Raw genomic sequence first — 60,948 nt, forward strand, 5'->3', positions numbered from 1 at the left:
CAGGCCCTGGTATCAATTGAATTTAATCAATCCCTGTCAGGGTCAGAGAAATTCAGCCCCAGAGCAATTAAGATTCACTGCCTGTTCTCACTGCTCAGGTCTGGTGCATCAAGCCAGAAGCAGCCGCAGGGATGGAAGTGTTTCTCAAGATGGAACACTGGAATATCAGCATCTTCACTGAGGCCAAGGAGTCGACCACAGTGTTAGAGCTGAAGCGTATTGTCCAGGGCTTCCTGAAGAAGCCTCCTAAGGATCAGCTGTTCAAGGACAACCAGCTCCTTGAAGAGAGGAAAACTCTCAGTGACTGTGGCATCACTGGCCGGATAGCAAAGCCTGAGGACCCAGCCATCCTGACCTTGGAATTCAGGGAAGATGCCTTTCAACTCCTGCATGCCAGCCCTTTTTCTTGTCCACTAATTGGAGGTGTGCTGAAAAATGGTCTAGACTTCAAGAGAGATTAGGAACAAGTTATGCAGTGAGGGCCCCAGGCCCACTTCCTAGGAATTCACTTCCTGATAAAGATGTGACTGTCTTTCTACATTAAGAAATAAGTAAATAAACTTAACACACCGATGTCATACTGAATTCTTCTTCTGCTAGAGGTGTCTAGCAGCCCCCACCATGCCAGCACTGAGCAGGCACAACAAAGGCCAGAACAGGGAGTCTATAGTGGATGTTCCCTTCTGGATGTCAGGCCCTGATACAGGCAGGACTGGAGGGCAGTTGGAGAGGGGTCTGAATGGAGTGATGTGGTTCTCAGCCTTCCTCTCTGGGTACTGAGGCATTGCTGGTGTGTCATTTGGAGAGGAAGTCAGGGATGGGGTGTCTGTTTACCATGGAGGAAGAGGGAGGCAGAGGCTGAGAAGAGGAGGGTCTGGTCTGATTGGGAGCCAGTGCCCCAGTACGGAAGGCATGAGAGAAAAGTCTTATTGTTGTGCTTCAGTGAAGGCCTTCCCTGAGGCATTCTTCAATGAAGGAGCTCTCTTGAGACAGGCATTGCTTGTTCACACTGCTATTTGGTCGGGGGATGTGGGCACATACTTTATTGGGGCAAGGCAGGAATTAAATCTCTCAGGGTAAGGGAGTGAGAATACCCAGGAAGGGAAGGTCAGTGGCTGACAGGTTAAACCTATCTGGATGCCCTATTAGCATGGAGAAGAACTCCCATGCTGTGCTACAGATGGGTGCCCCTCCGGGTCCTCTGGGTTGGGTGTCCTGGTTTGTGGTCCAGAGCAGGGACAGAGACAATAGAAAGTGGCTCTGCTCTGGCAGTTCTCAAATCTCAGATTTCCAGGGTCTGAGCTCACTCAGCCTTACCTGTCCTCATGCCTGTCTGGTAGAACAGCCCCACATTCTCTATGCTCAATGTGTTCAAGGTCAGGACAGCTTCAGTACATAAACCGACAATTCCAAATTCAGGAGAGACTAGGTAACGAATATTTGGGCAAACTAAAGGATCAGAGACCTTACTGAGCAGAAAATACAGATCAATGATATAGAAATGGAGGGTTTAAGAGCTACAGGAGCCGATGTCACAATTTCACCAAAGTCTTGGCGTCTGGATTGGCCTCTTTAGGAGGTAGAAATTAGGTTCTAGGGTCTACAACTGTACCAGCTAAAGTAAAGGGCCAAATGGGTCAGGTGTAAGGGGCTAGAAGGGGAAATAGGTAACTTAAAGCCATGTGTGGCTAATAGAGTCATGGATCTATGGGGATGTGATTTGTGGCATCAGTGGGAAAGAGATGAACATTCCTCCAATCTCAGAAACCACTTAAGTAGAAAGTTATAGGTCCTTTGAGAAGTTATGTCAAATGATGTTTTTCTAGGGACACAGGTCAAAGGATGCCTTGCTGGACCTGATACTTGACAGGACCCATGATGGAGCATAAATATGACCTCCCAGTCAGTGGGAGATGAGCACAGAGCATTGGTTTGATTTGCTAGGTATTCTTTGCAAATGACAGGCATGTACTGGTTTGCCTTTCATGGACTTGTTGAGCTCAACTTGTAACTCTGCTGTTGAGAGAATCTGGCTGCAGATCTGCTCCTATGGTTCCTACCACAGCTGGTCATTTCTTTGGAAACCTGGCCATCTCTTTGTGTGTCCCTCCTGAGAGGCCTGGACAGTGACTGCCAGTTTGTGTGTGGTTTCTGCGTGCCTAGTGGGCCATCACATTCTGCTTTTAATATGGGGCTAAAGTGCTGAGAGAGAAGTTTTAGTTTGCTCCCAAAAAACTATTGCTGAACAGGTTCCCTTCCCCCATATCCTAATAACCTCTCCTTGAGGACCTTTGCTGGGGACCGGCAGAGAGGACAGGTTGAAACCTTATTAACAGTAATTTTCAAAACCTACAAACCATAGTATAAATAAGGTTTCTGAAGAAAATATGAAAAGCTATTATCAAGAACACTAGCAGACTGTCCAGGTTGTCCCTAAGCGGGACAGGACAGATGTCAATGGCAGCAGTCCCTGCTCTACTTTTAACATGGTTAACAATTCTTTTGGACACCAGCCTTTGAATTTTCTTCTCAAAATGGATGTATTAAAAACACAGGGCTTGGGGTTCAGGATTTAGCTCAGCGGTAGAGCGCAAGGCCCTGGGTTCCGTCCCCAGCTCCAAAAAAAAGAAAAGAAAAGAAAACAAACAAACAAACAAACAAACAAACACCACACAGGACTTCCAGAGGGTCTTCATTCAAATCCCAGCAACCACATGGTGGCTCACAACCATCTGTAATGAGATCTGATGCCTTCCCTCTTCTGGTGTGTCTGAAGACAGCTTCAGTGTACTCATATATAATAAATAAATAAATCTTTAAAAAAAAACACAGGGAAGAGATTTACAATGTTTGAAATAAATTCAATGGTTACTATACTTGAAGCTTGATTTCTAAATCTCTGAGAGCTGAAGTGATTTGGAGCTAAGAGAAAATATTTGAGCAGGGCTGTGGTAGGCCATGCCTCTAATCCCACCAGAGACAGGCAGATCTCAAGTTAGTTGGTATCTAGATTCTAGAGTCACAGTGGACAAGGTGGTGGTGGCTCACACCCTTAATCCCAGCACTTGGGAGGCAGAGGCAAGAACATAGGAATTACAAGGAGTGAAATTTAACCCTTGTCTACAAAAGCAAAAGTCATGGGGCTGGGGATTTAGCACAGTGGTAGAGCGCTTACCTAGGAAGCGCAAGGCCCTGGGTTCGGTCCCCAGCTCCGAAAAAAAGAACCAAAAAAAAAAAAAAAAAAAAAAAAAAAAAAGCAAAAGTCATGCTGAAATTCAAAGGGAATGTCTTTTTTTGTTCTAAAAATAAAAACACATAGCCCTTGAAAAAATATATCCTCTAAGGTATATTTAGTTTCAAAATTTTGAAATAATTGTAAATTTGTAATTGAAACATAATATTTTTTCCTTAATCCTCCGCCCACCCCTCATCCCCCACCCCCCCCAAAAAAAGATTGCCCTAGGAAAGAAACAACCAGTCTTGGTAGTGTTTTGTTTTTATCTTTCTTGGAGAATTAGGCATCCAAATAAGGAATCTGGAAATGCTGAACAAGTGAAATACATGAAGGATGCATCATGAAGAGAGCGTGTCCCGGGGTTGGGGATTTAGCTCAGTGGTAGAGCGCTTGCCTAGCAAGCACAGGGCCCTGGGTTCAGTCCCCTGCCCCGAAAAAAAGAAAAAAAAAGAAAAAAAGAAAAAAAAAAAAAAAAAAAAAAGAGAGCGTTTCCCAAGAAGAAGAAGAAATTGGCTAAATGTTTTCCAAGAAGATGATTTGGCCCCCAAACCAGGATGAATCCACATGTACTTTAGTAAGGGTACCTACCACAGAGCCAAAGTACCCCGGGCCTCTACTGCTACAGTGTTAGAATGCTGTCCAATTGTCTCTTATTTATTTATTTATTTATTTATTTATTTATTTTTTATTTTTTATTTTTTATTCTTTATTTTTTTTTCGGAGCTGGGGACCGAACCCAGGGCCTTGTGCTTGCTAGGGAAGTGCTCTACCACTGAGCTAAATCCTCAACCCCCCAATTGTCTCTTCTTTAATCCTCACATCCTTCCTGGAGACCCTGTTGAGTAGTGAGCTGGATTGGTCAGATGATGCCTCAACATGATGAAATATTTATTCCTTATTCCAAACAGCCATTAAATGGGTCATTGCTGAGAACTGATTTTTGGCCCATTGCATGTGCAACCTTTCCAGGCATAACTGAAAATCGCTATCCAAAAGACAAGTTACACTTAGTCTCTAGGCATGCTTTTGTTTTTCCTATAAATTTGCCCGTACAGCCCATAGAGAACACACTTAGTGTGTTTACAGATGGCTCATCCAATGGGAAGGCAGGGTATGTAATTGGATCACATGTTCATTTTCTCGAGTCTCCCACCACTCAGCACAAGTAATTGAATTACATGCTGTAGTGGATTTTTTTTTTTTCCGGAGCTGGGAACCGAACCCAGGGCCTTGCGCTTCCTAGGCAAGTGCTCTACCACTGAGCTAAATCCCCAACCCCAGCCTTTTTTTTTTTTTTTTTTTTTTTAATGTATTTTCTGTATGTGAGTAAACTGTAGCTGTCAGACACACCAGAAGAGGGCGTCAGACCCCATTATGAATGGCTGTGAGCCACCATGTGGTTGCTGGGAATTGAACTCAGGACCTCTGGAAGAGCAGTCAGTGCTCTTAACCACTGAGACACCTCTCCAGCCCCCAGGCTGTTTTTGAAATGTTAAAAAGTCAGGCTTTTAATTTGTATAGTTATAGCCAATAAATAGCACAGAGTTTGCAATTGCTTGAAACTGTTCCTGTTTTAGATATAACTCTTTAAGGAGAGAAGCAACTGAAAATGTAAATAGTTACTACTAGTGCTGTTTGTCTATGTAGCATATTCCAAATCAGCTTTAAACAAAAAACGTAACGGGCTATGGCAGTCAGAACTGTGCGAAATTCTGTTGACAATTTTTTTTTGGGGGGGGGGGAGCTGCAGAGCCAACCCAGGGCCTTCTCTTGCTAGGTAAGCACTCTACCACTGAGCTAAATCCCCAACCCCTCTGTTGACAATTTAATATTACCCATGCTACTGGGATTACTTAAAATTCTCAAGGACATGGTATTGTGGAAAAGGCCCATGGAACTTTAATACAATATCTTCATAAAATAAATAAGGGGCAATAATATCCCCATCTGCCACAAAATTTTTTAAATGGTCTGCTTTTTCTCTCTTTTTTTTCTTTTTTTTTCGCAGCTGGGGATTGAACCCAGGGCCTTGGGCTTGCTAGGCAAGCTCTCTACTGCTGAGCTAAATCCCCAACCCCTGTTTTTTTATTTTAAAATTTTAAAATGTGGAGGCAGAGAAACTCTGCTGAGTTTCTATGGCACCCTTAACTAGGCACACTTATGCCTTGGTGAAATGGAAACATCCACTCTGTGGTATATGGCATGGTCCCAATCAGGTATGAACATGGGGAAGACAGCTTGTGTGTGTGTGGGCGTGTGTGTGTGTGCGTGTGTGTGTGTGTGTGTGTGTGTGTGTGTGTGTGTGTGTGTGTGTGCTGTCCTCCAAGACACTGAAGGAGCATGTTGGTTGCCAGAGCAATTGGTGAGCCATTCTGATGCAGGGAAGAAGAATGATGCTGACCATGAGCTTGCTGGGTGCCCTGACAATGGAGACTGGGAAGCTGTATTGGGCCTGTGTTCCTGACCCACCTTTGCTTGCCTATATCCCAGCCTGGCCAAGCAGCCTTGCCTCAAGCTTTTAGACCTTGTGGGACAGAGAACATGGAGAATGTGGAAACTGCTTTGGAAAATTAATCAAATAGAGAAGTCACAGAGACCCTTCTCTTTCTTTAATGGGACCATTTGCTCTAATTCAGTCATGGATTGGTCTGGAAATCCCTCTAATATTAGAAGAAAGGTAAAGATCATGCGCTGGTTTTGGACATTTTCAGACACATACTTGAAATTTGAGAGCTGCCTATTATAATATTACATTAGCGGTAGATAAAATTGGGATTGGATCTGAATTTCAAACAAGTGTCAGTGCTCTTTCAAGGACACAGGTTTGATTCCCTGCACCCACAGGGTGATGGCTCATAACCATGTGCCCCAGAAAAAGGTCCTTTCACCTATGTCTGCTTCAGGAAAATGTCCTCTCACCTGTGTGCCTAAGCAAACCATCATTTGACATAACTGACATTCCTAAGACACCAGAAGTTTCCACTTCACAACATTATTCCTGCTGCCCTCTCCACACACTGGAAGGTATGTTTAGAATCATGTTATGGGTGTTAATCTGTGAGTGTGTGAATGTGTGTGTACAGCATGTCTGTCTGGCACAGGTGTTAGGATACATGACGAGACCCCATGCAAGGATTTGGCAACACCATTTGCTTGTTTTGGAAGGCCAGAGAGTGAACATGGGGCTTCTTACAGACCAGACAAGCACCACACCACTGAGAGGCATCCTGCAGCCTGGCTACTTTATTAAGAAACAGATACAGGGAAAGTGGATGTTGAGGAACCAGGGCTGAACAGAGAGGATCAGTGCACACCCGCTCATGGGATAAGGAGGGCAGATCCCTTGTAATTGGGGCTGGTGGAAGAAGTGCCTTGCTCTCACAGGATATCTGTTCCCATTGTGAGCTCTGAGACAGCAAGTTGAAAAACCCCGTCTCTCCCTGTGGCTCAGCTCTAACACACACCTTTAATCCAAGGGCTAAAGAAAGTCAACCCTAGGTCAAGAGGAGGAGCAAGCTACCCCCTTACAGGGAGGCAACTTAAGAGAAAGGAGGGTATTTGAATTGAAGGGTATTTAAGACAGCATGGGGAAGCAGAAGGAGCTGTTTACTTCTGAGGAGTGGAGTAGGAAGGTCACCTGGGTGCTTCCTTTCCCTCTCTGAGATAGCCGAATTTCACCCCAGCATCTGGTTCCTGAATCTTCACTGGCAAAATCTGAACGCTGGGCATTTTGGCTTTAAACATCTGGACTTCCAACTTCTGCCAAGGACCCAGGGACAGTGAGACCACTTCCTTTGAGCAGAACCTGAGAAGCCATCAGATTTGGTAAGTCACCCTTGATGTCCTCATGGAGGGAGTTAAGGATAGGAAGTAACATGAACGTAGGCTTTAGGACCCTGTACTGTGCTACTCCACATGCCTTGAAAATAGCAGCAGAGGGTGAGAAGCTAAATATTCCAGTCTGGTTGGATCAAAAGAGCTGACTATTATGGTGTTGGTATTTCTATACAGGATTCTTAGTAGTCATAGTGGTCTTGTGTCTGCTCGTAAACAATGGGTGATCAGATACAAGTTGTAAAAGAAAAGGATGCAAAAGGAGAATAAGAAAAATATATTAGGACACAGACAAAGAAATTTAGACAAGCCTTAGAAGGACCTAGGAAAAAGTCAGTCACAGACACAGATTTCAGGCAAGAGCCTACCATGCTGCCAGACACATCATGACACTGAAAGGAGCTGGCCCAAGGTCATGAGAAAACCAAGTTTAGTTTGGCAGTTACTATATAGAATGCATACCAGGAGACAGCAGGCACCCCCCAGGTTATGAAAAAATATGAATTTGATGTGAAGAGACTTAAGGAATTGATTGTTTCCTATAGTTTGCATGCACCCCTTGTGAAGCAGATATTAAATTCATGATCAAGTCAGAAGAGACTTGTCCACCAAGACAGGAAAGATAGGACACCCCAATGTTAGAAGGTGGTCCTCAGTTACAGTGGTGAACGTGGTAGTAAAAGGAAGCTCGGGGCCATGGAAAACAAAATCAGGCTAGAGGCATGGATGTATTATAGATGGCTTGCTAGGGAAAGCTCAGAATGCTAAGTGACAAAAGCAGCTTGGATTTGATGCTGATATCTTGGTGCCATGTCATTTAGCAGCTTTAAATGCTTGAGATGAGGGTGAAGACCCAAGAAAGGTCTGAGTCATTTACTAAAACCACACAAGGCCCCAAAGCAGCCTTCCCTGATTTCTATGCAAAGATTGACTTCAGCTCTAAACAGAATTATATCAGAAGTCTTAACTGTGGTGGCAAGGTCACTTGAAAAGGGATTTTAGGCGAGGCACTCCTGGAAACAATATTTTTCTAGATATCCAAAAGAAAGCTCAGCCTTTGCAGTATGCATAAGGTGTGGCAAAGTCCAGGAGTAGGCTAATGAATTCAGATTGACACCCTGAGGGGCCTCCTGCAGGCCCTGGTATCAATTGAATTTAATCAATCCCTGTCAGGGTCAGAGAAATTCAGCCCCAGAGCAATTAAGATTCACTGCCTGTTCTCACTGCTCAGGTCTGGTGCATCAAGCCAGAAGTAGCCACAGGGATGGAAGTGTTTCTTATGATCAGGCGAAAGAAGACCACCATTTTCATTGAGGCCCAGGAGTTGAGCACGGTCTTAGAGCTGAAGCGCATTGTCCAGGGCATCCTGAAGAGGCCTCCTGAGGAGCAGCTGCTGTTCAAGGATGACCAGCTCCTTGATGAGAGCAAAACTCTGCGAGACTGTGGTTTCACTAGCCGTGTAGCAAAGGCACAGGACCCAGCCACAGTGGGCCTGGTGTTCAGAGAAGACGCCTCTGAAGGCTTGCAGATCCACCCCTATTCTACTCCTCTGCTTCCAAGTGTGATGAAAACTGGCACAGACAGTCTTGAGTGACGAGATTAAAAAGTGGTCTAGACAGTCTGAGTTCTATGGAACAAGTTGTGCTGTGAGGGCCCCAGGCCCACGTCCTAGGTATTCATTCCCCATAAAGATATGGCGGTCTTTCTACATTAAAAAAAAGGATAATAAACTTCATTAACAAAATAATAAACACTGCTCTGATGTCATACTGCATTCGCCTTCTGCTGGAGGTGTCCAGCAGCCAACACCATGGCTGACATAACATAGCCCAAAGTAGGAAGTCCACAGCCGAGGTTTCCCTTCTGGATGGCAGGCCCTGATACAGGCAGGACTGGAAGGGCAGTAGGAGAGGGGTCTGGATGGAGTGATGTGGTTCTCAGCCTTCCTCTCTGGGTACTGAGGCATTGATGGTGTCTTCTGGAGAGGAAGTCAGGGATGGGGTCCGTTTGCCATGGAGGAAGAGGGAGGCAGAGGCTGAGAAGAGGAGGGTCTGGTCTGATTGGGAGCCAGTGCCCCAGTATGGAAGGCATGAGAGAAAAGTCTTATTGTTGTGCTTCAGTGAAGGCCTTCCCTGAGGCAATCTTCAATGAAGTAGCTCTCCTGAGACAGGCATTTCTTGTTCACACTGCTATTTGCTGAGGAGATATGGGCACATACTTTATTGGGGCGAGTCAGGGGTTAAATCTCTCTTAGGGGAAGGGAGTGAGAATACCCAGGAAGGGAAGGTCAGTGGCTGACAGGTTAAATCTATCTGGATGGCTCATTAGCATGGAGAAGAACTCCCATGCTGTGCTACAGATGGGTGCCCCTTGGGGTGCTCTGGGTTGGGTGTCCTGGTTTGTGGTCCAGAGCAGGGACAGAGACAATAGAAAGTGGCCCTGCTCTGGCAGTTCTCAAATCTCAGATTCCCAGGGTCTGAGCTCACTCAGCCTTACCAGTCCTCATGCCTGTCTGGTAGAACAGCCCCACATTCTCTATGCTCAATGTGTTCAAGGTCAGGACAGCTTCAGTACATAAACTAATATTTCCAAATTCAGGAGAGACTTGGTAATGAATGTTTGGGCAAACTGCTATAAAGGATCAGAGACCTGACTGAGCAGAAAATACACCAATGATTTTTTTTTTCTTTTCTTTTTTTTTTTTTCGGAGCTGGGGACTGAACCCAGGGCCTTGCGCTTGCTAGGCAAGCGCTCTACCACTGAGCCAAATCCCCAAGCACTGAGCAGAAAATACAAATCAATGATATAGAAATGGAGGGTTTAAGAGCTACAGGAGCCGATGTCACAATTTCACCAAAGTCTTGGCATCTAGATTGGCCTCTTCAGGAGGTAGAAATTAGGTTCTAGGGTCTGCAACTGTGCCAGCTAAAGTAAAGGGCCAAATGGGTCAGGTGTAAGGGGCTAGAAGGGGAAATAGGTAACTTAAAGCCATGTGGCTAATAGAGCCATGAATCTATGGGGATGTGATTTGTGGCATCAGTGGGAAAGAGATGAACATTCCTCCAATCTCAGAAACCACTGAAGTAGAAACTTATAGGTCCTTTGAGAAGTTATGTCAAATGATGTTTTTCTGGGGACACAGGTCAAAGGATGCCTTGCTGGACCTGATAAATGACAGGACCCATGATGGAGCATAAATATGACCTCCCACTCAGTGGGAGATGAGCACAGAGCATTGGTTTGATTTGCTAGGTATTCTTTGCAAATGACAGGCATGTACTGGTTTGCCTTTCGTGGATTTGTTGAGCTCAACTTGTAACTCTGCTGTTGAGAGAATCTGGCTGCAGATCTGCTCCTATGTTCCTACCACAGCTGGTCATTTCTTTGGAAACCTGGCCATCTCTTTGTGTGTCCCTTCTGAGAGGCCTGGACAGTGACTGCCAGTTTGTGTGTGGTTTCTGCCTGCCTAGTGGGCCATCACATTCTGCTTTTAATATGGGGCTAAAGTGCTGAGAGAGACGTTTTAGTTTGCACCCAAAAGACTATTGCTGAACAGGTCTCCTTCCCCCATATCCTAATAACCTCTCCTTGAGGACCTCTGCTGGGGACTGGCAGAGAGGACAGGTTGAAACCTTATTAACAGTAATTTTCAAAACCTACAAACCATAGAATAAATAAGGTTTCTGAAGAAAATATGGAAAGCTATTATCAAGAACACTAGCAGACTGTCCAGGTTGTCCCTAGCGGGACAGGACAGATGTCAAGGGCACCAGTCCCTGCTCTACTTTTAACATGGTCAACAATTCTTTTGGATACCAGCTTTGAATTTTCTTCTCAAAATGTATGTATTAAAAACACAGGACTTGGGGTTGGGGATCTAGCGCAGCGGTAGAGTGTAAGACCCTGGGTTCGGTCCCCAGCTCCGAAAAAAAGAAAAGAAAAGAAAAGAAAACAAAACAAAACGAAAAAAACAAACAAACAAAAAAAAAACCACAGGGCTTCTGGAGAGCTTGTGTTCAAATCCCAGCAACCACATGGTGGCTCACAACCACCCTCTGAAATGAGATCCGATGCCTTCCCTCTTCTGGTGTGTCTGAAGACAGCTTCAGTGTACTCATATATAATAAATAAATAAATCAGAAAAAAAAAACAGGGAAGAGATTTACAACTTTGAAGTAAATTCAAGGGTTACTGTAGTTGAAGCTTGTTTTCTAAATCTCTAAGAGCTGAAGTGATTTGGAGCTAAGATAAAATATTTGAGCAGGGCTGTGGTAGGCCATGCCTGTAATCCCACCAGAGACAGGCAGATGTCAAGTTAGTTGGTATCTAGACTCTAGAGTCACAGTGGACAAGGTGGTGGTGGTTCACACCCTTAATCCCAGCATTTGGGAGGCAGAGGCAAGAACATAGGAATTACAATGAGTGAAATTTCACCCTTGCCTACAAAAGCAAATGTCATGGGGTTGGGGATTTAGCTCAGTGGTAGAGCACTTGCCTAGGAAGCGCAAGGCCCTGGGTTCGGTCCCCAGCTCCAAAAAAAAAAAAAAAAAGCAAATGTCATGCTGAAATTCAAAGGGATGTCTTTGTCTTTTTTTGTTCTAAAATACATACACATGACCCTTAAAAAAATATATTCTCAGGGTTGGGGATTTAGCTCAGTGGTAGAGCTCTTGCCTAGCAAGCGCAAGGCCCTGGGTTCAGTCCCCAGCTCCTGAAAAAAAAAAAAGAAAGAAAAATATATCCTATAAGGTATATTTTGTTGCAAATTTTTGAAATAATTGTAAATTTGCAAATGAAACAATATTTTTTCTATAGTCCTCTGCCCACCCCCCACCCCCAAAAAAAGATTGCCCTAGGAAAGAAACAACCAGTCTTGGCAGGGTTTTGTTTTGTTTTGTTTTGTTTCTTTTTCTTTTCGTTTCTTTTCTTTTGTCTTCTTTTCTTTTCTTTTCTTTTTTTTTTTCCCCTCCGGAGCTGGGGACTGAACCCAGGGCCTTGCACTTGCTAGCAAGCGCTCTACCACTGAGCTAAATCCCCAACCGCCCAGGGTTTTGTTTTTATCTTTCCTGGAGAATGAGGCATCCAAATAAGGAATCTGGAAACTGCTGAACAAGTGAAATACATGAAGGATGCATCATCAAGAGAGCGTTTCCCAAGAAGAAGAAGAAATTGGCTAAATGTTTTCCAAGAAGATGATTTGGCCCCCAAACCAGGATGAATCCACATGTACTTTAGTACGGGTTCCTACCACAGAGCCAAACTGCCCCGGGCCTCTTCTGCTGCTGCAGTGTTAGAATGCTGTCCAGTTGTCTCTTCTTTAATCCTCTCTTCCTTCCTGGAGACCCTGTTGAGTAGTGAGCTGGATTGGTCAGATGATGCCTCAACATGATGAAATGTTTATTCCTCATTCCAAACAGCCATTAAATGGGTCATTGCCGAGAACTGTCTTTTTGGCCCATTGCACGTGCAACCTTTCCAGGCATAACTGAAAATCGCTATCCAAAAGACAAGTTACACTTAGTCTCTAGGCATGCTTTTGTTTTTCCTATAAATTTGCCCATACAGCACATAGAGAACACACTTAGTGTGTTTACAGATGGCTCATCCAATGGGAAGGCAGGGTATGTAATTGGATCACATGTTCAGTTTCTCAAGTCTCCCACCACTCAGCACAAGTAATTGAATTACATGCTGTAGTGGCTGTTTTTGAAATGTTAAAAAGTCAGGCTTTTAATTTGTATAGTTATAGCCAATATATAGCACAGAGTTTGCAATTGCTTGAAACTGTTCCTGTTTTAGATATAACTCTTTTTTTTTTAAAGATTTATTTTATTTATTATATATAAGTACACTGTAGCTGTCTTCAGATACACCAGAAGAGGGCATCAGATCTCTTTACAGATGGTTGTGAGCCACCATGTGGTTGCTGGGAATTGAACTCATGACCTCTGGAAGAGCAGTCGGGTGCTCTTAACTGCTGAGCCATCTCTCCAGCCCTAGATATAACTCTTTAACGGGAGAAGCAACTAAAAATGTAATCAGTCACTGCTTGTGCTGCTTGCCTATGCAGCATGTTCCAAATCAGGTTTAAACAGATAACGGAACAGGCTATGGCAGTCAGACTTGTGCCAATTTCTGTTTACAATTTTTTTTTTTTTTTTTTTTTGGATCTGAGGAACGAACCCAGGGCCTTGTGCTTGCCAGGTAAGCACTCTACCATTGAGCTAAATCCCCAAACCCTCTGTTGACAATTTAATATTACCCATGCTACTGGGATTCCTTATCATTCTCAAGGACATGGTATTGTGGAAAAGGCCCATGGAACTTTAATACAATATCTTTATAAATTAAATAAGGGGGACTAATATCCCCATCCACCACAATATTTTTTAAATGGTCTGTTTTTTATTTTAAAATTTTAAAATGTGGAGTCAGAGAAACTCTGCTGAGTGTCTATGGCACCCTTAACTAGGCACACTTATGCCTTGGTGAAATGGAAAGATTCACTTTGTGGTATATGGCATGGTCCCAATCAGGTGTAAACATGGGGAAGACAGCATGTGTGTGTTGGCATGTGTGTGTGTGTGTGTGTGTGTGTGTGTGTGTGTGTGTGTGTGTGTGTGTGTGTGTTGTCCTCTAAGACACTGAAGGAGCATGTTGGTTGCCAGAGCAATTGGTGAGCCATTCTGATGCAGGGAAGAAGAATGATGCTGACCATGAGCTTGCTGGGTGCCCTGACAATGGAGACTGGGAAGCTGTATTGGGCCTGTGTTCCTGACCCACCTTTGCTTGCCTATATCCCAGCCTGGCCAAGCAGCCTTGCCTCAAGCTTTTAGCCCTTGTGGGACAGAGAACATGGAGACTGTGGAAACTACCTTGGAAAATTAATCAAATAGAGAAGTCACAGAGACCCTTCTCTTTCTTTAATGGGACCATTTACTCTAATTCATTCATGGGTTGGTCTGGAAATCCCTCTAATATTAGAAGAAAGGTAAAGATCATGGGCTGGTGGTGGACATTTTCAGACACAGACTTGAAATTTGAGAGCTGCCTATTATAATATTACATTAGCGGTAGATAAAATTGGGACTGGATCTGAATTTCAAACAAGTGTCAGTGCTCTTTCAAGGACACAGGTTTGATTCCCTGCACCCACAGGGTGATGGCTCATAACCATGTGCCCCAGAAAAAGGTCCTTTCACCTATGTCTGCTTCAGGAAAATGTCCTCTCACCTGTGTGCCTAAGCAAACCATCATTTGACATAACTGACATTCCTAAGACACCAGAAGTTTCCACTTCACAACATTATTCCTGCTGCCTTCCCCACACACTGGAAGGTATGTTTAGATTCATGTTATGGGTGTTAATCTGTGAGTGTGTGAATGTGTGTGTACAGCATGTCTGTCTGGCACAGGTGTTAGGATACATGACGAGACCTCGTGCAAGGATTTGGCAACACCATTTGCTTGTTTTGGAAGGCCAGAGAGTGAACATGGGGCTTCTTACAGACCAGACAAGCACCACACCACTGAGAGGCATCCCGCTGCCGCCTGGCTACTTTATTAAGAAACAGATAAAGGAGGCCCTAGGTTTGGTCCCCAGCTCCGGAAAAAAAAAAAAAAAAAAAAAAAAAAAAAAAAAAAAAAAAAAAAAAAAAAAAAAAAAACCAAACAAACAGATAAAGTGAAAGTGGATGTTGAGGAATGAGGTACCAAGGCTGAACAGAGGATGAGTGCCCGCCCACTCGAAGGATAAGGAGGGCAGATCCCGCGTAATTGGGGCTGGTGGGAGAAGTGCCTTGCTCTCACAGGATATCTGTTCCCATTGTGAGCTCTGAGATAGCCAGTTGAAAAACCCTGTCTCTCCCTGTGGCTCAGCTCTAACACACACCTTCAATCCAAGGGCTAAAGAAAGTCAACCCTAGGTCAAGAGGAGGAGCAAGCTATCAGCTTACAGGGCGGGAACTTAAGAGAAAGGAGGGTCTTTGAATTGAAGGGTATTTAAGACAGCATGGGGAAGCAGAAGGAGCTGTTTACTTCTGAGGAGTGGAGTAAGAAGGTCACCTGGGTGCTTCTTCTCCCTCTCTGAGCTAGCAGGCTTTCACCCCAGCATCTGGTTCCTGAATCTTCACTGGCAAAATCTGAACGCTGGGCATTTTGGCTTTAAACATCTGGACTTCCAACTTCTGCCAAGGACCCAGGGACAGTGAGACCACTTCCTTTGAGCAGAACCTGAGAAGCCATTGGGTTTGGTAAGTCACCCTTGATGTCCTCATGGAGGGAGTTAAGGATGGGAAGTAACATGAACGTAGGCTTTAGGACCTGTACTGTGCTACTCCAGATGCCTTGAAAATAGCAGCAGAGGGTAAGAAGCTAAATCCTCGAATCTGGTTGGATCAAAACAGCTGACTATTATGGTGTTGGTATTTCTATACAGTGTTCTTAGTAGTCATAGTGGTCTTATGCCTCCTCGCAAACAATGGGTGATAAGATACAAGTTGTAAAAGAAAAGGACTCAAAAGGAGAATAGGAAAAATATTAGGGGCTGGAGAGATGGTTCAGCGGTTAAGAGCACTGATTGCTCTTCCAGAGGTCCTGAGTTCAAATCCCAGCAACCACATGGTGGCTCACAACCATATGTAATGTGATCTGATGCCCTCTTCTGGTGTGTCTGAAGACAGTGACAGTGTACTCATCATATATAAAATGAATAAATAAAATCTTTTAAATAAAAAGAGAAAAATATTAGGACACAGACAAAGAAATTTAGACAAGCCTTAGAAGGACCTAGGAAAAAGTCAGTGACAGATACAGATTTTAGGCAAGAGCCTGCCATGCTGCCAGACACATCATGGAACTGAAAGGAGCTGGCCCAAGGTCATTAGAAACCAATTTTAGTTTTGTAGTTACTATATAGAATGCATACCAGGAGACAGCTGGAACCCCCAAGGTTATGAAAAATATGAATTTGAATATTGTTTGCATTCAGCCAGGTCAGGCAGATAATAAATTCATAGACAAGTCAGAACAGAAATGTCCGCCAAGACTGGAAAGACTGGAAACCCCAATGTTGGAAGGTGGCTGTCATTTACACTGGTGAACACTGTTGAAAGAGGAAGGTAGGGGCCATAGGACGACAGAATCAGGCTAGAGGCATGGATGTATTGTAGATGGCTTGCTGGGGGAAGCTCAAAATGCTACATGACAAAAGCAGCTTGGATTTGATGCTGATACCTTGGTGCCATGTCATTTAGCAGCTTTAAATGCTTGAGATGAGGGTGAAGACCCAAGAAAGGTCTGAGTCATTTACTAAAACCACACAAGGCCCCAAAGCAGCCTTCCCTGATTTCTATGCAAAGATTGACTTCAACTGTAAACAGAATTATATCAGATTCAGAAGTCTGAAATATTAATTGAAACATTGAACCTAACTGTAAATAGAATCATCAGATTCAGAAGTCAGAAAAAGTTATTGATCCTTGGTTTTTGAAAATGCTAATTCAGAATGCAAAAGGGTGATCAGACCTTTAAAGGCACCATCTGGAAGAATAGAGGAATGGATTAGAGATATTGGATCTCATACTTGATGCTGTTAACCAGATGGAAGTAATTTCTAAAGGTCTTAAGAAAAAGCAAACTGTCAGAAGTCTTAACTGTGGTGGCAAGGTCATTTGAAAAGGGATTTTAGGCGAGGCACTCCTGGAAACAATGTTTTTCTAGATATCCAAAAGAAAGCTCAGCCTTTGCGGTATGCATAAGGTGTGGCAAAGTCCAGGAGTAGGCTAATGAATTCAGATTGACACCCTGAGGGGCCTCCTGCAGGCCCTGGTATCAATTGAATTTAATCAATCCCTGTCAGGGTCAGAGATCATCCACCCAAAAGCAATTAAGATTCACTGCCTGTTCTCACTGCTCAGGTCTGGTGCATCAAGCCAGAAGCAGCCGCAGGGATGGAAGTGTTTCTCAAGATCGAACGCAGGAAGACCAGCTTCTTCACTGAGGCTAAGGAGTCGACCACAGTGTTAGAGCTGAAGCGCATTGTCCAGGGCATCGTGAACAGGCCTCCTAAGGATCAGCTGCTGTTCAAGGACGACCAGCTCCTTGAAGAGAGGAAAACTCTGCGTGACTGTGGCTTCACCAGCGAGGTAGCAAAGGCACAGGACCCAGCCATCGTGACCTTGGCCTTCAGAGAAGATGCCTTTCTACTCCTGCATGCCAGCCCTTTTTCTTGTCCACTAATTGGAGGTGTGCTGAAAAATGGTCTAGACTTCGAGAGAGATTTGGAACATGTTATGCAGTGAGGGCCCCAAACCCACTCCTAGGAATTCATTTCCTGATAAAGATGTGACTGTCTTTCTACATTAAAAAATAAATAAATAAACTTAACACACTGATGTCATACTGCATTCTGCTTCTTTTGGATGTGTCCAGCAGCCACCACCATGCCAGCTCTGAGCAGGCATTACAAAAGGCCAGAACAGGAGGCTGGGGATTTAGCTCAGCGGTAGAGCACTTGCCTAGTAAGCCCAAGGCTCTGGGTTCGGTCCCCAGCCCCCCCAAAAAAAAGAATTTAAAAAAAAAAAGGCCAGAACAGGGAGCCCACAGTGGATGTTTCCCTTCTGGATGTCAGGCCCTGATCCCGACAGAAGTCGAAGGAGTGTTGGAGAGGGGTCTGGATTGAGTGTTGTGGTTCTCAACCTTCCTCTCCGGGAACCCAGGTTAAACCTATCTGGATGCCCTATTAGCATGGAGAACTCCCATGCTGTGCTACAGATGGGTACCCCTCCGGGTCCTCTGGGTTGGGTGTCCTGGTTTGTGGTCCAGAGCAGGGTCAGAGACAATAGAAAGTGGCCCTGCTCTTGCAGTTCTCAAATCAGATTCCCAGGGTCTGAGCTCACTCAGCCTTACCAGTCCTCATGCCTGTCTGGTAGCACAGCCCCACATTCTCTATGCTCAATGTGTTCAAGGTCAGAACAGCTTCAGTACATAAACCGACAATTCCAAATTCAGGAGAGACTAGGTAATGAATGTTTGGGCAAACTGCTATAAAGGATCAGAGATCTTACTGAGCAGAAAGTACAAATCAATGATATAGAAATGGAGGGTTTAAGAGCTACAGGAGCGGGGTTGGGGATTTAGCTCAGTGGTAGAGCGCTTGCCTAGCAAGCGCAAGGCCCTGGGTTCGGTCCCCAGCTCTGAAAAAAAGAAAAGGGGAAAAAAAAAAGTCAGCTGAGTCAGAGGCTCCTGTTCAACTCAGTTTCTTTCCCCCTGAGGAGGACTCTCAGCATTAAAAAAAAAAGAGCTACAGGAGCAGATGTCACAATTTCACCAAAGTCTTCGCATCTAGATTGGCCTCTTAAGGAAGTAGAAATTAGGTTCTAGGGACTGCAACTATGCCAGCTAAAGTAAAGGGCCAAATGGGTCAGGTGTAAGGGGCTAGAAGGGGAAATAGGTAACTTATAGCCATGTGTGGCTAATAGAGCCATGAATCTATGGTCATGTGATTTGTGGCATCAGTGGGAAAGAGATGAACATTCCTCCAATCTCAGAAACCACTTAAGTAGAAAGTTATAGGTCCTTTGAGAAGTTATGTCAAATGATGTTTTTCTGGGGACACAGGTAAAAGGATGCCTTGCTGGACCTGATACATGACAGGACCCATGATGGAGCATAAATATGACCTCCCAGTCAGTGGGAGATGAGCACAGAGCATTGGTTTGATTTGCTAGGTATTCTTTGCAAATGACAGGCATGTACTGGTTTGCCTTTCATGGACTTGTTGAGCTCAACTTGTAACTCTGCTGTTGAGAGAATCTGGCTGCAGATCTGCTCCTATGATCCTACAACAGCTGGTCATTTCTCTGGAAACCTGGCCATCTCTTTGTGTGTCCCTTCTGAGAGGCCTGGACTGTGTCTGCCAGTTTGTGTGTGGTTTCTGCGTGCCTAGTGGGCCATCACATTTGGTGTTTAATATGGGACTAAATTGCTGAGAGAGAAGTTTTAGTTTGCTCCCAAAAGACTATTGCTGAACAGGTTCCCTTCCCCCATATCCTAATAACCTCTCCTTGAGGACCTCTGCTGGGGACCGGCAGAGAGGACAGGTTGAAACCTTATTAATTGTAATTTTCAAAACCTACAAACCATAGTACAAATAAGGTTTCTGAAGAAAATATGAAAAACTATTATCAAGAACACTAGCAGACTGTCCAGGTTGTCCCTAAGCGGGACAGGACAGGACAGATGTCAATGGCACCATCAGCTGCTCTACCTTTAACATAGTTAATTATCCTGTTGGACACCACCCTTTGAATTTTCTTACAATGGATGTAGTAAAACACAGGGAAGAGATTTACAATGTTTGAAGTAAATTCAAGGGTTACTATAGTTGAAGCTTGTTTTCAAAATCTCTGAGAGCTGAAGTGATTTGGAGCTAAGAGAAAATATTTGAGCAGGGCTGTGGTAGGCCATGCCTCTAATCCCACCAGAGACAGGCAGATCTCAAGTTAGTTGGTATCTAGACTCTAGAATCACAGTGGACAAGGTGGTGGTGGTTCACACCCTTAATCCCAGCACTTGGGAGGCAGAGGCAGGAACATAGGAATTACAAGGAGTGAAATTTAACCCTTGCCTACAAAAGCAAAAGTCATGCTGAAATTCAAAGCGAATGTCTTTTTTTGTTCTAAAAATACATATACATAACCCTTGAAAAAATATATCCTCTAAGGTATATTTAGTTTCAAAATTTTGAAAGAACTTTAAATTTGAATTAATACATAATATTTTTTCCATCCTTCCCCAACTCCCCTCTAACAACAACAACAACAACAAAAAAAAAAAAAAAAAAAAAAAAAAGATTGCCCTAGGAAAGAAACAACCAGTCTGGGTAGGGTTTTGTTTTGATCTTTCCTTGAGAATGAGGCCTCCAAGTAAGGAGTCCTGAAACTACTGGACAAGTTAAACTCCTGAAGAAGGATGCATCATGAAGAGAGCTTGTCCCTAAATGCTTCCCAAGAATAAATTGGCTAAATTGTTTCCAAGAGGATGACGGGGCGGGAAACCAGGATGAATCCACATGTACTTTAGTAAGGGTACCTACCACTGAGCTAAACTGCCCTGTGCCTCTTCTGCTGCTGTAGTGCCATGGAAATGTTAGTGATCCCCTAAAAACAGACAGTAACACATCCTATGCAACTCATAGCAGAGTCTTTATTCTATTCCATCTCCCTCGCCCCCTCCCCCAACGCACCAACACCAGGACAGTTTTGGTGGTGGGTGAGCCTCGGTTGTCTATGGGGCGAGGCTTTATAGTAAGCAGTAAGAAAGGAGTCAGTGTGCAAGCCTCTCATTGGAAAGCTGCTGTGGCCTTTCACATAGTTGGCTGATGCTGGGAGTCACATCATAAACTTAACTTCTGCTCCCCTCTGCAGTGGTGGTCGTTAGGCAGGGGATGGGCTTGTAACGTGGGGTCCAGGTTTGTGTTTGTGGGGGAATAACCTGGAGACAGTGGTCTTGTGGAGGGTGTAACCTGGAAACTTTGGTCTTGTTGGGGTTTAGCCTAGAGACTAGAGCTAGGCTCAGGCTTTGTTGGGGGACAACTTGGAAAGTAATGCTCGGTACCAGCCTGTTAGTTACCTGAGTTCAAACTTTGGTCAGGTTCTCTAAAATGGAGTCTGAAGTTAAAAGATTTGGCATAGGGGTTGGGGATTTAGCTCAGTGGTAGAGCGCTTGCCTAGGAAGCGCAAGGTCCTGGGTTCGGTCCCCAGCTCCGAAAAAAAGAACCGAAAAAGAAAAAAAAAAAAAAGATTTGGCATCTCACAGCCAGGTTCTGCACTAACAGTAGACACCTCTGGGGTGACTGCAATGCTCTACCTAGCCAGCATTTTCTCTGAGCTGACAAAGACCACTCAAAGCTCAGCTCTGGACTACAAGCTACTCAGGGCATTGCTAAGTTCCTATGAGACTGAAAAGACCATTCTACAGAACTTTGAACTCAAAAATACTTAATCCTAAGACTGCCAAATACAGCCAAGCTGGACATTGTGGAACAGTTGTCAGAAATAGCTTCATCATTGTAATTAGTTCTACTGGGAAAGGGAGAGGATAGATAGGAATACTAGGGAAAAGGGGAAGTTATTGAATCTACTCCTATAGATCCTTGTATATTGATGCATAATTAAGATTATGTTTGGTTGGGGTTGGGGATTTAGCTCCTAGGCAAGCACAAGCCCCTGTGTTGGGTCCCCAGCCCCGGAAAAAAAAAAAAGAAAAGAAAAGAAAAGGAAAAAAGATTATGTTTGGTTACATTGGCACAGATTTCTGTATATTGATACAAAATTAAGGTTATTTTGGTTACAACATACTATGTGACTGTTATGGTCTGACCTCCACCCCCAAACACACCAGCATAGCTGTAGCCATTTTGTTCCGTGTGGGACTGTTTTTTCCTATTGTTGCTGTAACATGCCTGCTATTCATTGGCACAGAGAAATGACTTGGCTCAAAGGCATACTGACATATAACCTGTTTGGTCTGGATGTTCTGAGTAGGCTATATGAGGTTAGCTAATCTTTTTTTCTTTTTTCTTTTTTTTTTTTTTTTGGTTCTTTTTTTCGGAGCTGGGGACCGAACCCAGGGCCTTGTGCTTCCTAGGTAAGCGCTCTACCACTGAGCTAAATCCCCAGCCCCTAATCTTTTTTTCTTAAGAGATTAATTTATTCATTTAATGTATGTGAGTACACTGTGTCTGTCTTCAGACACACCAGAAGAGGTCATCAGATCCCATTACAGATGGTTGGTAACCACCATATGGTTGCTGAGAATTGAACTCAGGACCTGTGGCAGAGCAGTCTGTGCTCTTAACCTATGGGCCATCCTCTCTCCAGCCCGAAGCTTGCTAATTTTACGAAACTCCACAAAGCCTTATGTAGGTCCCATCAAATCAAAGGTCAATATGAACTGCTATGTCTAAAATGGCAGAGCTGACCACCAGGAAGCCCTCTCTGCACCTATGTTTGAGTTCACTGTGGTGTTTTATGGTTGACACTGAAGAATGCTACTAATAAGCCAAAATGTTATGATACTCATGCTGTTTGCTTCTGAGAAGTGAGTGGAGTTGGATGATCAGCTGGGTGCTTTCTCTGCCTCTCTGAGCTAGCTACTTTCACCCCAGTGTCTGGCTTCTGAGTCTTCATTGGTAAAAATCTGACAGCTGGGATTTTTGGTTTTAAAACAACATTTGGGGCTAGAGAGATTGCGTGGTGGTTAAGAGCACTGGTTGCTCTTCCAGAGGTCCTGAGTTCAATTTCCAGCAATCACATGTTGGCTGTCTGGGATGAGATATGATGCCCTCTTCTGGTGTGTCTGAAGACAGTAACGGTGTAGTCATATACACTAAATAAAGTCTTAAAAAGTATTTGGACTCTCCAACTTGTACAGAGGCCCCAGGGACACTGAGAGATGACTCCTTCTTAGGACAACTTAAAATCCCATTAGATTTGTAAGTCACCTGGGAAGCCCTCAAGGAGAGTTAAGGATGGGAAGTACCATAAAAGAAGGCTTTAAGGTCTTGCATAGTGCTACCCAAGATAGCTTGACAATACAAGCAGAAGACTGGAGAGATGGCTCAGTGGTTAAGAGCACTGACTGCTCTTCCAGAGGTCCTGAGTACAAATACCAGAAATCACATCAGGTGGCTAATGAGATCTGATGCCCTCTTCCGGTGTGTCTGAAGACAGCTACAGTGTATGTATATATAATAAATAAATACATCTTTTAAAAAAAACACTAGGACACAGACCAAGAAATTTAGACAAGTCTTAGAAAGACCTAGGAAAAAGTCAGACACAGACAGGATTTTAGGCAAGAGCCTGCCATGCTGCCAGTCAGAGAATGGAACCGAAAGGGGCCGGCCCAAGGTCATTAGTAAGCCAACTTCAGTTTTGCAGTTACTATATACAATACACATCAGGAAACAGTAGGCAAACCCAAAGTTATGAAAAATATGAATTTGATTTGAAGAGACTTAAGGAATAGATTGTTTCCTATAGATTGCATTCACCCCATGTGAAGCAGATACTAAATTCATGGGCAAGTTAGAATAGAATTGTCCCCCAAGACTAGAAAGATTGGAAACCCCAATGTTGGAAGTTGGTCCTCAGTTACAGTGGTGAACATGGTAAAAAGAGGAAGCTAGGGGCCATGGAAGAACAAAATCAGGCTAGAGGCATGGATGTATTGTAGATGGCTTGCTAGGGAAAGCTCAAAATGCTAACTGACAAAAGCAGCTTGGATTTGATGCTGATATCTTGGTGCCATGTCATTTAGCAGCTTTAAATGCTTGAGATGAGGGTGAAGACCCAAGAAAGGTTTGAGTCATTTACTAAAACCACACAAGGCCCCAAAGTAGCCTTCCCTGATTTCCTTTGCAAAGACTGACTTCAACTGTAAACAGAATCATATCAGATTCAGAAGTCTGAAAAATAGTAATTGAATCCTAGGCTTTTGAAAATGCTAATTCAGAATGCAAAAGGTTGATCAGACCGTTAAAGGTACCATCAGCACCAGTAGAGGAATGAATTAGAGATATTGGATCTCACACTTATGCTAATCTGATAGAAGTAATTTCTCAGAGTCTTAAGAAAAAGGAAAATGTCAGATGTCATTTGAAAAGGGATTATAGGCGAGGCATTCGTAGGCACAATGTTTTTCGTTGTTGTTGTTTTTCTAGAAGTAATCCAAAAGAAAGCTCAGCCTTCTGCAGTAGGCATAAGGTGTGGCAAAGCCCAGTAGTAGGCTAATGAATTCAGATTAACCCCCTAAGGGGCCTCCTACAGGGCATGTCAAATTGAATTCAACCATTCTGGGTCAGGGTCAGAGAAACTCAGCCCCAGGGCAATTAAAAGTTTTGTTTTGTATTTTTAAACAAGGAAAAAAAATCCAAGTTTTATTGGAAGGACAATAAGTTTTGTCTGCAACAAAATAAAACAAAGTTTCCCACACAGGTTGGAAAAGTTTAATAATCCCTCACAAAATACACAGGACAACCTGAAATGTTAACGGTGAGAATCGAATTATGGTGTGACTGTCTTCACAGCAGATTATTGAGAAAGTTTGTTTCGAAACAACCTGAATCTTAGCCACTTTAGGCTTCAATGTGAAACTGTAGTTGTCTTGTTTTTCTCTGAAATCATCTCCCTCTCCAGGAGATACTAACAGTCCCTGTGTATTTTTTCTTAAAAATAGCCAAGAGTCTGTGAAATTCTTCAACATGCCTGAGGACAGTCTATGACTGAGTGAAGGCAAGTCTGAGGCACACTACGTGCCTTGTAGGTGTAACAGAAACATTAAAGTCAGCATCAAGTGTCCTGGGCTCACCACCAACAAAGCCTCAGTACAGAAGCCCAACTATACGGAAAGTCTTGAACAGTCTCTGTTAGATCTAGAAGAAGGTGATTTTCTTGTGCTTTGAGCTGGGGATTTGCCCCTTGGACTTCAACCTCCGCACGGCCTCCCTCATGTGCTTGGGCTGCAGGGGTGGCATTTCTCCCCATTTCTCACACACATCCAGGGCTTCTTCTACCACCTCCCCGACAAAAACTTTAGAAATGCCAGACATGGCGATCACAACATTCTGAGACACAGAGGTGCCAGTGATGGACTGGATCAGCCTTTTAATGGCTGCCTTCGGGAAAGCTGACCGGCGATACATTTCATAACGGTTCAGCTGCTCTTCAGAAAAAGAAGAGACCAGGATTTGCATCTTCTGAATCTCATCTTCGTCCACCTTCTGCTTCTTCTCCTTCTTGTCTTTGGTTTCTAGTTTCAGCTTTTTGGCTGCAGGAGTAAGAAATGAGTCTTCCCTCTCAACTGCTGTCAAACCTGAGACATCCTGACTCTTGGTCTCCCTTTCCTCTGCCGCGGCTTCTTTCAAGTCCACGTCTCCATCCCTATCGGTTTCCTCAGGGATTCCCTCAGTGTCTGCCGCTAACGGGTTCCCAGGAGTAGCCCTCGACTCCTCTGACTCCCCGCCTTTGTCCGTGGGCGACTCTCCAAGGTTTTCCATCGCGACAGGAGGGGGTTAGAGGCGAAGGCAGCGCGGCCGGGCGAAGGAGTGAGGGTCAGCGAGTTTTGCCGCGGGACTTATATTATAGCTGAGGCTTATGGCTTGGAGCTGGTCCTTATTGCTTGTGGTCGCGCCGCGATGACGTCACGCCCACGGCTCCTGGGAGGGGTCATTTTCAGAGTCTCGATCGCTCAGGGTCTTCTTGTATACTGACTTTGTTTTAACCAGAAAGAAATGTAAAAGTATAGATCCTCCGCTTTAGGGTAGAAGCGTGTTCGAAAGGGCGTACAATTCGTTTACCGAGAGACTTCTTTTTTTCCTTCCTTCCTGGAAATGTAATGCCAATTAATCCGTTAACTTGAGCGCAAAGTCCGGAACGGGGCGAAAACTCCGTCCGGCTGCTTGTTGCTGCCTTGGACTGAGCAATTTCCGGCAGAGACTCAACCTCGTATTTTCCAAAGAACTGAGATCCGCGGCTTGGGTCCACCAGGGAACTGCTTGGGCTTCTCTTCTGTACCGCAAGCATCTCTAGTGCCAATAGAATATATCCAACGATTTCATTCAATGCTTCAACTATTGGCTACCTGCCTCCCGTCAGAACAGAGCTAGTATCCCGTTCCCACATTTCTTTTGTTTCTACAGTGCCTGGACCAATGAGGATCATTTCCAGTCCCATGAGGTTCCCAAATTTTTGGGAAGGCGAGCACTTCGGGAAGCTCCTACAAGTGTGCCCACTTCGTTCTTCCCCAGCTGTCGAATGGGCGGTTTCGCTGGGCGTGGACCGCGTCTGCGCCAGGTCTGCACTGCACACAATTAAAATATTTAATGCCTGTTGTTGACACTGCTCAGGTCTGGTGCATCAAGTCAGAAGCAGTCAGTCACAGGGATGGAAGTGTTTCTCATGATCCGGCACAAGAAGACCACCAACTTCATTGAGGCCAAGGAGTCGAGCACATGGTTCACTAAACAGGTAGCAAAGCCACAGGCCCTCAGTCACAGTGGACCTGGCTTTCAGAGCAGACGATGCCTTTGAAGGCCTGCAATATTTACACCTTTTCTAGTTCTCCACAACACGAGACGCGATGAAGAATTCTTGGGGGGTTGGGGATTTAGCTCAGTGGTAGAGCGCTTGCCTAGGAAGTGCAAGGCCCTGGGTTCGGTCCCCAGCTCCGAAAAAAAAAGAACCCCCCCCCCCAAAAAAAAAAAGAATTCTTGGAACAGGGGTTGGGGATTTAGCTCAGTGGTAGAGCGCTTGCCTAGCAAGCGCAAGGCCCTGGATTCGGTCCCCAGCTCTGAAAAAAAGAAAGAAAGAAAAAAAAAAAAGGAATTCTTGGAACAGTGCTAAGGAACAAGATGTGCAACGAGGGCCCCAGGCTCACTTCCTAGGGACCCATTTCCCAATAAAGATTTGGCTGACTTTTTTTAAAATTAATGTGTTTATTTTATGTATATGAATACAGTGTAGCTATCTTCAGACACACCAGAAGAGGGCATCAAATCCTATTACAGATGGCTGTGAGCCACCATGTGGTTGCTAGGAAGAACAGTCAGTGCTCTTAACCACTGAGCCATCTCTCCAGCTCTTGGCTGTCTTTTTAAATAAAAAATAAAGAACTCACATTGCTCTGATGTCATACTGCATTCTGCCTCTGCTGGAGGTGTCTAGCAGCCACCATCATGCCAGCCCTGAGCGGCATAACAAAAGCCAGAACAGGGGGTCCACAGTGAATGTTTCCCTTCTGGATGATGTCAGGCACTGCTACCCACAGAACTAGAATGGGAACAGAGGGGTCTGGGTTGAATGGTGTGGTTCCCAGTTTCCTCTCTGGGTACCTAGGCACCGCTGGTGAGGAAGTCAGAGATGGGGTGTCTACATTTGGTTGCTGGGAATTGAACTCAGGACCTCTGGAAGAGCAGTCGGGGCTCTTAACCACTGAGCCATCTCTCCAGCCCGTGACCTTGAGTTTTATGGTTATATATATTATGGTTATATTTTGTCTTGATTGTTGTATTGTGTGCCTCCTTGGATTCCTGGTCTCAAGGACTTTCGGCTGGGTCCAGTCAGGACACATCTGCTACAGCATTTGTTTCATTCTTCCTGCCTCCTACCCCCAAGGATAGCTCAACGCCCATGTACAGCTTGAGGAAGTTATGGAGGAGTCGTCGCCCCAATTCCCTGGACTTTTGGGGGGCTGAAAGCAGTTATTCTAAAGTTGTTTTTATGAGGAACTTAGAAATGGTTGTAATTTAACAGGGAGGAATTAGCTAGATTGAGTTGTAGAGTCATTATCTCATTTGGTAACTAAGCTAAAATCATATCTTTGTTTTGGTATAGAATTTATTTGTCAAAAAAGTTTAAAAGTACAAGGTTTAGAGCCAGTCCTTCTAATTATGTCAATACAAACTTCTGAGTTGATTACATATGTGAGTTAAGGGCCAAATAGCACATTCATGGCTCTGACTTTGTGAGAGCACTTTCAAGATAATATTAAGATATGAAGGGGCTGGGGATTTAGCTCAGTGGTAGAGCGCTTACCTAGGAAGCGCAAGGCCCTGGGTTCGGTCCCCAGCTCCGAAAAAAAAGAACCAAAAAAAAATATTAAGATATGAAAACAACAGTCCAGATTGTCTTATATAGATGGATGGTCTTCAAAAACGTCAGAAATCCACAAAATTTGAGACTTAAAGTTATTTATCTTTTGTTGAGACGTAGCTGCTCCTAACAGTTCCCCTTTGGCAGATTTAATGAAGAATTTGTTCAGGTAAGGCAATACTTTGTGGCTAGGCAGCCACTACACAAAGCTGCCTGTTTCATCTGCAGACTAATATTGTCCAGAAAAGGACAAATTATGCAGAATAGTTGACTGATAAGCTCTGCCAAGACAGGGTGATCGGCCCTTCAAAAATCTGCATTTCTAGAGTCTGTCAGTTGATTTTGGGCCAGAAGACTGAAGACTTGCACTCACATGTTGCTAACAGAGGACTGTGCTAGTAGAGATTTGCCGCTACAACCTCTCAGTTCTGGAAGCCGTGTTAGACTTCCTATGTGTATAGATATTTGGCATTCAAAGATTTCTGATGGGGTTGAACACAGGTTGTCTTGTAGACAACCCAAGCTGTTTAGCATTGAAAAAGATAATAAATTTGAAAGGGTAGTTTTTCAGATAGCATATAATCTCAAACCAAGATATAAGTCAGGTTTGAAATTATAGTCTTTTAGGATAGATGACAAGGTGCTTTAGTTAATGGATAAAATTGATGGACTGGGTGTTGAGTGTATGGTATGTTTTATAAATTGTAGAATGATATTTGTATTCAATTTATATGTAAGTGAAAAGGCCTTTTTTTTTTTTTATTGTATGAGTACACTGTAGCTGCCTTCAGACACACCAGAAGAGGGCATCAGATCTCATTACAGATGGTTGTGAGCCACCATGTGGTTGCTGGGATTTGAACTCAGGACCTCTGGAAGAGCAGTCGGTGCTCTTAACCACTGAGCCATCTCTCCAGCCCTGAAAAGGCCTTTTTAACTGGACCAAAAAAGGGGGAAATGTTGTGGTTTGCCCTAGGGTTATCTTTATTTTGATGCTAATTCTGCTGCCTCAAGGATGGCTGCCTAGTCACCTAACTCAGGACTCACATGACTTCACCAGAGCCTTCTCCGCATTTAATTTGTAAAATACAGATGAGGGCAGGTACAGGATAAAAGGAGACCTGTCATTGGATGAGAAGGAAGGATGGGCAGGAGAAGAGCTTGAAGGAAGAGGAGGAGATGGGAGAGAGAGAGTAGCTGGTAGACAACATGCAAGGTGATGTTAAGATTCCTCTCTGTGTATTTACAGGTTGTTATTAATGTTCTTAAGGGATGGATGATACTGGGCTTTGTATGTTTAGGTGGGCAGTTATATCTTATCAATTGGGTCAAAGGTTATTGTATTGTGTGTTCTTTCATGCATAGATTTAAGTGTAATGGAGTGTGGGGTGGCTGGTCTGGGCCACCAAAGAACTAGATAGGTAGAGAGATTGCTGGCTCAGAGAGAGGCCTTCAGCAGTGTGATATGGGATGGAGCAAAGCAGGTGAAGGCTTTGCTGACTGAGAAGATATCCAGCAGATAACTTGGGGCACTGCGGTGCCAGACCTAGAGTGGGATAAAAGACAGCGTTTTATTTTGTATATTTTCACAACAACAGGGAGTGAGTGAGAATACCCAGGAAGGGAAGGTCAGTGGCTGACAGGTTAAACCTATCTGGATGCCCTATTAGCATGGAGAAGAACTCCCATGCTGTGCTACAGATGGGTGCCCCTCCGGGTCCTCTGGGTTGAGTGTCCTGGTTTGTGGTCCAGAGCAGGGACAGAGACAATAGGAAATGGCCCTGCTCTGGCAGTTCTCAAATCTCAGATTCCCAGGGTCTGAGCTCCCTCAGCCTTACCAGTCCTCATGCCTGTCTGGTAGTGAAGGATTAAAAATTAATAATAAGCCGCCTAGCTACCCAAAAAGAAGAGGTAGGGTCTGTGAGAACATGAACTTTTCACCCCTCCCTTGCTGTACAATGGTTCCCGGAACATTCTTGCATGAAAAGTTTCCTGGAACAGCCACAATGACCCATAGCCTCCGGCCACAATGGTCCAATGGCCCTGAAAATGTCACTACCCCTAATCACAATGTCACAAAGTCCTGGGTGTGTTGCCTAGTGTTACACATGACTAGCATATGACCTAAATGTATGGGCAGTTTATGGTTTTGGAATTCCCCTCCTCCCTCCCTCTTGATCCCCCTGGTTTGTGGTTTTTTCCTTTATAAGCTCTGTGAAAATTCAGGTCGGGGTCGAACTCCTCTACTCCCTGTGTGGTGTATGAGTCTCGACCCCAGCATGCTGGCCTGAGCTCTCGTTTCATCTCGCTCACAATAAATCTTCCTCGTGTGATTACAGCAGGTCGGTGTCTGTGTCCTACTGGGTGCGCGTCTTTCCCGAGACTTGAGTGGGGGGCTCCCTTCGGGGGTCTTTCATTTGGGGGCTCGTCCGGGATCTGCGCGACCACCCAGGGGTCCTAGACCCACTTGGAGGTAAGATTCTCTGTTTTATCTCAGCGCTGTGTCTGGGTCTGTGTCTATGTTCTGTCTGGGAATCTGGTGCGATCGCTGTTTCGGTTTTGCGGACGCTCAGTGAGACCGCGCTCCAGGAAGGAGAGCGGGGTGGATAGGGATAGACGTGTCCAGGTACCCACCGTCCGTTCGCCCTGGGAGACGTCCCAGGAGGACACAAGGGGGGACCAGGGACGCCTGGTGAACCCCATCTGATAGGTCCAGAGGAGACTTTACTCCTTGACGACCGGTTTGTTAGGCAAGGTCTGCGACCTGCCGATCAGTTTCAGTGCCTCTGGTCGACACGAAGTCGACGTCGGTTTTGTTTTCTTTTTTCTCTTTTGTTTGTGCTCGTGTGTGTGAGTGTGTGTGAATTAAGTCCTGTAGTCTGTGTTTTTCGGTACCGGTTTAAGGTCTTAGTGCACTGTCTGGGCAGATGAAGGATTCCTGCCCTGTGCACGAGAGTCTTAGTGCACTGTCTGGGCAGAAGAAGGTTTCCTGCCCTGTGCACGGGTGGAAGAAGGTTCCCCACCCCGAAATGGCGCCTGTGAGTAGATGAAGGATTCCTACTCCGAATAGTCTTTTTCTTTTTTTTTCCTTTTTAGAAAGCGCACCGGGGGACGCCCTAATCGCGCAGGCTCTGGGACTCGTGAGAGACGTTCCACGAGTCAGCCTTTGTTGGGTCCTGGCTCTGGGACGCGTGAGAGACGTTCCAGGAGCCGAATTTTGTTGGGAGGACCCGGCAACGGACAGTCAAAAAGATCTGACTGTGACTTGACTTTGGAGGTTGCGTTCGGCTGCCTATTTAAGTATAGGCACGGACAAGTGTGCTTAGATGTGTTAGTGTCTGTTGTCTGTATTCTGTTTCTGTGTTTGGTATCCCGGAAGCAGCTAAGGTTAAGCTGCAGTTTGGGCCAGGTACTGAAGGTACCAGGCATCTGTGGAAATTGGTTATAGGATGCTTTGTCTTGGTCTTGTTTGTCTGGATTGTTTTCTGTGGTATTGTCCAGTGTTTTTTTGACTTTTGTTTCGTGTTTGAATTTGGACTGACGACCGTGTTTAAAATCTTGGACTGACGACTGTGTTTGAAATCATGAAACTGTTTGCTTTGTTCGTCGAAGAGTTTTACTTGGTCCCCTTAATGCTTAGTAAGAAACTTAATCTTATGGACCCCGCTCTAGTGGCGGTGTGTTGGTTGATAGCCAAAGTTAATTTTTAAAATAGTGTTTTATCTGTGCTTGTGCTCGCAGCACACAGTAGAGGGGAGCGAAATTAGCTGCGGAGCTGCTGCAGCGAGCATGGGGACTTCTCAAGTCTCACCCAATTTTTCTGGCTCTTCAGGAGCTGTTTAAAAGGAAAAGGCTTAAGGTAAAAAGAAACACTATAGAGAGATTTCTTAGTGAATTACTACACCTTGGTTCGCGATCTCTGGGAATCTCATGGTGGACAGCTGAGATAAGCTGGAAAAGGATTTAAATTTTGCTTGGGAGCAAAGAATCTTAAAGGCGGAGTTTCAGCCGGTATGACACTTAGTGCATAACTGCCTAAAAGATCAAAAATGCTGTTAACAGGCTAAAAAAAAAAAAAAAAAAAGGGACAGGCTGTGTTAGAAATGCTACAGGAAGAATAATCTAAAAAGGCTGAGAGCTAGGTGGGGCTATAAGGAAAACAAGAATAGGAAAGGAATTTCTGACATTTGCTCACAGAAGGAGAGCACTCATTTAGAGAAGTTCTTTAAGGAAGCCTGCCTTATCTGCTGTCTTTATTCCAAGGGAGGAGTCAGTCTCCAGCACTAAATTACTTGGAGGTAGCCAAGGTCAGGATTAATGTTTTCTTTTCCATGGGCCTTTAAACCCAGTGAGACAGTTTGGTAAAGGGCTACTACTGAGGTCCTGATAGCCCCAGGTGAACTGGTTACAATTCTTTTATCAGCCCCCTGGCATCTAGCAACCAGGTTCTAACCATCTCTCCATCCTTTTGTTATTAGTTGTTACTAGAAGCCTAGTGTCATTTGGAGGCTGGTTCTCTTGAGAGGCAAAGCCATGGAGCTGACACTGACAATGGCCTTTTTGTTCCAAGAAAGGCCTCCTGGTTTAGCTGTGTGACTAAATGCTGTTTGCCCTCTTCGGTAGACTCTATTCTCAAGATTCTCTTGTTTTCTCACCATCCCATTTGATATGCTTGTTAGTAACTGTTACAGGTCTTCTTTACCACTGAGGAAAGACGGAATCCTACTAGAGGCCAGAAAAAAAAAAAAGGGTTCCAACACGCATAGAAGGCCCTCACTTCTGCCTGCTCTCTTCATACCCCTGAAGGTAGGGAGTGCTCCAGGTCTGTCCCCAGGCTCCAAGGGTGGGTCTCCTAGGGGCTGGAAAATGCCCCACCAATCTGGCTAAGATAAGGAAAAGATATGAAGAGAAAGTTACAGAAACTTGAAGGGTTAAGCTAAGTCGCTGAGAGAGTTATTGTAAGTTGATGCATGGTTCAGGGTCTGTGCAGAAAAGTGGACAGCACCTAATAGCTGTAGAAGAAGATGCAGAGAGACAGAAAAGAAAGAAAGAAAGAAAGAAAGAAAGAAAGAAAGAAAGAGGTAAAGAGTGCAGGAAGCTAGGGAAGAAAAGAGACTAAAAGAAGAGGAAATTAGAGAGCTAAAGAGAGATAAAAGACAAGAGAGGAACATATACTGGCCACAGTAGTTAGGGAACCTAGGAAGACAGTACCTGGCAACAGAAGAGAATTCCTGGCTAAAGATCAGTGTGCCTAATGCAAAGAAAAAAAAAAGACACTGGGTCAGGGACTGCCCCAGAAAGAACAAGAGGGGACACTGGAGAGCCTCTTGGTCCTAGAGTGCTGGCTATGTACAGAGATAGAAGGGAAGTGTGGATGCAGGGACCCAATGCTCTGTGCTCCTATGCCCCCCTCCAGTGGGCCAATATCCAAAGACCTTGGGTACAGGGGCCTACTGGCAACGAACAATACTTATGGACTGCCCGAAGAACAGTGGACCTTGGCGTGGGCCGGGTAACCCACTAGTTCATAGTCATCCCTGACTGCCCCTATCCCTTGCTCATGAGAAAATTGCTCTCCAAAATGGCTTGCATGGGCTGAAATGGCTGGGTGAGGCCATGTGTATGCATATCTACAGACTGTGTATGTGGAGCTTAAGACCTGTCTCAGTGCACCAGTACCTGATGCTGGGAGACGAATGGCTTAGCGCTGTTCTACTTGGAACATATCACTCCTGCCAGCCGGGCACTAACAATTATCACCCAATCCAGGACTTAAACTGTGATAGAGTGGCTGATGTTCTGCCTTTGAATAGAGTGTCCCAAAAGATGGGACCACTGGTCAGCTGCCATGGACTAGATTCTCCACCTGTTGGGGGCAATCTGGTCACCTTGCTGCCCAATCCTGACCTGGAGCCACCACAGCACGAGTGTCAAGCACTGGCAGAAGCCCATGGGTGGAGGAAAGACCTCTGCGACTGGCTGATTGACCCCTGCTGAAAGCCGAGGCTACCTTGTCCACAGACGGGAACAGTTCTCTTCATGAATGAAGGTCAGAGACAAGTGGGTGCTGCCATGGTGGACAACACAATGTCATCTGGGATGGCTGAACCTCTACCCCCCAGTACATCAGTGCCGCAGATGCCTTTGCCATCTCTTGGATGCCCTGGTGAAGCCAACAACTGTGAGTACTATTCATTGCTCAGGATATCAGGAGGGAAGAGATTCAGTGGCATGGGGCAATAACGAAGCAGATCAAGCGGCTCGAAAAATGGTTATGCAGGAGCCCATCCTGGTTGCAGGCCTGCAAGAGACAGCCACTGGGAACTGGGATCGGACTAAGGGATGGCCTCACTTAGAAAAGGCCCAAATTGCTTAAAAGATAAAGGACAATGGCACATTGAGGGGAAAGCTATACTTCCCAGAGAACAAAGAAAAGACTCACTTTGCCAAATACAGAAATGGACTCATTTAGGAGATAAAAAGTTTGTCCAAGTAGTTAAGTGTATGTAATAGACTTTAAGATTTTAGCCAGAGAGACAGTAGAAAGTATAAGGTATGTCAATAAGTGAATGCTTAGCAAGCAAACAGGGCAAAGAGACCTAGAGAGTTTGGTGAAAAGTCGAAGTGAACTTCACTGAGATAAAACCAGAAAAATATAATCACAAGTATCTCCTAGTGCTTGTAGATACTTTTTCAGGAATAGATAGAAGCTTTCCTCACCAAACAAGAGACGGCCTCTGCAATCATCAAGAAGATACTGGAAGAAATCTTCCTCCGATTTGGAATGCCCAAGGTAATCTGGTCAGACAACGGCCCTACTTTCGTTGCCAAGGTAAGCCAGGGTGTGGCCAAGTATTTAGAGGTCAATTGGAAATTACATTGTATTTACAGACCTCAAAGTTCAGGACAGGTAGGGTAAATAAATAGAACTCTAAAAGAGACCCTGACCAAATTAACCATGGAGACTGGCACAGACTGGGTGACACTCCTTCCCTCTTGCTCTCTTCAGAGCAAGAAATACCCCTTCCAGATTCAGCCTTACCCCCTTTGAGATCTTATATGGGGCCTCAGCCCCCCTGACTGTATTAGATGATGTTACTGAACCAACATGTCATAGTGCCATAGTAATAATGATTTGTGTGCCAGGCTAAAAGACCTACAGGTGATACAGAAAGAAATCTGCTCACAGCTGACAGCAGCCTATGCCCCGGAGACCCCTGAGACATCCCATCAGTTCCAGGTTGCAGCTACACTGAGTCCAGACACTCGAGCCTCGCTGGAAAGGACCGTACCTGGTGCTGCTGACCACCCTGACAGCTGTCAATTCTCAGCCCTCACCAGCCGTGTACTAGCTGTTGGGGCTGAGAGCTGGGACCTAGAGGGAAATTCAGTCATGTTTGTCCTGGGTTCTATCAAGATAGGTGTGGGATAGGCTTGATTTCCATTACAAATGATGTAACATTGCATATGTTAGTACTCTTAACACTTCTTGGGACTGTGCCTCAGGGATCACAGTCCGTATAAGCTTAGAAGTTCTAAAAGCTAGTCATGACCTTGGTGGATAGGCTTGGATAGTGTCCAGGTTAGAATCCTCATGTTAAGACTACAATACCAAGCTGTTATGCTAGATGAAGCTGAGTTCTCCATGAAGTTCTAGGATTAGAACTATTAACAAAAAGAAGAAGTGGGGAATGAAGGATTAAAAATTAATAATAAGCCGCCTAGCTACCCAAAAAGAAGAGGTAGGGTCTGTGAGAACATGAACTTTTCACCCCTCCCTTGCTGTACAATGGTTCCCGGAACATTCTTGCATGAAAAGTTTCCTGGAACAGCCACAATGACCCATAGCCTCCGGCCACAATGGTCCAATGGCCCTGAAAATGTCACTACCCCTAATCACAATGTCACAAAGTCCTGGGTGTGTTGCCTAGTGTTACACATGACTAGCATATGACCTAAATGTATGGGCAGTTTATGGTTTTGGAATTCCCCTCCTCCCTCCCTCTTGATCCCCCTGGTTTGTGGTTTTTTCCTTTATAAGCTCTGTGAAAATTCAGGTCGGGGTCGAACTCCTCTACTCCCTGTGTGGTGTATGAGTCTCGACCCCAGCATGCTGGCCTGAGCTCTCGTTTCATCTCGCTCACAATAAATCTTCCTCGTGTGATTACAGCAGGTCGGTGTCTGTGTCCTACTGGGTGCGCGTCTTTCCCGAGACTTGAGTGGGGGGCTCCCTTCGGGGGTCTTTCAGTAGCACAGCCCCACATTCTCTATGCTCAATGTGTTCAAGGTCAGAGCAGCTTCAGTACATAAACCGACAATTCCAAATTCAGGAGAGACTAAGGAATATTTTGGAAAACTGCTATAAATAAAGGATCAGAGACCTGACTGAGCAGAAAATACAAATCAATGAAATTGAAATGGAAGGTTTAATAGTTGCAGGAGCAGATTAACAATAATTTCCCCAGGCTGGAGAGATGGCTCAGTGGTTAAGAGCACCGACTGCTCTTCCAGAGGTCCTGAGTTCAATTCCCAGCAACCACAAGGTGGCTCACAACCATCTGTAATGAGATCTGATGCCCTCTTCTGGTGTGTCTGAAGACAGCTACAGTGTACTCATAATAAATAAATAAATCTTAAAAAAAAGAAAAACCAATAATTTCACCAAAATCTTGGCATCTAGATTGGCCTCTTCAGGAAATAATATTTAGCTCCTAAGGACTGAAACTTGATCTCAGCTAAAATAAAGTGCAAAATGGGTCAGGTGTATGGGGCCAGAAGGGGAACTAGGTAACTTAAAGCCATGTGTGGCTAATAGAGCCATGAATTTATGGGGACGTGATTTGTTGTGGCATCAGTGGAAAAGAGATGAACATTCCTCCAATCTCCATAAACAAACCACTGAAGTGGAAACTTCTAGATCCTTTGAAAAGTTAGTTATGTCAGATGGTGTTTTTCTGGGGACACAGGTGAAAGACTGTTTTCCTGAAGCAGGCATAGGCGAAAGGATGTTTTGCTATAGCTGACTTTTAAAGGACCCGTGATGGAGCATCAATATGATCCCACAGACAGTGGGAGATGAGCGCTGAGCATCTGTCTGGCTTGCTATGTAGTCTTTGCTAATGACAGGCGTGTATTGGTTTGTCTTACATAGAGTTTGCTGAGCTCAACTTCTGGTAACGCAGTCATTGAGAGAAACGGGCCCAAGAACTGCTTTTGAGGGCTGGAGAGATAGATGGCTCAGTGGTTGTGAATCCTAACTGCTCTTTCAGAGGTCTGAGTTCAATTCCCAGCCGTGACATGTTGGCTCACAAACATCTTTAATGGAATCGGATGCCCTCTTCTGGTGTGACTGAGGACAGGGACAGGCTACTTATCAAAAAGAAATAAATCTGGAAAAAGAAAAAGTGTTCATTGGGTTTGGGGATTTAGCTCAGTGGTAGAGTGCTTGCCTAGCAAGCTCAAGGCCCTGGGTGTTCGGTCCTCAACTCTGGAAAAAAGAAAAAAAAAAAGAAAAGAAAGAAAGAAAAAGTGTTCATGTGGTTCCTTGCAGCAGCTTCAACTTAACACAGCCTTGCCTCTGGCTGGTTGGTAAACCTTGCTGTTCTTTCAGGATGGACCTACTGGTTCCTGCCTGGTGTCTGCCTGGGGAAAGGACTGGACTGTTAGTTGCCAGGTCTTATGTGGTATCTGCCTGCCTAGAGGACTGGTCTGCAGCTGCTGAGTCGTATGTGGTATTTTCTATGGCACTGAAATGATGCCAAAGAAACTTGCGTTTGCCCTCAAAGAACTCTTACAGAACAGGTCCACTTCCCCCATATCCTGATAACTTTTCCACCATATCTGCTGGGAGCTGGGCTAGAGGAGAGGTTGAACCCTTATTAAAAGAAAGTTACAAAAATTATATGGCTTCAATAATGTATGCTTTTAATCCCGGCAAGAGGCGGGCAGAGGCAAGTGGATCTTAGTGAGTTCAAGACCATCCGGGGTTACATAGTGAAATTCTCTTTCACTACCAAAATAAAGGCAGCTGGAGATACACCTGAGGAGTTAAGAGCTCTGGCTGCTTTCCCAGAGGATCTGGGTTCAGTTTTCAACTCACTCACAACTTGTACCTCTACTTCCAGGGTCTCTGATGCTGTCTTCTGGCCCCCCAGGAAGCGCATGCAATGTGACAGACAGATGTACATGATGTAGAACACCCATACACATAAATATAAACAAGTCAATCGCCCCGCAGTGGTGACATATGCTTTTAACTCTAGCACTCCGAGGAGGCAAGCAGATCAATGAGTTCCAAGCCAGCCTGGTCTACAAGGAAGAGTTCGAGGGCAGCCAGGGCTACATGTAGAAAGCCTGTCTGGACAAACAAACAAGCATCATTAAAAACTTTTCAGAACGAGCAAAACAATTGCACTTATTTCTCTGTAGGAGGATGTGCATGCCACAACACGTGTAGAGATCGGAGGACAGCTTGCAGGAATTTGTCTTGTCCTACCATGGGAGTCCCAGGGACCTACCTCAAGCTATCTGGCTTTTCAACAACCATCATTAATCTGGGAGACATCTCCCTGGCCCCAAAGCTCCTTGTTTTCAACAGGAGGAAAGACAAATCTGTGCTTTGGGGTTCTAGGATGCTAAAAACACGTCTCTCTCTCTTTTTTTTTTTTTCTTTTTTTTTTCCGGAGCTGGGGACCGAACCCAGGGCCTTGCCCTTGCTAGGTAAGCGCTCTACCACTGAGCTAAATCCCCAACCCCTAAAACACATCTCTTAAATTCAGTTTTATTCTATGTGCATTAATGTTTTGCCTGCAATTATATCCGTGTGAGGCCGTTGGATTCCCCTAGACCTGGAGTTAGACAATTGCGAGCTGCCATGTGTGTGCTGGGAAGTGAATCTGCGTCTTCTGGAAGCGAAGCCCCTGCCCTTCACTCCTGAGCCATCTCTGTACCCAACTAAGATGCTTTAAAAACAAATCTATTTGTTTAATAGATAAATCTGTGTCCGTTTCTAGGTTTAATTATCGTATCACTAGTGGATGCCATTTTATATGTTATATTGAGTAGCTGTGCACCACTAATAAGTGTAACGGTAACAAAGGGCTGGAGTGTAGCTGTGGGGTATTGCATTCTGAACCCAGGACTTTGCGCTTGCTAGGCAAGCGCTCTACCATTGAGCTAAATCCCCAACCCCTAACATTAAATTTTTTAAAAAATCCTCTTAATTTATATCTTTGTGGTGGGGTTGGAGCCCAGGGTCAAGTGCATGCTAGGAAATCACTGTCAACTGTGTTATATTCCCACCTCAAGCTTCTTGATTTTTATTGCTTTCAAAGAACAAGCCTCGCTTTTAATCTTTTTTTTTTTTAAAGCTTCGTATTTATTTAGCTTTTTTATTCTCTACTTGTGCCTTCAACACTTTCAGGATATTGTTCTGCCTCAAGATAAGGAAAACACATGATCTGATCACGGACAAAGCACACACTGAACCCCCTGAAGACCCAAGGAAGGACGTGTGTGTTTGTTTTAAACAGTCTTATGAGAACGTAAGGTCTTGTAGCACGAGCCTCTCATTTTCTGCCTGGACACACGCATGTGAATTTTGGTGCTTTCCTGACCTTTTTTGGTAGAAAAATAAAAATCCTCTATTACAGGGTTTGGGGTCAGGCTTGTTGCTTACTAATTTTAAAGATTTTTGGTTTGTTTCTGTTTAATTACACGAACCGATGTCCCAGAAGCTATCCTAACAGCCGTTTGCATATATTCAGACCTCATCATCAGTTCTGGGAAAGACTGGGGAGCTCGCACTGGGAGCCTGCAGACCTACTTGCGCCCCTAGGCGGCGCACGCTAGCTGCTGCCGGGGGCGGGCCTGCCCGAGCACGCCGCTTCGTAGCCCCGTGGAACCTCTCGGCTTCCGTTGAGCATGAGCAAGATGGCAGCCTCCGAGACGGTTAGGGTACGACTTCAATTTGACTACCCGCCGCCGGCCACTCCACACTGCACGGTCTTCTGGCTTCTAGTTGACCTGAACAGATGCCGAGTTGTCACAGATCTCATCAGTCTCATCCGCCAGCGCTTTGGCTTCAGTTCCGGGGCGCTCCTGGGCCTCTATCTGGAAGGGGGGCTTCTGCCCCCTTCCGAGAGCGCGCGCCTGGTGAGAGACAACGACTGCCTCAGGTGCGCGGGAGCGCGCGGGGCGGGAGGGGGCGCGGCTCGGGGGCGCGCTTGCTGGACCTTTGGATCAAGGAGCCGGGGTGGCGAGCTAGCTGCAGAAGGGCACGTGCGAGAGAGCCTGAGTGGTCCAGCCAGGGATGGAGCATCCTTCCCCAGGACGCTTCTCATTACAGGGGGACTAGACTTGGAGCAGTTCCGATGCTCAGCCAGGCTCTGCATGCTGTGTGCATGGTGCATGTGCCACAGACCCACCTTCTCTGGGCTGCACTTGGTGTCAGAGGTAGGAAACCAAAGCAGGCAGGAAGACAGAAATGTTTTCTTAGTAATGTATGGAATGTCCCACCTTAGCGCCTTGGCAACGTGTCCACTTCTGGTGGATGTCATTCTGTGTCTCATTCAGGTGTCACTGGGCCCCTTCGAGTTGGTATTGGAATGCATTTCAGTTGTGAATAGGGATACAGAGGCTGAGTGTGTATTTCAGTTGCTTGACTGCTTGCCTATTTCAAAGACTTAGGTTTGATTCCCAGCCGTCTAAATAGGAATCCGAGCACTGAGGAAGTGAAGACAGGCAGCAGGCTCAGAAGTTCAAAGTACCCTTGGCTACACAGGTCAACCTGGCATATGTGAGACCTGTTTAAAAAGGAACAAAAGTAAAAGCGGGGCAGTAGTGGGGCACACCTTTACTCTCAGAAGTCGGAGGCAGAGGCAGGAGGATCTCTGTGAGTTTGAGGCCAGTCTGGTCTGCAGAGTGAGTTCCGGAACAGCCAGGGCTACACAGAGAAACAAATTGGGGGGCAGGGTGAGGATATATACAACACGGTAGCATACACCTTCAATCCTAACTCTCAGGAGGCAGATGGCAGGCAGATCTCTGAATTTGAAGCCAGTCTCGTCTACACATAGTGAGGGCCAGGTAGAGAAACCCTGTCTCAAAACAACAAGAAATTTTAAAAGTTGACACTGAAGTGAGTATCCAGGAGTGGCTGTAGTGTGACTCGTTGGCAAGTGGCTTAGTTATGTCAGATGGCGGGATGATGCCATCAGTCATCCCAGTTGACATTCATACTTGGCTGATTTCATCTATGGCTCCTCCACCCCACCCAATCACTTTAAGCTTCAGCTATGGTGAATCAGATTCAGAATTATAAACCAGTCTGTTTCTTGCTCGTCTTTGTTTAATGTTGCTTTCTGTAGAGAGTGTCACGTTTGCAAGATTCCTTCAGAACATCAGGGAAATAAATAGAAACAATGACCACATCTTTGCATCTCTTAAATCAGGAATACTATGATTTGTTAGTCGTTCTGCTTCAGGTAACAACTTGAAATAGTACAAATTTCAAACCTCTCCTCCCCCCTTCTCTCTTCCCCTCCCCTCTTCTCCCCTCCCCTTCTTTCCCTTCCCTTCCCCTCCTCTCTCCCCTTTCATTTTTTGAGGCAAGTTCTCTCAGTGTAGACCAGGCTGGCCTTGAGCTATAGAGGTCTGCCTGCTTCTATCTCTAGACAGACCAAGGCTCATTTCCCTTTCTACTGACAGAAAGAAATCCATTCTCAGTGTACTTTAATGGCTATTTCAACAAGAGTAAGGGCTGTGTCACCACCTGTTAAGTTTACATCCTGAACAGTTCCCTGCCTAATGACTTAATTAGTTGCTGCTGGCTATAGTTAATGCTTAAATTAATGCATCACCCAGGAATTACATTCTTATAATGTTGCTAATGATGTTTAAAAAAAAAAAACGTGAAAGCTGTCTGGAAAGAAGTTACCTCTGTGGGCCTGAGAAGGCCCACAGTAAGTGATGAGTGCTTTCCTAGCTACGGTGCCTAAGGCCCTGGATTCGGTCCAGGGTGATGAAGAGGTGGATTGCATCTAGCCCTGGTGGTAAATGGTGGAGACCATAGGAAAAGACTCCATGGGAAGGATGGTAAGATTGCTCAGTGGTTAAGAACACTGACTGCGGGGTTGGGGATTTAGCTCAGTGGTTAGCAAGCACAAGGCCCTGGGTTCGGTCCCCAGCTCCGAAAAAAAAAAAAAAAAAAGAAAAGAAAAAAAAAGAACACTGACTGCTCTTTTGGATGACCCTGGTTCAGAGTTCAGGTCCCTCCTGATAGCTTACTATAGTCCCAGGGGGAATCTGATGCTCTCTTCTGGCCATCATGGGTACTGTACACAGACATACATGCAGTCAAAACAACTGTACCAAGGAAAAGAAATTATTTTAAGAAAATAAAACGAGCAACTAAATGTGAAAGTTTTTTTGATTCCTTTGTTTCTTCCTCCTTATAGTTTGTCCCCCCACCCCCACAGATTCATTGTATGTATATATGTCTACAACTTAAATGTGTGTGTGCACATAGCCTCGGGTGTGCAGGCCTGTGTGTAAATTTATGTGTGGAGGCCAGAGGTTGATGGCTTGTGCCTTTCTCACTCACCTTAGTTTTCTGAGATAGGGTCTCTCACTGAACCTGGAGCTAGGTTAGGCTGGCCTGGCTAGCAAGCTCCAAGGGTCTGTATTGCTGTCTGTCTCTACTTTCCCAGTGCTAGGATTACAGATACACATCAGCACACTAGGGCTCCAAAGCTAGGTTCTCGCGCTTGCCCAGCAAGCACTCTATTGATGGAGGCACTGAGAAAAGCAATACTTAGTTCTGTTTATTTTTAATAGTTGTCAGGGAAGGGTGGGGGCTCATAGACCCTTCTCACATCCCAGTGAACTGTTGAGAGGCCTAGTCCTATGTAGGTCCTCTGCAGATAGCCACTCCCGAAGGCGAGTCCATAAGTGCAGTGGCTGTGTCAGCTCTTGTATTATTCCCTTCCCTCTTCTCTCTGATGTTCCCTGAGCCTGGGAGTGGGCGATGGGTCACGTTTGTGTGTCATCCCTGTACAGGAACCACGTGAATCTTCTCGGTGTCACCGTGGTTTTAGCAGACATGTCACCGGATGAGCATGTTAGTTTCCTGAGTCAGAGCTAAGCTCACCTTCTCACCATGCAAGGATGGAGGAGTGAGCACGGTGGACCATGGACCATGGCTAGTGACATATTGAGGAGGAGGCTGAGGTTCAGCAGTCCAGAGCTCTGCCTGTTCTGTAGGGGACTTGAGTTTGGATCCTAGCACCCACACACAGTGATTCACAACCACCTTTATGTTCAGCTCTAGGGGATCCTACAGTCTCTTCTGTTCCCACAGGTGTCTCTCTCTCTCTCTCTCTCTCTCTCTCTCTCTCTCTCTCTCTCACACACACACACACACACACACACACACACACACACACCCTTCTTCATTGCTGGCAAAGAAGTAGAGTCATCAGGCAGTGGTGGCACACACCTTTGATCCCAGTACTCAGGAGGCAGAAGCAAGTAAATTTCTGATCTCCAGGCCAACCTGGTCTACATAGTGAGTTCCAGGACAGCCAGGACTACACAGAGAAACCCTGTCTAGAAACAAAACAAAACACAAAAACATACAAATAAGCAGAGTCATGGGAAGCAGAGTCACAGCAGCCTGGGCGAAGAAGGCTCTCAAAATCAAGTTGCCCTAATTCACTCAGTCTCGGGACCTCAGTGGGAAGCTCACCCGGAAACACTTTAGAAAAGCCAGGGGCACAGCATCTGAACTCAGGGCCCCATAGTCTTGCCAGGTTGACATAATGTAAGCATCACAAACCGTCATGGACCCTATGGGTAGGTGCAACAATTGAGAGCCCGAACAGGAATAGGAAGGCATTTTAGTTTATTATTTTAAGTGCTTTATTAGCATACAGTTATACATATTTGTCAGTACAGTCTGTCATTTCAGGATGGAATGTATCAGATCAGAATTGATTGGCATATCTGTCTCCTCATACTGGTTTTTTATTTGGGGACATTGAAAGCCCTGTCTCAGACTCACCTTTAATCTTAGCACTTGGGTAGCAGACACAGGTAGATCTGTGAGTCAAGCCAGCCAAAGCTACTAGTGTCTTCCAAAGAAGGAAGGAGAAAGAAAGGAAGGAGAAGAGGAAGGAAGGAAGAAAGAAAGAGAGAGAAAACCCTCTCTTGAAGCTCTCTGAGGACAGTTAATTATACTGTCCACCACTGGAGCATTAGAGTCTAGTCTTTCTATCAGAGTGTACAGGAGTGTCTTTCCCCCCACAACCATAGCTTCTGATAACTACTATTCTACTTCCTACTTCTTTGTGATCCTTTATTTTTTTTAAAGATTTATTCATTTATTCTATATAAGTACACTGTAGCTGTCTTCAGACACACCAGAAGAGGGCATCAGATCTCTTTACAGATGGTTGTGAGCCACCATGTGGTTGCTGGGAATTGAACTCAGGACCTCTGGAAGACTAGTCGGGTGCTCTTAACCCCTGAGCCACTTCTCCAGCCCCGTGATCCTTTATTTTTAAGTCTTCATGGAAGTGAACATGTGTGGCATTTGTCTCCCTGTAGCATGCTGCCCTCCAGTTGCCTCCATACTAAGGGAAATTATGTCCCATCTTTACAGCCAAGTAGTATTCCATTATGTATACGTGTAGCACATTTTCCTTACCTAATACTCAGATTCATTGTGTGCTTTTACTCATTCTTTTTTTTTTTAATTTTTTTTTTTATTAACTTGAGTATTTCTTATTTACATTTCGAGTGTTATTCCCTTTCCCGGTTTCCGGGCCAACATCCCCCTAACCCCTCCCCCTCCCCTTCTTTATGAGTGTTCCCCTCCCCATCCTCCCCCCATTGCCGCCCTCCCCACAACAATCACGTTCACTGGGGGCTCAGTCTTAGCAGGACCAAGGGCTTCCCCTTCCACTGGTGCCCTTACTAGGCTATTCATTGCTACCTATGAGGTCAGAGTCCAGGGTCAGTCCATGTATAGTCTTTGGGTAGTGGCTTAGTCCCTGGAAGCTCTGGTTGCTTGGCATTGTTGTTCATATGAGGTCTCGAGCCCCTTCAAGCTCTTCCAGTCCTTTCTCTGATTCCTTCAACGGGGGTCCCGTTCTCAGTTCAGTGATTTAATGATGGCATTCGCCTATGTATTTGCTGTATTCTGGCTGTGTCTCTCAGGAGAGATCTACATCAGGCTCCTGTCGGCCTGCACTTCTTTGCTTCATCCATCTTGTCTAATTGGGTGGCTGTATATGTATGGGCCACATGTGGGGCAGGCTCTGAATGGGTGTTCCTTCTGTCTCTGTTTTAATCTTTGCCTCTCTATTCCCTGCCAAGGGTATTCTTGTTCCCCTTTTAAAGAAGGAGTGAAGCATTCACATTTTGATCATCCGTCTTGAGTTTCTTTTTTTTTTTTGGTTCTTTTTTTTTTTCGGAGCTGGGGATCGAACCCAGGGCCTTGCGCTTCCTAGGCAAACGCTCTACCACTGAGCTAAATCCCCAACCCCCCGTCTTGAGTTTCATGTGTTCTATGCATCTAGGGTAATTCAAGCATTTGGGCTAATAGCCACTTATCAATGAGTGCATACCATGTGTGTTTTTCTGTGATTGGGTTACCTCACTCAGGATGATATTTTCCAGTTCCAACCATTTGCCTGTGAATTTCATAAAGGCATTGTTTTTGATAGCTGAGTAATATTCCATTGTGTAGATGTACCACATTTTCTGTATCCATTCCTCTGTTGAAGGGCATCTGGGTTCTTTCCAGCTTCTGGCTATTATAAATAAGGCTGCTATGAACATAGTGGAGCACGTGTCTTTTTTATATGTTGGGGCATCTTTTGGGTATATGCCCAAGAGAGGTATAACTGGATTCTCGGGTAGTTCAATGTCCAATTTTCTGAGGAACCTCCAGACTGATTTCCAGAATGGTTGTACCAGTCTGCAATCCCACCAACAATGGAGGAGTGTTCCTCTTTCTCCACATCCTCGCCAGCATTTGCTGTCACCTGAGTTTTTGATCTTAGCCATTCTCACTGGTGTGAGGTGAAATCTCAGGGTTGTTTTGATTTGCATTTCCCTTATGACTAAAGATGTTGAACGCTTCTTTAGGTGTTTCTCAGCCATTCAGCATTCCTCAGTTGTGAATTCTTTGTTTAGCTCTGAACCCCCCTTTTTTTTTTTGGTTCTTTTTTTCGGAGCTGGGGACCGAACCCCAGGGCCTTGCGCTTCCTAGGCAAGCGCTCTACCACTGAGCTAAATCCCCAACCCCTGAACCCCATTTTTTAATAAGGTTGCTTTTACTCATTCTAACACAAGATGGGGTGGTGAATATGTTCACCTTTTAGGATGACTAACACGCATATTAAGACAATTGGGAGTTGGGTTGGGGATTTAGCTCAGTGGTAGAGCCCTTGCCTAGGAAGCGCAAGGCCCTGGGGTTCGGTCCCCAGCTCCAAAAAAAAAGAAAGGAAAAAAAAAAAAAGAAGATTGGGAGTTAAGAAAATGGGGCACGAAGTTGGGGGCAGCTGAGAGAAAGGTGGAAGCTGGTGTTTGTATGTGTGATTGAAGTAAACTTTGTATGTATGAAATTCTCAATAATTAAAAAAAATTATATTGTAAAGAAAGATGGTGAGTTGTGAAGTTAGGCAAGCCAAGGTCAGACTATCCTTCCTATCACTTGTCAGCTGCGGGTCTTGGCAAGTTACCTGTTTGAGTCGTATTTTGGGACCTCAGAAATGAAAGATAACCTAGTTTGTTGGTAATGTGTAAGTTAGAGAAAAAAAAATGTGTGGGCCCCACTCACTATCCATTAAGTTTATAAAACTAGCCACAGTGAGCCAGGCATGACGACACACACCTTTAATCCCAGCACTCAGGAAGAAGAGAGGGTGGATGTCTGTGAGTCGGAGGCCAGCCTGGTGTCCATAGTGAGTTCCAGGCCACCTAAGGTGACAATCTCGAGACCCTGTCCCAGAACAACAAAGAGAAAACAAACCAGCCAGGCGGAAGAGGGCTGTGCTGTGCGGGTGGTTTTGTGGGGTCTCATCCTCGGCTGTGCTTGTCAGACCTGTGCTTAGCACTTGCTCATCTGAGGCTTCTCTCCTCTTCCAACAGGGTTAAGTTAGAAGACCAAGGACTCCCTGAGGCTTTGATAGTAAGCAATGGCGGCGACTCTAATTTCCCATGTAGGAAATCAAAGAAGCGGGCTTTTAAGTTGGTGGAGGACGAGGAGACGGACCAGGGTTACAAGTACCCTGACAAGTACTGGAAGAGGCAGGAGGACAGCGGCCCTAATGAGAAGGCCTCAGACCTGGAGACAAAACTCTTCCCAGACGAGGTGCGGCGGACAAAGAACAAGAGAAAAAGCAAAGTGGCAGGCATCCCTGCTGAGGAGGACGAGGAAGAGACCAAAAAGAAGTCTTCAAAAAGAAAGGAGAAATGTGAACAGAAGAAGCAGACCAGGGCCTCCAAGTCTCCCAAACAACAGACACATAAAGAGGGAGGCTCACAGAACTGCAGCTTCCCCAGGGCCTCCTACAGAAGCAGCCTTGCTAAAGCCCGGAGGAGAAGCAGCACAGGGGCAAAAGGTAGTCCAAGCTACCTGTCAGAGTCTGAGTCCTGTCCAGACTCAGTCAGTGATGGCCACTGCAGTGTCACGACGATGCAGGGGGTCACCTTATCAGAGAAACTGTCAGCTGAGCTGTTGAAAGACGGAGCTACAAAAACTGCAGCTGCCAACAGACAGTCCTCAAAGCCTAGCTTCACCTTCAGCTCCGGCAAGGGCAAGGCCTCCAGAGCCTCGTCTTCCAGTTCAGACTCCAGTTCAGAGTCAGAAGACCAGTTCCTGGTGTCCAAGAACATGCTGGAGGGCGCATCTGACTTCTTAAAGACAACAGGCCTCTTTGCAGGGCAAGGGTGTTCCAGTCCAGGGCTGTCTTTGGAGACTCCGGGTATTATGGGATGGAAGCCTTCTGACTCAAACAGAGGCAGACAGGCTCCTGGTCCCAACGTGCCTGTCCCCTCCAGTTTGGGAAGAGGATGGGGGCGAGGAGAGGACTTCTTGTTTGGGAAGGGACTGAGGGGCCGGGGTATTCGGGGCCGAGGGCGAGGTCGAGGTCAGACTGTCTCCTGTATCTTAAATAGAAGCTCTGAGAGCCAGAAGCAGAAACAGTTAAATGATATTCTAACCAACTCATCCACGGTGATCCAGGTGAGCGAGCGTTTACTGTTTGTGAGTTGGCCTCCCTTTCCCCATGCAAGTTATCTCAGCCCTGTGGTGTGGTGTGGCGTGGGCCCTCCTTTTCTCACCAGTAATGAAGACACATGTCTTTTGCAGAATCCAGTAGAGACCTCCAAGAAGGACTATAGTCTGTTACCACTCTTAGCAGCTGCCCCTCAAGTCGGAGAAAAGATTGCCTTCAAGGTGTGTGTTAAAAATCACTGACCATAACAAAGACAAGATCACCCCTCCCCCAGCTTCCTTAGTGAATCTCACTTAGGAATGTTTACAAAAACTGTCTGCACTTGTCAGAAGTCCTGGTGGGGGCTCAGGTGGGTGGGCGTGGGCACCTCTGCATGGCCCACGGTCTTGGGGTAGGAAAGAGGAGTCCCAGGAGATGGAGGATGTAAAGGGGGGATTTGTGTACTTGAAGGACTTTTCTTCTTTTTTAGCTTTTGGAACTTACATCCGACTATTCTCCTGATGTCTCTGACTACAAGGTAAGGCTGTTTCTATAAAAACCATGAAGTTAGCCAGTGGTGGGGTGCACCTCTGGTCCAAATCACCCAGTCCTCAGAGGCAGGAAATCATTCACAGCTAGCCTGGACAATATAATGAGCCTCTGTCTCTAAAAAAAAAAAAAAAAAAAAGAGGGTTGGGGATTTAGCTCAGTGGTAGAGAAGGCCCTGGGCTCGGTCCCCAGCTCTAAAAAAAAAAAAAAAAAGATTAAAATTAGTGTATCAGAAACTTGTCCGACGAAGCAGCACCCACCTGTGATCCCAGCACTCGGGAGTCTGAGGCAGGGGAGTTTTGGATATGAAGCCTGCTGGGCTAACATAGATCCCTTTTCAATAGCTTTTAAATAAAGTACTGGTGAATTTGCTTGCACGGATGATCTAGACACTCTTGGTTAATAATGTCATAAAGTGAAGCTGTGAAACGTCCTGTGGACGTTTACAAGTGTCACCGTGAAGTCTCCCAGTCTTATGTTGCTGATACTTGAGGAGGAAACTGAGTGAGAATGACGAGCCCCTTGTGGGGTACACGGGACTGCTGTGCTTCTGAGGATCAAACTCTGGGCCTGTCCCAAGAGTAAATACACAGCTACACAAAGACAAAACAAGCAAGAAAATAGAGCACCTCTTGTCTGTGCCCAGAGGGTAAGGATAAGTGCTGAGTGCTGAGAGAAATACCTCAGCTTTAAGGAGTGCTTGCTGCTCTTAGAGAGATCGGAGTTTGGTTCCCAGCATCCGTGTCAAGTGGCTCAAAAACTCTCCAGCTCCAAGGAATCCAGCACCCTCTGCTGGTTACAGGCACCAGCATGCACATGCACACACCAACATACATACATACATACATACATACATATGTAAAAATAAAATCTTTCTCTGTAAGTCTGAGGACAGCTGGGTCTACCAAAGGAGTTCCAGGCCAGCCAGGGCTTGTACACAGAGAAACTTTGTCTTGAAGTACAACCATGAGAAAGATCTCATCAGTTGGCTTCAGTATATGGCCCCTCAGCTGCCCATTTGTCTTACCATTGTCCGCCATATACACAGGGCAATGGGTCCTCTTTTTAACTTCTTATTATGAGGTTTTTAAAACATTGATGTTTTGCCTGCATGTATGTATGCACAAGTGTCAGATCCCCTAGAGCTGGGGTCATAGATAGTTGTGAGTGCTGGGAGTTGAACCCAGGTCCTCTGGAAGAGTAGACAGTGCACATAATCCTTGAGTCATCTCTCCAGTCCCTCCCCTCGACTTTATAATTTTGAGGGGCAGTGTTTTAACTGTGTAGTCCAAACTGGCCTTGAACTCATAGCTCTTCTGCCTTGCCTCTGCCTTTGGAGTGCTTAGGTTGCAGGTATGCACTGTCTTAGTTAGGGTTTTATTGCTGTGAATAGACACCATGACCAATGCAAGTTTTATAAAGGACAACATTTTTTTTTTTTTTTTTGGATCTTTTTTTTTTCGGAGCTGGGGACCGAACCCAGGGCCTTGTGCTTCCTAGGTAAGCACTCTACCACTGAGCTAAATCCCCAGCCCCAAAGGACAACATTTAATTGGGGCTGGTTCGGTCCGTCATCATCAAGGTAGGAACAGGGCAGCATCCAGGCAGGCATAGTGCTGGAGGAGCTGAGAGTTCTACATCTTCATCTGAAGGCTGCTAGTGGAAGACTGACTTCCAGTTAGCTAGGACTAGGGTTTAAAAGCCCACACCCACAGTGACACACCTATTCCGACAAGACCACACCTCCAAATACTGCTACTCCCTGGGCCAAGCATATTCCAATCATGACATGCACCGTCACACCCAGATTCAGTGCATCTCTGTGCATCTGAAAACCAGCTCTGAAACCTGGGAGCCTGAGGTTTGGAGTGGGCCCAGCAGTGCTGGCGAGGAAGCACCACTGCTTAGGTGTGGCTCTCCCAGTGAGAGCTGTGCTGCTGCTCCTCACTTGAACACATGGCTTTAGTCTGCCTTCCCTCCACGCCCCATGAGTGATTTTGTCAAGGCCTGTAGGTATCTGCCAGTCTGACTAACGTGTGCCTCTTTGACCTCTAACAGTTATTTTGTATATTCAGGTAGCGTGCCTATAAGTCTGTTGTTTTTTTTTTTGTTTGTTTGTTTTTGGTTTTTTTTGGTTCTTTTTTTCGGAGCTGGGGAAAGTCTGTTGTTTTTATTCTTCCCATAGCATGTTGATCTGTGGGGATGAATTTATATTCCATAAAAGTAGCCATTTTAAAGTCTACTTACTTGGTGCCCTTTAGTACATTACAATGTTTTACATAGAGATTTTTTGACGTGGTATTTTATTTTTGGAAGGAAGGAAAAATATTAAGCCACGATCCAGAGACCCAGCAAGTGGATATTGAAGTCCTCTCCTCCCTACCGGGTGAGTCTTTCGGGAGTGAATGTGGAGCATAAGACTCCATAATCACAGTAGCTTCTGCACAGCCTTTCTTTCCCCTGGCCTTCACTCACCTGGGACTCGGTGCCATTCTCCGCTCTGCACTGCCAGCACACTGTAGCCTCGGGGCCCCTGCACCTTCTCCTTGGATGGAGATGTTGGGCTTGCTGCCCTTACCCCATCACTATACACTCTGGCAGAAGGTTTTTACATACAGGTGAATGTGAACCACAAAAGCAATTACTTCTAGGAAAACTAAACTGAATGCACACTCAAGGAGGTTACAAAAAAAACTGCTAAGAAGAACCCACACCTAGATAACCCTGAAAACTGTTACGTTTCCGTGTCTTGTGCTAGGGATCAGAGTCGTGGCTTCTGCCCACTGAACAGGTGGGCCTAGAGCCCAGTGCTTACTGCTCTGCTCCGTTCCCTGTCTTCTCGTATGGGCTTGAAGAGAAGCATAGGCTGTGCTCACTCACCTCTCATCCCAGGCACCTGAGGGGTGGAAGAGGCCGGAGGGTGACCAGCTTAAGGCCAGGCTGAGCTGTCAAGTGAGATGACTGTGAAGCTATAAGGTATAGAGAGAAGACTAGAGATGGAGTGCTATATATCTCCCTCCATCATTTCAGTGAACAAGATCCACTCAGAAGGTTGGCAAATGAACATACTTGGGATATTAAATATACACACACTTCAGAGATTTTATTTTATATATATATAAGTTTATACGTTTTACTTATATTTTTGTGATGTCGTATCTAAAAGCCCCTTCACTGCTTCCGCCCACACCCCCTTTTAAGCTAGAGTCTCATAGATCCCCGTATGGAACTTGCTGTGTAGCCAGTGATGGCCTTGACTTGATTCTTCTCTCCTGAGTGCTAGAATTACAGATGACCACAACCATGCCTAGTTTTCTGGGGTGCAGAGGACTGAACCCAGGGCTTGCTGCATGCTAAGGAAACAGTCTACCAACTGAGCTGCATCCCTGGCAAGGTTTTCAACGTTTTGATGAATATTTTTAGAATGTTTTTCAAACGGTCATGATTTTGCCCATCGGTTACCAGTTGTTCGAATGGTTTCAGCTTGTGTCAACGTTTTTCTGATCCCAAATTATTGTACAGGCTGAAGCCTGCTCATGTTTCTAAGTTCAGGCATACATGATTTTTGATGACAACGACATTCTGTATCTTCCCTCTGGAATACCTTTTCGGAATACCTCCAGGAGTACCCGTGGTTGCACGTATACTCAGTGTATTTATCAAGCCTGTTTCCTTCTGATGATGCAGTCTCATCTCAGAGAAGTGCTAAGGCACTGTGTCTTTTACAGCAGTATGCTACCCTTTCCTGTATGTCCCCAGCTTACACAGCAGTTTCCCAGTGGTTTGAAATCCCCATGAAGAACATTTTAACCATAGAGAAGTGGCTCACTGTCTTTACCCTCTCGTTTCAGCTTTGAAAGAACCTGGGAAGTTTGATTTGGTCTATCACAATGAAAACGGAACCGAGGTGGTGGAATACGCTGTGACGCAGGAGAAGCGGGTGGGCAGACTACTCTTAACACTTTCGACCGATAGCAGGGCTGGGGGCGGGGGTTGGAGCTTGGGCACAAAAGCTGACATTGCAGCTTCCTGAACTGCTGGTGTTAAAATCCTAGAGGATCGGGGCTCTGGGAACATTTAGTCTTCCTTTGGAATAGCCAACAAGTGCCAAGTTTCAAAGCAAGGTGCCATCATGGACCTCCCAGAGCCCCACATGACATGCACAGACACTATGTCCTCATTTAAAAGCACAGCCCTGCTTTAAAATCCTAGCCATGCAGGTTTCCTTACGGGATTGGCTTTTGTCAGACTTTTAAATACTTGGAGAGCCATTGCTATAGCTTGAGCTTAGCCACAGACCAGACTTAGATCAAGAGGAAGTGTGAGCTCAGAAGCCTCCACCATGTACCTTCCAAGTTGTTACTGCCCTTCAGGTTCCCCAGCTCTGACCTGGAGTGGCAGAGATGGCAGAAAGAGTGACAATATGGGGTTGGGGATTTAGCTCAGTGGTAGAGTGCTTGCCTAGCAAGCGCAAGGCCCTGGGTTCGGTCCCCAGCTCCGAAAAAAAAAAAAAAAAAAAAGAAAAGAAAAAAAAAAGAGTGATAATATGGTGATTCTGCCCTCTGATGTTCCATTTTATTTTAATTTTTAAATTAGATTTTTTTTTTTCGGAGCTGGGGACCGAACCCAGGGCCTTGCGCTTCCTAGGCAAGCGCTCTACCACTGAGCTAAATCCCCAACCCCCTTTAAATTAGATTTATTTGTGTGTGACCGTATATGGCTACATGCATCAGAGACAACTTCCGATTGTCTGTTCTCCCACGGGTCCTGGGAATCGGACTTGGGTTGTCTAGCTTGGCAACCCAAGTCATCAGGCCTCTTTCCTGATGAGCCATCTTGTCAGCCCAAAGCACGGGTTTCCCTGTGTTGGGAGCCAGCAATCGCTAGTGGTAACTTCTCAGCAGCTTGACTATGGTTGTGCTCGCATTTGAAACATTGTGTTTATTTGCTGTTATATTTCAGTGCTGAAAATTCACATTTTGTTTGAACTCTCAACCAGACTTTGTGCTTGCCTGTTTTGTTTGTTTTGTTAGAGACAGGGTTACAGAGCCCTGGTTGTCCCAGATTCATTTTGTAGATTAAACTGGCCTTGAACTCATAGGGATCCTCCTGCCTCTGCCTCCCAAGTGCTGGGATTTAAGACTTGCACTATCATGCTCTGCACTTGCCTGTGTTTTTTAAGATCCCTTCAGGGTTTTTTTTCCTAGAAACACATTCTTAGGGTTTGTGGCAGCATCTGATGGTTTGGCCTCATTTCCTGTGGTTCTCTGTAATGTTTAAACATACTTTTCAAAAAAACGTCGAAAACTGCAAACAGAAAACCTGTAGTTTCCCCTCATTGACACTAGATGGCGCACATCATTCACGTTCACCGGATGCTAGGGGCGTCTCTTTTGGTGCACTGTGTGGTAGTGGCTCCCAGAGCCACCCATCTATAAGGTGAATTTTTCAGAATGAACACTTCAGAATGAAATCTCTTTTTCACCACTGCAGTCCCTGTTCAATGAAAGGTTAAAATATGTTTAACATAACAGTTAGCTGCATTTCAAGTGTTCAACTCAGTTTTACTGGCTTTGAAAGTATTTTCATTATCTGACTATTCTTTACAGAAATTTACTTAACTAACCTACAATTTTTAGCTTATGTGATGTCAAAAATGAATTAAATTTGGTGTTTTGTATTTTTCCTTAGATCACTGTGTTCTGGAAAGAGTTGATCGATCCGAGACTGATTATTGACTCTTCAAGTAGCATCTCAAGTAAATAATGTGTCTGCAAATACCCTCTGACCTTGCCGCCTTGAATTCTATAATTGTTTGTGACCGTGGTTATAGCCTGAAGTTTTTAAAAAGAAGGCTAAATGTTGTTTAGACTTTTTGTTATCTTCACTTTACCATATTAGGAAAAAAAAATCTACCTCATCATTTAGAGTAACGAAGTTGCTAGTATGTAGATCCTTATTTCCTTCGGGCTAAGTTCAGTAACCCATTTGAAAAACCGGGTGCAGACCAGTAAGACAGTGCGCTTGACTCCTCCCCACCTGTCCGGCTCCCAGTAGCAATCATCAGTAGGAGTTTACAGTGCCACACCCAAGAATGTGCTGTGCGTCTTGTCTTGTTTTTAAGTCACTTTAAACTACTAAGGCATGTTTCTTGACTTAATTTTTAACACGTGAGCTGTTCTGTTACGCACAGAGCATCTCCCACATTCCACACATTTTATGCTTGCTATCCTCGAGAGTTAGTGGAGTTGGATTTGCCGGGGCGACAGGTTACAGAGTCCTTTCACATCTTCCAGCTGGAAAATACAGGGCCCTTAGGACCCTGTGCCGACTGCAGTGGGGAGACATGGTTGTTGTATCATCTGGAGAAGACATGGTCTCCCAGAAGGCTGGCCATGAACCTCAGACCAGGCTGGGGCAAGTGACCTTGTCACACAGTGCCAGGAACTTGGCTTCTCATACTGAAGTGAGGATCTTAAACAGAAATGTCCTTTTCTGTTATTATCCACCACGAAGCTAAAGGCTGAATATAAACTGCAAATTGCTTTCTTTTAATGAAAACTCAGATCCCTCCTTCAGCCTTGCAGATTTTTAAATAAAACCATATCAAACTCAATGTCCATTCTGAGTTATGTTTTAGTTCTGTAAATTATTATCTTAGTTTATAATCATTTTCATAACAAGGAGGCTCGCTTTGCAGCTGGGAGGCTAACACAAGAGGTTTATGAGTTCAGGGAAAGCCTGGGCTACATAGTGAGACAGTGTCTCAAAAGAAATTTTAATTTTTTTTTTTTTTTTTTTTTTTTTTTTTTTTTTTTTGGTTTAAGCCCAAGTGTCACAAAGTATGGTTTGGCTAAGTTCCATGGATCACTGAAGATGCAGGCTAGTCTTAATCTGTATAAGAGGAAAGTGTGTCAAAATGTGTGTTTGTTGATTTGTAATAGTGTTACTCTAGAAGGGCAGTTCAGCTCTCAGTAGGGCTTCAGCAGTGGGGTTCTGTGTAGCATGCTGCCATCCTAGGGCTTGGAGAACAGACTGCAGTAAGGAGTCAGTATTGACTCAGCCCAGAAGTGTTTACCTTAGGTGTGCTTTCAGATAACATCAGCTTATGAACGGCCCTTCTCTATGTGCTGATAGAGTGCACAGAAAGATAACACAAACCTATTTAGGATTCATAAGCAGTTCTCTGAGAAAATTCAAGAGTTTAGAAAAATACGTGTATCATGTCCATTGAATTAAAATTTTGTTTTATGGAACTTTTGCTTTATACACAGCCATGTGTCCGCTGGGTCCCCTGTTTCTTCACACATGCTGGAATGATGGCTCAGTGGTTAAGAACGCATTCTGCGGGGCTGGGGATTTAGCTCAGTGGTAGAGCGCTTACCTAGGAAGCGCAAGGCCCTGGGTTCGGTCCCCAGCTCTGAAAAAAAGAACCAAAAAAAAAAAAAAAAAGAACGCATTCTGCTTTTACAGAGGCCATGAGTTCAAGTCTCAGCATCTCTCCAATGCCTCGATCACCTGCCTCATGATCACATCCCCCACACAGCCATACACTTCACTAATGAATAAATCTTAAAAATATATTTCTGACGCAGTATCTAATTAAGAAGCCCTGACTGGCCTGGAACTCTTGCTGTGTTGACCAAACTGACCTTGAACTCATGGAGATCTGCTTGCCTCTGCCTCCTGAGTGCTAGGATTAAAGACCTGAGCCATCACACCTGGTGAAAATACAAATTTTAAAGTTATAAAGAGGAAAGGGAGAGTGGAGACTTCTGGCCTTTTTATGCACACACACACCCACCCAGTCACTTTTTATGATAAGTGAATTATTTCTCAAACAAAAACAGGAAGAGGGCTGGAGAGATGGCTCAGTGGTTAAGAGCCCCGACTGCTCTTCCAGAGGTCCTGAGTTCAATTCCCAGCAACCACATGGTGGCTCACAGCCATCTGTAATGAGATCTGATGCCCTCTTCTGGTGTGTCTGAAGACAGCTACAGTGTACTCATATATAAAATAAATAAATAAATAAGTATTTTAAAAAAAAAGGGGGGGTTGGGGATTTAGCTCAGTGGTAAAGCGCTTGCCTAGCAAGCGCAAGGCCCTGGGTTTGGTCCCCAGCTCTGAATAAAAGAAAAAAACAAAACAAAAAAAAAAAAAAAAAAGGAAGAATACCAGCATGTCGAGATTGGAGCCATGGTAAAATGTGTATTAGTATAAAGAAATGGACAAATGCATTGAAAAACATAACAAAAGGGACCTAAGAACAAATTAAAAGTCTGACCTTCTTTTAATGTGCATGGATGGTTTTGTCTGCATGTATGTCTGTGTGTCATGTGCATGTGCGATGCCCACAGAGGCCAGAAGAGGACACCGTATCTGTTGGAGACCGGAGTAACAGTATGAGCTCCACGTCGGTACTGAGAATCGAACTCCACGTCCTCTGAAAGAACGAGTGCTCTAACCACTGAACCAACTTGCCAGCTCCAAATTCTGAATATTGCTACAGACTGAGAGATGGCTCTAAGGTTCAGCTGTCAAGAGCATCTGAGTCCCAGGGGCTCCCATGTCCTCTTCTGACCCCCACAAGCACCAGTCATACATGGGTACAGACACATACAGACACAACAGTCAATAGGCATAAATACATCTAAAAAAATTTATAAAGAAATCGAATTGACAATTCAAAGCTTTATCTTGGAGAACATTTCAGACGAAGCCTTCATCAGGCTGTGAAGAAGCACAAGATCTGTGAGAGTGAAGGACATTCTCAGTTCCCTTTACAAAGGTGACCTGACCCAGATAGCACCGCCCTGACATAGATATCTTAATTAGTTTATAGACTACTGTCTCCCAGGATCACAGTAAGCTTGTGTCCAGCACCATGTGTTAAAGGTTTGTGTCCACACGGTGGTGCTGTTGAGAGGCGGAACCCTTTGAAGGCTGAGTGTTACCGAGGGAGGACGCCCTAGACTGACAGGCTTCCGGAGGAGTGAGGAGTGGAGAAGTCTTGCTCTGCCAGGCATGCCTGCTACTATGTGCTTCCACACCAATGATTCGAAGCAAGGGAACCAACTGATCGTAAAGTAGCACCCCCAAAACAGTCAAAGTTCACCCTTTCCTGTTCTGTCATCTCTGGTATTCATCATCATCATGTGATGCCAATTAATATAATATCTGTAAGAAACAAGAGCAATTCCTGACTCTGGTTATAGCTCAATCTCTCGTGCTTGCCTAAAACACACAAAACCCTAGGTTCAATCCCTGACACTACATACATTGAGGGTGGTGTTATGCTACCTACATGTAGCTACCTATTGTGTAGGCACATGCTACCTATAATTAGTACTTTGGAGGTAGAGGCAGGAGGATCAGTTGTTCAAGGTCTTGCTCAGCTATATATCAAAGTCATTGTGGGCTACAGGAGACCCCGTTTAAAAAGAAAGAGGGGGGTTGGGGATTTAGCTCAGTGGTAGAGCGCTAGCCTAGCAAGTGCAAGGCCCTAGGTTCGGTCCCCAGCTCCGAAAAAAAAAAAAAAAAAAAAGAAAAAAGAAAGAGGAAGAGGAGAAAGGAGAAAGAAAAGAAATGAAGGAGGAAAAGAAAGAGTTAAAGAAAGAAGGGCAGGTCTCCAGGATGGCTCATCAGGTAAAGGTGATTGTGGCCAAGGGGAGTTCTATCCCCAGAATCCACATGGTAAAGAGAACCATCTCCCTCAAGTTGTCCTCTGACCTTTACACGGAGACAGGCACACACGATTTAATTTTAAAAATTTAAAGAAAAAAATTAGCAAATCAAATCCAGCAATATATAAAACGATAGTCCCTCATGCCCTTTGGTTGTCCCAGGAGTGTGCGAGTACTTTCCATTCGAACAGTGGGGATGCTAAACAAGGCAGAAAAGCTCCCCACCCCCATTAGTGCTGATTAAGCCAACAAGAGTCCCTCTATCAAAACAGGATCGCAGTTTGGGTATAAAAAAAGACGCTTGTTAGACTTCTTTACATTTATTTTACGGTTAGGAATAGCTTTGGTGGAAGCCAGGGGATTTTTTATTTATTTATTTATTTTATTTATATAAGTACACTGTAGCTGTTTTCAGACACACCAGAAGGAGGGTATCAGACCCCATTACAGATGGTTGTGAGCCACCATGTGGTTGCTGGGATTGAACTCAGGACCTCTGGAAGAGCAGTCAGTGCTCTTAACTGCTGAGCCATCTCTCCAGCCCGAAGTCAGGGGAATTTGAGGCCAGCCTGGGCTATATAATGAGTCTCTTTCAAAATCTGGAGACAGTAGGAGATTGTTTTTAAATGTTTTGGGGTGTAGACATGACAGTACATTTTTAAAAAAATTTTTTTAAAAAGCTAAACCATGAGATGTAAATTCTGGTACCTTCTCCCATCCATCTGGAGCTCAGTCTGAGTCTGTCACACGCTGATTGCACGGCAGGTCTTTGGTCACTTGTACCTTTTGCAGCACAGTAGGCCTCTCTGCCCACCCCTCCCCCACCCCCACCTCTTAACCTTTGATCTGGTTAACTACGCATTCTAGGGGTTGGGGATTTAGCTCAGTGGTAGAGCGCTTGCCTAGGACTCGCAAGGCCCTGGGTTCGGTCCCCAGCTCCGAAAAAAAAGAACCAAAAAAAGAAAAAACTACGCATTCTAGCACTAAGCTCCATCCATCCCCAGCCTCTCTGGCTCTCTTTCAGATGAGACTCAATATCCTCTACAAGGGCGTGAGGATTCCAAGGCGTGTGTTCGAACTACAGCTCAAGTCTAACGAGGACTTACCTGGTGAGAATAATAGTTGTTATATTTGCAGGAAAATGTGGCTTCTTCCGCCACCTACTTTTCCCAACCTCTAGATACAGAGCAGGAATCCTATTCTGATTGCTAGCCATCACCTGGATCAAGGCACGTACTTAGTCCCCTCTTGACCAACCAGGTCCCATTTGGCTTTGCAACATTGCAGGATCAGAAGATATCAGGTATGGTGAAAAACAGACACACCCTGCTGGCCAAGAGCCACCCCTAGCCTCCCATCAGCCCACTTGTAAAGGTTAGGATGCCTACTGTTCATTACTGCCTACATCCGATGTGTTAGCATAAGCTAAAAGGCGGGGAGATATCTGGGGCTCCAGGCTTGACAGACAAGAAATCCATGCCTCCGGGGACACTCCCCTTCAAGGATCTCTGTATTAGAAGGCAGAACTGTGCCTCAGACTCCTTCAGCTCTTGCTCTGTGGCATACCAGTTGTGTAGGAGGTCTTTGTGACTACCTCCCCCTTGGAATTTGATAAACCGTGGAGCGTGACTCTCCAAACGATCTTCAATGTCCAACCAGCCTTTCTCAACTATTCAGCCTAGAAAGAGAATTCCACATTTTGCCATGAGTCACAAGACTCCTCCACCCACGATAATTAGGTTTGAGGTGGATTTTATACTATTCATTTCCTGGAAACTGCTTCCCCTGCCCCCTCCCTTGGGAGGCAGGCAGCTTTTTGTAGTAGGAAATAGTTGCCTTCTGGAACTAGATGGGCCTTGTGCCAGCACCCATTGTTTTGGCTGGATTGTTCGGTTTCTCTGAGCCTTTTTGTTTGGTTGGTTTTTTCTCTGTCACATGGATGGTTTTAGCTACTTCACAGGTTGTTGGAAGGACTCTCAGCATTCTACCCCAGCATACTTTTTTCTTCTTTTTCCATGCAGACAACAACCACCAAAATACGAACGAGAACAGATGGGTCGATACATCTTGGGGGAAAGTCCATGTGATGAAAATTAGGGGAACCAGCACTTAGAATGTTATGTTCAGCAGTCTCAAGTTCAAATCTCAGCTGTTTGTAACAGTATCTTGACCTTCACCAATAAAAATGGATGTAGGACACCCCTCTTAGGCCTTTTCGAAGGTTTTTCTGTTGTTGTTTTTTTGTTTTTTGGATAATATACTCCATTTGTCTGGCACACAGTAGGTGTCATAAACAGTGGCTTATTAGATACCATGAGATAATTTACCTTGTCCTCCTGGCTGCTTAACCTCGTCATCCAAGGTAACTTCCATAATTCCTCTAGAAGCTTCTTTCTGCTACAGTTGAATTTCCCATTGAGCACTTGTATTCTCCTGTCCATTTGTGTGTTCTGCACTCAGCCCAGATTGGAGGACTGATTTACAGAACTAAAAACAATTTAAGCCTAGATGAAAGATTTTGAGAAAAAAACTTGGAGCTCCAATACTGTGTGTGCACATACAAGAGGCAAAACATGGACTGGAGAGATGGCTCAGTGATTAAGAGCACTGACTGCTCTTCCAGAGGTCATGAATTCAATTCCCAGCAACCACATGGTGGCTCACAACCATCTGTAATGGGATTTGATGCCCTCTTCTGGTGTGTCTGAAGACAGCTACAGTGTACTTATTTATAATAAATAAATCTGTTAAATTTGGGAGTCCCCAAATCC

General features: G+C 45.0%; 2 protein-coding genes, 1 long non-coding RNA gene and 3 pseudogenes across 6 annotated transcripts; 5 read left to right on the forward strand and 1 right to left on the reverse strand.

Moving 5' to 3' along the window:
- The first annotated feature begins 131 nt into the window (after window positions 1-131).
- Window positions 132-479, forward strand: Elobl2 (elongin B like 2; annotated as a pseudogene).
- Window positions 480-8,333: 7,854 nt separating this feature from the next.
- Window positions 8,334-8,663, forward strand: Elobl9 (elongin B like 9; annotated as a pseudogene).
- Window positions 8,664-15,064: 6,401 nt separating this feature from the next.
- Elobl3 (elongin B like 3) lies at window positions 15,065-17,464 on the forward strand. The gene is given in 2 exon segments (NM_001430354.1): window positions 15,065-15,321; window positions 16,987-17,464. A coding segment is annotated over 1 exon segment (351 nt). The 5' UTR covers window positions 15,065-15,321; window positions 16,987-17,019; the 3' UTR covers window positions 17,371-17,464.
- Window positions 17,465-24,057: 6,593 nt separating this feature from the next.
- Window positions 24,058-25,256, reverse strand: Taf11l1 (TATA-box binding protein associated factor 11 like 1; annotated as a pseudogene). Its single transcript, XR_015631931.1, has one exon. The product of XR_015631931.1 is annotated as a TATA-box binding protein associated factor 11 like 1 (transcript).
- Window positions 25,257-29,922: 4,666 nt separating this feature from the next.
- LOC148003034 (uncharacterized) lies at window positions 29,923-35,892 on the forward strand. Of its 2 annotated transcripts, none has more exons than XR_015631933.1 (2): window positions 29,923-30,196; window positions 34,870-35,892. It is a non-coding gene; the product is annotated as an uncharacterized LOC148003034 (long non-coding RNA). The 2 variants fall into 2 exon arrangements; XR_015631932.1 differs by lacking the exon at window positions 29,923-30,196 and adding an exon at window positions 32,403-32,529.
- Window positions 35,893-39,631: 3,739 nt separating this feature from the next.
- On the forward strand, window positions 39,632-60,379 carry Coil (coilin). 2 transcript variants are annotated; one of them, XM_087573828.1, is made up of 9 exons: window positions 39,632-39,899; window positions 46,879-47,974; window positions 48,101-48,187; window positions 48,436-48,483; window positions 50,811-50,880; window positions 52,346-52,434; window positions 54,186-54,252; window positions 59,202-59,286; window positions 60,199-60,379. In XM_087573828.1, exons 1-8 carry the CDS (start codon window positions 39,646-39,648, stop codon window positions 59,270-59,272), a joined length of 1,782 nt encoding a protein of 593 aa, XP_087429954.1. In that variant the 5' UTR covers window positions 39,632-39,645; the 3' UTR covers window positions 59,273-59,286; window positions 60,199-60,379.
- The last annotated feature ends 569 nt before the right edge of the window (window positions 60,380-60,948 follow it).

This window comes from Rattus norvegicus, chromosome 10, assembly GCF_021556685.1.
Source record: "Rattus norvegicus strain SHRSP/BbbUtx chromosome 10, alternate assembly SHRSP_T2T, whole genome shotgun sequence".
NCBI lineage: Eukaryota > Metazoa > Chordata > Mammalia > Rodentia > Muridae > Rattus > Rattus norvegicus.

Coding starts and splice junctions, on each gene's coding strand:
- Coil (XM_087573828.1), top strand. CDS start 39,646: ATGAGCAAGATGGCAGCCTCCGAGACGGTTAGGGTACGACTTCAATTT. Junction 48,484..50,810: donor CTGATGTCTCTGACTACAAG/GTAAGGCTGTTT, acceptor TATTTTTGGAAG/GAAGGAAAAATATTAAGCCA. Junction 50,881..52,345: donor AGTCCTCTCCTCCCTACCGG/GTGAGTCTTTCG, acceptor CTCTCGTTTCAG/CTTTGAAAGAACCTGGGAAG.